This window comes from Plecotus auritus (genome assembly GCF_963455305.1).
Source record: "Plecotus auritus genome assembly, chromosome: 12".
In the NCBI taxonomy this organism is placed as follows: domain Eukaryota; kingdom Metazoa; phylum Chordata; class Mammalia; order Chiroptera; family Vespertilionidae; genus Plecotus; species Plecotus auritus.
In genome coordinates, this window is record NC_137778.1 from 14,189,962 (window position 1) to 14,262,050 (window position 72,089).

The 72,089-nt window shown below is 46.2% G+C and overlaps 1 protein-coding gene and 1 long non-coding RNA gene across 2 annotated transcripts; one reads left to right on the top strand and one right to left on the bottom strand.

Moving 5' to 3' along the window:
• The first annotated feature begins 1,119 nt into the window (after nt 1–1,119).
• Nucleotides 1,120–14,911, top strand: LOC308237611. The gene is made up of 4 exons (XR_013959449.1): nt 1,120–1,553; nt 2,248–2,295; nt 4,567–4,661; nt 13,878–14,911. It is a non-coding gene; the product is annotated as an uncharacterized lncRNA (long non-coding RNA).
• Nucleotides 14,912–19,704: 4,793 nt separating this feature from the next.
• Nucleotides 19,705–27,504, bottom strand: SLC30A1 (solute carrier family 30 member 1). The gene is made up of 2 exons (XM_080648341.1): nt 26,332–27,504; nt 19,705–24,493 (listed from the first exon to the last, which is right to left on the bottom strand). Exons 1-2 carry the CDS (start codon nt 26,936–26,938, stop codon nt 23,586–23,588), a joined length of 1,515 nt encoding a protein of 504 aa, XP_080504467.1. The 5' UTR covers nt 26,939–27,504; the 3' UTR covers nt 19,705–23,585.
• Between the last annotated feature and the right edge of the window lie 44,585 nt (nt 27,505–72,089).

The following is a 72,089-nucleotide window of genomic DNA, read 5'->3' on the forward strand; positions in this document are numbered from 1 at the left end:
CCCACTGGGAACTCAGGCCAACCAGATCTAAACTATTACCTACTAGCTGTGTGACCCTGGGGCAAGTTACTTACTTTCTCTGTGCCTTCTCTGTGCTTCCTAGTGGTATTGTGGCAAAGACAGGGGAATGAATACATGTGCTTAGGACACTTCTGGGGCAAAGTAAGTGCTAAATACATGTCAGCTGCCATTGTTGTTATCAGTACCTTCAAATCATTCAACAGATGTGTACAGGGCTCTGTGCTAGGCATAGGGAAAGGGTCAGTAAACAAAACAGGCTGGAAAAACCTGCTTCCATGGAGCTCCATGTCCCCAGGCCTCTTGGGAAGGGGAGGGTCAGAGCGAGCCCTGAAGTCGGCTGCAGGAACCCTGGTCCCAACAGGGGAGCAGCAAGGGCCTTCTCTTACGTTGCCACGAATATATCTTTCGCTGCAAAAGGGAAATGAGCCGTTGGGGTGAGGATGGCATTAGAGAACACAATGCCCGGTGTATACTAGGCACAGAATGCATGCTGGCTCCTCCCTTTCCTCTTGGATCCCACAGGGCTCCTCTCTGGTCCTTGGAGAATTCCGGATGTCCGGACCAGAACATGCCTCCTTAAGCCTTCCTACAGCCTCTGCCCAGGCTCCTCCAGGGCTGGGTGGGCTCGGACGCAGGGAGTGTGCAGCAGGCTGTGTCCTTGAGAGACCGGGCACCTGAACCCGGACAGCGAATGCCGGCCCTCTGCCTTCTGGCTGTGGGATCCCAGCCAGGGACAATAATAACTGTTGTCCCTTATGCCAAGCACTTGGCCATCTCATGCTGCCACCAGTCTCGAGGGAAGGGAACCTCGGAGAGGTGCGCGCAGCTCGAAGGTGGGGAAGCCCAGCCACCAGTAGGGTTGCCGGATTTACCCCAAAACAAGCAAATAAAAGCAACATAAAAAAACAAGACATGGGGTTGAATTTGAATTTCAGATCAATGAGAAAATCGTTCTTTAGTATGATCTTGTCCCAAATATTCCGTGGGACATATTTATAGTAAAAAATTACTCAGGACTCGTGTGCAATGGAGAGGTAACTGGCATCCTGTTTCATCCGGCAGCCCTGGCCCTTGGCCTCACTACCCATGTCTCCCAGCACTGGAGGACGGGCACTGAGGAGGCCGATAAAGGCCCCAGATTGCCCCTGGCTTGAGGTGACCCCCTGCCTGTCTGTGAAGGGCAGGGCCTTTTAGGAATCTCCTTCTGAGAAAGCCACACACACGGGCTCAGGGCACAGGAGGGACAGGTGGGGGAGGGGTGCTCAGCAAAAATAGCTCCTTATCTGAGCACGAGGGAGGCCAGGGCAGGCAGGAACTGGAAGGCCCCAAGGTCAGAGAAGAGGGTGAGGAAACTGCCACCTGGGATGGCGTCTGTGCCTGGAGTGGTGTCTGCAGGGAGCCCAGCCTTCCTGTGCCTGGGACCTGCGGCCGGGCCTGGGAGCGGGGACAGGCAGCGGGTCCTCCTGAGCACCTGGACCTCAGATTCCTCCCGGGGCTTCCCAAGAACGCTGATGGGCCCCACAGGCTCCGAGGTAGGCCTTAGCACAGCAGCCCTGGGGCAAGCCTGCCTTCAGTCCAGTCACGGGGGCTCTCCGGGAGCTGGGCGCGGTGCTGCGGGGGACTCGCCTGGCACGGCCCAGGGGACCCTCTCCCTCAGCCTCCTTGCTCACCACGTGTGCCTCCCCCAAACGGGCGCTAAGTCGGAGACAGCAAACAAGGCCATTGCAATGCAGAGTGGTGGGAGGCTGCTCTGGGGGCGGGGTTGGGGGTGCGGGGTTTGTACAAGGACCGGACCCTAACCCACCAGGGATGGCGGCTTGCTTGTTGGTTTACTGACTATGGTCACTGTGTAATGCCATCCCACCTTGCCCCCCTTGTCCACTCTTGCCCACCGTCCCTGTTCCTTGAACACACACCAATACACCCTACTAATCAAGCAGGCCCCATCAGTCCCTACTCTGCCCCTGTGACATCCTCCTCACACAGGTGTCCTTCCTCCCCCAGCCCCCAAATCTCCACATCCAGTACCCCCTCTCTGTGAATCCCCCCAACCATGGAAGCCCGCCTGGTCCCCTGGCCACTCAGTTCATCCTGCACTCAGCCAGGGGGTCCTCCCAACCACAAGGGGCTGCCTCCGACATTCTTTTCAGAGGCATGAACATCATCATCATCGTGGATATAACTTCACTTTCTTTTTCATTATTATCTGTTTGGATTCTCCCACAGAAACCCCCATTTGGGAAGAGCTCTCCAACAAGGTGCCCTGTGTCTCGGGTACGTGATTTCACTTCATCTTCGTCGCACCCCTTGGGAGTGGGCACCGTGACTCCTATTTCACAGAGCGGGGACTGGCAGCTCGGGCACAGCCAGCGCAGCTGGACTCATTCAGGAGGTGATACAATTGTTCCCTCCCTCGTCCTTGGAGCGCTCTCTTCTTGTGGCTTCAAGGACACCAGCCCCCCAGGTTTTCTCCTACTTTCCGGGTGGCTCCTCCTCTTTGGGGCTTTTTGACCCCGGCGTCACTGAGGCCCAGCCCTTGTCCTTCCTCTCTCTGCGCTCACACACCCTCACAGCAACCACTCAGGTCAGCCGTGACCTTGTGCAGGCTCATGGCTTTAAACACCGTCTGCAGGCGACACCGAGTTCTAGTCCAGACAGTCCTGACTCACGTGCTTAACGGCCCACCTGGCCTGTCCCGCTGGGGTGACCCATGTGCCAGACGCAATGGATCCGGCTCCTCCCTCCCGAACTGCTCTGGGCTCTGCCCGTTCAGTGATGGTTGTTCACGTCAAATACCCACCGTCTTCTTTTCCTCCTCTTTTTATCTCATTCCCCAAATCCGATCACCGGGAGATCCCATTGGCTCCTCCCTCCACTATGTCCAGAATCCAACCTCCCTCCCTCTGCACTGCATCTACCCTGCCCCTGGCCCCCGTCTTTTCTCACCTGCATATCCTACCAGCTGGTCTCCATTTCCACCTTTTTCTCAGAGCAGGAGGGTCCTTTACACACAGAAGCCAGATCATGTCACGTCTGGGCTCAGAAAGGGTCTCTGTTCTCCGGCTCCTGATGCCGCCATCCTCATCTCTTTCTAGCGCCTCCCCAGGCAGAGTTCCAGCAGCAGCTCTGGACTGTGGCCCCTGGTCTGGATGCTATTAAGAGGGACTATGGTGGCCCAGCCAGTGTGGCTCAGTGGTGGAGCATCGACCTATGAACTGGGAACAGGATCTCTTTAGCCCTTAGGACAACCCTGAGAGGCCTCCCCACTGCCCGCTCCTCTCCAGCTCCTGCTCTCCTGCGATTGCTCAGACACCGGCTTGTGCCCTCGGGCCGCAGCACTTTCACCTGCTCATTTCCTCCACCTGGACCCCTCTGTCACTGAACTACACGGGTAACTCCTTCGCCTCCCTGACAGCCTGCTGAGATTGCAGCCAAAATGAGCCCCAGCCCCAGCCCCAGCCACACCTGGTCCCCCTTTTCTGCTCTACTTTGTCTTTTTTTTTTTTTTTTTAAAAAAAAACAAAACGGCCGAAACCGGTTTGGCTCAGTGGATAGAGCGTCGGCCTGCGGACTGAAAGGTCCTGGGTTCGATTCCGGTCAAGGGAACGTACCTTGGTTGCGGGCACATCCCCAGTAGGAGGTGTGCAGGAGGCAGCTGATTGATGTTTCTCTCTCATCGATGTTTCTAGCTCTCTATCCCTCTCCTCTCTCTTCCTCTCTGTAAAAAATTAATAAAAACATATTTAAAAAAAAACACACGTTTATTTTAATATGTTTTTATTGATTTCAGAGAGAGGAAAGGACAGGGAGAGACAGAAACATCAATGCTGAGAGAGAATCATTGATTGGCTGTCTCCTGCCCGCCCCCGACTGGGGGTTAAGCCTGGAACCTGAGCATGTGTCCTGACTCCTGACCGGGAATTGAACCATGACCTCCTGGTTCAGGGGTTGATGGTCAACCACTGAGCCACACTGGCCGGGCGACTTTGTCTCTATTTCACAGCCTTTTGTTATCTAGTTTACTTCTTTCTCATGTTAGGCACTGTCCGCCCAGCCCCATGAGAAGCAACCTGAGGCAGGGTCGCTTTTTGGTCCCTCTGCATCCCAAGCACCGGGGTTGGTACCTAGCACATAGTAGATGCTCAATAAATGTTGGATGATAGAATGAACAGGTTATTCCTTTCTCCTCTCTCATCACTGTGTGCTGGGACCTCATGGGGCTCTCTCCGGGAAGGTGGCCAGGTGGGCACGCTGTGTTTTCTTAGCCCAGCGACCTAGGGACAAGGAAGGGAAGGCCTTAGAAAGCAGGAGCTGCTGGGGCAAGTCTGACTGATCCATCTAAAAACAACAACCGCCACTCGGGTCAGGCTGAGCGCTGACAGGCCCAGCTGTGACCTCTGCGCAGGGCCCCTCCCTCCACCCTCTCCTGTCCCCAACTGGAGAGGCCCAGCTGAGCTCGTCACCCAGCCTGCCCATGTCACCTCACCTGCAGTGTGCACCACCTACTGCCCCGACCTGTTTCCTCTCCTTCACTCCTCCCCACAGCTTCTCCAGACACCTCCCTCCTGAGTCCCACTCTCACACCCAGATCCAAGGATGCCTGCCTTGAGCTGGACGCCCTCGGCACTGGATACAGCAACGTAAGTATCACCCCACCCCACCCACGTACACATACGCCGCCCCTCCCCACCCCCCGAGGGTTTTATGCCGCAGGAGCTGCTGTGGAGGCACAGTGAGCTCATTCAAATCCTAGCTCCACCACTAACTATGTCGGTGAGTGGGGACAAGTCCACGGTGCTCCCCAAACTGTAATTTCCTCCTTTGTAAGGAGGAAAATTCTGCTGCCTGTCAGGGTTGTTGTAAGGGCTAAAGAGATCATGTTCGCAAAGAATTCAGCACTGTACCGGCACCCAGGGGGTGCTAAATAATGGTTAACACTCCCAAACACCCACTTCTTGAGCGTCCACTGTGTGCCAAGCACTGTTAAAGGTGCAACTAGCCAGGTGGCCAGCTGACACCATGGTTCCTCTTTTTTTTTATTATTATTTTTAAAATATATTTTTATTGATTTCAGAGAGGAAGGGAGAGAGATAGAAACATCAATGATGAGAATCATTGATCAGCTGCCCCCTGCACAGCCACCGACTGGGGATCGTGCCCGAAACCCCCCAGGCATGTGTCCTGATAGGGACTTGAAACTGTGACCTCCCAGTTCATAGGTCGATGCTCCACCACTGAGCCACACTGGCTGGGCCACCATGGTCCCTCTTAATAGACAGCATCCAGACCAGGGGCCACAGTCCACAGCTGCTGCTGGAACTCTGCCTGGGGTGGCAAGCAGGTCGGAAAGATGTTGTGTGTGGCTTGAGGGGACACCCCCGAAACTGTCCTGACGTCTTGCTGTCTGAGTAATGAGTGACATTTACTAGAAATACCAACTGGTGATACAAAAAGATAAGGTTAATCAGCAAAACCCATGGAGAGAGGACAGGTTTGGGGATCAGGGAACGCTGATCCCCAGTTCCATAGAAAAAAGCCTGGATGTGCATTTCTCTGCATGGGGCTCGCTTTCTCTCTCCAGATCTTTCACCAACACGTGGTTGGCAATGGTGTCACAACAGGCTGCCACCTCTGGGTCCCAGCATCTCTGGCATCAGTGGGCAGTGTGGGAGGATGGCTGGTCACCTCTGAGCGCCTGTATATTGAAGCCATCGTCTGGAGAGGGGCCTTGGTGTACTGTGTCTGCGCTTACGGGCACCGCACCCCATACTCTCGTTTCCCTATAAAACTTCTGACTTCCCAGCCAGCAGAGCCAGGTGAGCTCCACCCGGGACAAGGGTGACACTTGCAAATATCTTTAAAACCAAAACAGGAAAAGCAGAACAGTCTCCTCGGCTACAAAACTCCAGGCCTCCCTTCCCCACCCCGGCCCGGGTTCCAGAACACCACTCCTCACTTGCTCCCCATCCCAAGGTTCTGCATTTAAATCACATCTTTAAATATTCCCAGTTTTGCCTGAACTAGGCAGGAATCATGAAGCTTGTCATATCTCCCAAGGATTACCCAAATCCCTTAATCCCCTTCTTCCCTATAATATCGTGGATGGAAGCTGATTCTGAGAAACGCACTTTTAAATTGCAGGCACGTTTCCAAACGCGTGGCTCTGGAGCATGGGGAGGAAGGACTTTTATACCAAAGGGCCAACTGCGCTCGTGTTTTTGCGCCAATTTGTGTGGTTTTCATCCCAACTTCCTTACAAGGCACCTCGCACAAGGTGTTTGGCTCCTGAACCTCACCTGCAACACCCATTTGCGCTTCCTTCAGTAAGGTTCCACCGAGCACCGGCTATCGCAGGCTCTGGGTACAAAGCAAACAAGTGAGATTTCACCTGTGTGGGAGGGCCAATCAGTTACATGTCTCAGATCACTTTAAGCATTAGGAGAAACATAAAGCAAAGTAGGGGCCGAGTGACCTGCCCTTGGGCTGCTGTGTGGATCATGCTAAAGGCCAGGCCGCTGCAGGAGTCTCCGTTCCTCGTCTTACCCCATGATCCTACCGCTCCCAACCAAGGGGTGGGAGCTCCCCACCCGCGTTCTCAGTGGCCATGAGTGTGAGAGGACCTCAGGGAACTTTTTCATTTCTCCCGCAATTCCCTACTGAGCCCGCGGTGTGCGAGGCAGTTGGCCTGCAGAGCCTTTTTAATATGGGACATTTGTTCACAAACACCCTCCCGAGTTCTGGTTCTGGAATCATCTTGAACAATGGGGAGCTCTGGCAATACTGGGCATGCTTCCCCTCGGGACAACAATGAGCTGGTGCCAAGAAGTGGCTGCCCACTTCAGAGAACGTGAGCAATGTCGGGCTCACTCGCTCTGTTATCTCCTACACCCGGGCAGCTTCATTTCCTGGCCTGGCTGCGGTCGTCATTTAGTTGAGTTTGCAAGCTTTGACTCAAGTTGTCACCATAGCGAACACATACAAACAGATAAGAATATTGAAAAAACAAAAATATGTCATGAAGGCGCCTGACTTAGAAGACGGATGTCCTCCCGTAGAGAGGTAGAACCTATGTCCCTCCCCTTGAACCTGGGTGGCTTGTGCCCGCTTCAGCCAACAGAGTCCAGAGCAGGGGTGGGCAAACTTTTTGACTCGAGGGCCACAATGGGTTCTTAAACTGGACCGGAGGGCCAGAACAAAAGCATGGATGGAGTGTTTGTGTGAACTAATATAAATTCAAAGTAAAGGAGCGGAGGGGAGAGCAAGAGAACCCTCTGCTCTTTCGGCTCCACGTGCCGGATAGAATAGCCGAACGGGCCGGATCCGGCCCGCGGGCCGTAGTTTGCCCACGGCTGGTCCAGAGTCTTCAGAGGTTAGGTTATGAAAGGCCGCGCGCTTCTGCCTTGTTCCCGGGAACACACTTCGGGAGCCCCGAGCTACCAGGTGAGAAGTCCCGTTGCCTTGGTGCCACCTCGCTATAAGGCACTCTAGTCCACCGTCCCGGCTGAGCCCAGCCCAGCCCAGGCACCAAACACGTGAGGGTCGATGAGCGAACATCCACCATCGCTGAAGGGTCTGAAGAAGAAGATTGCTTTGGCATTTCAAAGGTGTGTTAACCTAGATGCACGAGAACAATGGTCAGGGCTTGCTTAAGGCAAGGACAAACCTTTTACTAAAGAAGTTATATGAGTAAGGCATGCCTACGCACCTTGACCTGAGCAGTTAGGAATTTAGGATCAGATCTCCCTGTGGTTAGTTTCGCTCACTGGACTGGTCAGCTTTATTATAGAGCCCCTTTTTCGTCCACTTGAGTTAATATGTCTCCAGATGATTCCAGTCCTCAACCATCCAAGTCACCCCCAGCTACCCCAGTCTTCCAGACTAGGGCCCCAGACATGTGGATGAGAGACCAGCCACCCCCACGGTGCTCTGCCCGAATTCCTGGCCATACTAAAATGGTTGTTGTTTTTACCACATTTTGGGGCAGGTTGTTATGCAGCAATAGTGACGGGAACGATGTTCATTAGGAAGGGTCGATTGAGCTACCTGAGTAAAGGGTGAGGCTTTGGTGCAGAGCATTTCAAATGGGACAGCACGTACAAACACCCTCTGGGGGGAGGTGTTAAAAAACAAAGTAACACCAAGTAAATGTGAAGATCTAAATTGGCTTTATTACGTGATTTATGAATCAGGTAGCATCCTGTCTAGCAACTAGAAGGTGCTCCAAGGGGTTGTACAGAATGAAAGGTGTTTATAGGGAGGAGGGTGGGACAAGGGAACTATTAACAACAACAATAACAACAAAGGATTATTTTGGGGGTTGGGGTATTTCTTTTAATTTTATTTTATTATGTATTTATTTATTCTTTATTGATGTCAGAGAGGAAGGGAGAGGGAGAAAGATAGAAACAGCAATGATGAGAGAGAATCATTGATTGGCTGCCTAGTGGGGATCGAGCCTGCAACCTGGGCATGTGCCCTGACCAGGAATTAAACCGTGACCTCTTGGTTCATAGGTTGACACTCAACCACCAAGCCACACCAACCAGGCCTCCCTGTCGTTCTTGAGCATGGAAAGCATGTCCCTACCTCAGGACCTTTGCACTTGCTGATCTCTCTAGCTGGAATGCCTCTCCCCAGATGTCTGACTTGCCTTTTCTCTTCTTTTAGGCATTTGCTCACATGGCACATTGCCAGGGAAGCTTTTCTGGATCCGCCTTATGAAGCAGGATCCCCTTCTCCCTTCCCTATTTTGCTTTTCCCCTTAATTCTTACTGCCGGCTAACTTGCTATAAAATTTACCTGTCTTCTCCTACTAGAATGTAGGAGCTATGAGGTCAGGGACTTTATTTGTTTCACAGGAGTATCCTCAATGCCTAGGACAATACCCGGCACATGGTAGGCATTCAATAATCTATGTGTTGCATCAATGTAATGACTAGGTGTAAAGGTCATGAGTGTTAGATGAGGCTGAGAGGTGGGCAGGAGCCAGACCAGCCGGCTTGCAGGTCTTGCTTAAGATCTGGAGGAGGGATAACATGGTCATGATTGTCTGGAAAAGCTCCCTGGGCTCCAGAAGGGAGAACACCTCGCCTAGAAAAGCAATTCATGCCTCTGTGTGGTTGAGTGTGGGGAGGTAAGGGAATTTGTTGTCTAGAAAGGCCTCTCCCACTTAGAAGGGACCAGAGGCTCTAGGACTAAGGAGGGCTCTCCATTTTGACAATACTCCATACCATGTGGGGCTGTAATTAAGGCTAATCAGCCCTGTGCTTCGGAATCAGCTGCTCAATCAAACCCTTTCCTGCGACAGGTTGCGGTACTGTCTCCTTCCTCCAAACCTCACCCTGCTGAGGCCTCACTGCTCCAGAGCATCAGAGCAGAACACACCAGAGGTGCCCTTCTCCCACCGCCCTGTCACCCAGCCTCAGCCCTCCTTTCCCTCCTGCACTCCTGAACCTGAAGGGATTTCAGCAGTGATCAAGTCCAAGTGGAGAGGCCAGCTGAGCTCCTCAGTCCCCCAGACAGTGGGTGAGGAGTCCCCTCAGGCCTAGGCACAAGGAAGGCATTGGGGTTGAGTGGTGAGCAGAAGCCACCCACAGACCCTGTCAGGATGGAGCCCCCAAGAGCCAGGATGCTCAGGCCTGAGGCAGCCCTCAGTCAAAAGCTTCCTCTTACTGCCCAGCTGGCATGGCTCAGTGGCTGAGCGTCGACCTATGAACCAGGAGGTCATGGTTCAATTCCCGGTCAGGGCACATGCCTGGGTTGCAGGCTTCATCCCAGTGTGGGGCGTGCAGGAGGCAGCCGATCAATGCTTCTCTCATCATTGATGTTTCTCTCTCTCTCCCTCTCCCTTCCTCTCTGAAATCAATAAAAACAAATAAAAAACAAAACTCCCTCTTACCAACACTCCAGCCATACAAACAGCTAGACTGTTATTCCGTCTTGTTGGCCTACTGGGCTCCTCAAACTAAATTTGCCTTCTGTACATTCCTTGAGGGTTTTAATAACCTTACCAAGGAGAACAAAAAGTCCACTTCTCCCAACCTAATAAGTTAAGCCAAGGTGGAAATACCTTTCAAGGGCCCCTCCCTTCCCTGGACTTTCATTGCAGAGGGAAGCGAAATTAATTTTGACTTTGCTGCCCAAATGCACATAATCGTTTAGCTTTGCCAAGGAAGGGAGGAGGGAAAGCACAGCTAGTAAGGCGGAATGCTCCATCCCCAGGTGCTCAGGAGTTCAGGATTCTTTCCTACCTTCTCCTGTGCTGGGTTGCAGGATTCTTGCCAGCTGCCGACCTTCCGGGCCCTTCTCTAGTGGCCATGCCAGGCACACCCCAATTGATGAGGCTGCAGGGCCTGTGGAGAGTGTCAGGCTGAGCCAGGGGCAGCCAGGTTTATGCTGTCACAAACCACAGGTTACAGACCGATGCCATGTCAGGCTACTGTTGACAAGTTCAGGGCAACTGGTAACAGAGGAGCCCAGACGGGAGGGAACCCCCTGAAAGATCACAGGCCAGACAAGGGGATCAGTAATCCCCTCTGAGGGTCTCCCACCCTCTGAGGGTCTCCCACCCACCATTTCCACCATCTCCTGATCCAAGAAAAGTTCCTCCTTTCCCAGTTCCGACTCATGAGGATCTAAACAGAACCTGACTCACTGGCTGATAGATTCACACACGGGGAGAGAGATCTCTGTCCACTGTTGGAAAAAGGAAAAAGAGGAAGACAGGACAGAAGGAAATTGACAATTGAGTGCCTTCTATCAACTTGCCTACGTTAGCCTGGTATTTTAGAAAGTGCCTCGGTGTCCGAGCTTGAAACAAGCAGGAGTTGGGTTTGAACCCCAGTTTGCCTTGGGTTGACCATGTGGCTTTGGGCAAGTTACTTCGCTTCCCCAAGCCTCTATAGCTACATCTGCAAAATAGGGATTCCTTTAAGGGTTTTTGCAAAGATTAAATAAGATGTTAAGGGGAGATAATAAAAATTCATTGTCCAGCCAACTTAGACCTCCCTGAAATAAAAGTGTATTCCAATAAGAAGAAAAGTGAATCCATGAGGAATAAGTGAGTTTCAAGAAGTAATAAGATTTGTTCTAACTGGTTTGGCTCAGTGAATAGAGTGTCAGCCTGCGGACTGAAGGGTCCCAGGTTCGATTCCGGTCAAGAGCATGTACCTTGGTTGTGGGCACATCCCCAGTAGGAGGTGTGCAGAAGGCAGCTGATCTATGTTTCTCTCTCATCGATGTTTCTAACTCTCTAGCCCTCTCCCTTCCTCTCTGTAAAAAATCAATAAAATATATTTTTAAAAAAGTAGCAAGATGAAATACATATGTGTGTGTCTGTGTGTGTACACACACAAGAGTATGTATGTATGTATGTGCCTATGTGTATCTATTTGTATGTATATTTTTGTGTTATCTCGATATTCAGGTGCATAAAAATGTTTACTATAAAAACAAGTAAGCAAAAACAAACAAAAAATTTTAGAACTAAACCCTTGATAAATTTGGTCACCACTCTTGGTAATATCAACACAGATGACATGGAGTCCCATGCTCACGGATTGGAAGATTTAATAGTATCACATTTAATTTGATTTCTCCTGAGGCCTCTCTCCTTGGCCTGCAACTGGCCCTCTTCTTGCTGTGTCCTTACACGTCCTATTCTCTGGGTATAAAAAGATACCATAAACAAAGTTAAACAAAAAGCAACAGCCTCAGAGAAACAAATAATTAGTATCAAGAATATATTTTAAAAACTCTTACACATTTGTATAAAAGAGATAACCAACCCAAGTGAGAAAGCTATGGAAAGAATTTGAATAAGAAATTCAGTGAAGAGGAAATATCAGTGGCCAATAAAGACATGAAAAGACACTCCACTTTACTGCTATTCAGATATATGCAAATTAAAACCAAATTAAATTACCACTAACTTTTAACAAAAATCTTAGTTTAATAATATGAAAAGTTTTCAAGTACCCTCATGCACTGTTGGTGGGAATTGAAACTGGCACTTTGAAAGGCAATTGAGCAGTATCTTTTAAATTTAAATTGCACAAACCCCATGACACCTCTTAAAAGCAGCTTCTTAGACGGGCAGACCCATGTGTACAGGAAACATGGTTAAAGATGTTCATTGTCTCCAAGAGTGAGAAGCTGGACCACCTTAAATATCCATCAGTAGGGGCCCCGCCAAATAAACTCATCACTAGGGAACACTACCCATCAATTCTAAATGAAAAAAACAGGTCTCTATGAACTACATATTACTGAGTAAAAGAGTAAGTTGCAAAATGATTCAGCTGAGAAACCCTCTCCATGGAAAATCCTGCATAAATTAATATAGGTATTAATTACATAGTAACATATATACATATGTATGTAGTTTAAATACTGATATTAATACCCATATTAATATATACATATATATATACATATATACATATATATATACATATATATGCATACACATAGGAAAAGAATATACTTTCTACAAATTTGTAAGCGTTTAAAACATATATGTATACATACACATATATATAATCTATATACATATGTGTATACACACACACAGGAAAAGGTTTTGAAGCTACATACCAAATTGAGGATCATAGGGGAACAATGATTTAAAAACAAAACTTACAATCATAACAATAGAAAAAAAGAAGACTTTTGATACACTCAAAATCCATTATTTTTTAAAACTAGAAAGCAAATAGAGGGAAATTTCCTTGAGCCTTATCAGTGTTATTTCAATTGCTTACTAGGGGAATGCATCTGGGTATAAACTGTAATTAAAAATGTTTATTTCTTAAAGCCCCAGAGCTGAGTAGATTGCTTTTGACAAGAGGTGCCTTGAGTCAGAGGGGAAGGCAGCTGGCGTGTGGCTTCGTCGTCTCTGCAGGCCTTCAGTTGCTTATGATTAGCACACACTCAGTGACCTCTGGTACCCCAACTGGTTTCCCCCCAGAAAAGTTTAATCTGTGGCCAGCGACCTTCCCTCTACCCCCTACAAATCCTGGGTATCTGGGGAAATTAAAACTCTAGTGAGAAACCTCTGACTCTATGACTCCATGGAGAGCCACAGAAGTATCTGACAGAGAGAAAATGATTCTGCAAACACAAAGATGCACATACCAAAACATGAGCAGTCTGGATTAGCAACCCGCACCATTAGGAGATAGGGAATCTACATTCTTAAAACACACACGTGCAGATTTTCTTGAAATAGCGGTCTCTCTTGTCTGTCCCATTCAAAAGAGGTTTCCATTCACCAGAATCCACCTGCAAATGATAGACTTAGGGAATTGCACAAGAACATCACATTCCAAGGTCAAAAGGGAAAGACACCCAACTCCTTCTCTGTAAGGTCAGGGCTGGTAACCATTCATTTAAACCAGTTTATCTGATACGGCTCCACTTGACTCCCAGCCTAGTTCCTCCAGCCTAGTTTACTTTGCCTATGGAGATCCTGCAGCCCATTTTCAGTTTCGATTCTGGATGTTCAGGGACAACAGTGTAATCAATATTTGGGTAAGAATTAAGAACTGGACAGAGTAGTGGGATGGCCGTTCTGATAGCATGGCAGTGCTCAAGGGGGTAAAAATCATCTCTACAACCATCTATTGAGCTTCTGCTAAATGCCAGCACTGTGCTAGGCATGCTCCCTACATCACCACACGTGAACGCAGTCTCCTAAGACATAAATACTAATGTTCTCATTTTGCAGGTCAATAATTTGCTCAAGGTTACATAACTCGTAAATGCCAGAGCATGCACTTAAACCAATTCTCCAGTTGCAAAGTCCATGTTCTCGCCCATTGTATTCATCAGGCTCTTTTTTTTTTTTTTTTCCCAAGGAGGCAAAATCAAGCTGGAAGATCTCTGTTTCTGAGATAAAGCTTTTTCTCATTCTCCGGGAATCCAGACATCCAGATCAGGCTCGGAGAAACGGCCCTTCCTTTCACCTTGTGAGGATCCCAGGAGCTGGGAGGCCTTAGGGCTGGAGCTGGTCGCCACTGGGTTGACTTCCATGCACAGAACCCGCTGAGTCACCAAGGCAGGCATTGCTGTTACACAATAAATCAGCACACCACTAAGCCAGCCCTACTCCTCAGGGCTGCTTCAACCCCAGGTTTTAGGCTGGTGACCGATTAGGAGGAAATCCAAACGTGAGAAAAACCTGCTTTGGAGAAGAAAGCGGGTTCTCTCCCTCTCCCTCTCTATTTTTTTAAAATTATCCTTGACATGCAATAGCATATTAGTTTCAGAAGTACATCCTAATGACTCAACATTTTTATTCCTTACAAAGTGATCATCAGAGGAAGTCTAGGAACCATCACTCACCATACAAAGTGTCTGTCTCCAAAACCCATGCCCCAGCCACCACACTAGATGGAGTGGGTTTGTGCACGTACGATGCTGGGCCTGATGGAGATGAGGTGCCCGCAATGTCCCTCTCCTTTCTCTCCAAGGCTCTGCTCCTGCCACCGGGAAAGAACAGGGACAGCTGAGAACCCCAGGGATGACCCACACCTTCCCGGCCTGGCGACTTGCCACAGCCTTTCACCTCCAAGTGTAATCTCATCCCCCAGCGTCGCCAGGATCTTATGTGGCACCGGGTCCTGGTACTGGGTCACTTTTGCCCAGTGTAGGTGATTTATAGGAAACACTATTTTTATTTTAGGTCAGTATGTCACAAAAACTGTTCTATAAGCTCCTTTCAAATGTGATCTCCCATTTCAACTTTCCGCTGTTTAAAAAGTGGCATAATAACCCATGGACACAGGCAATAGTGCAGTGAAGTCCCGGGGAGGGCGCGGGAGTAGGGTAGAGGGGTTCAGTGGTGGGGAAGGGGACATCTGTAATACTTTCAACAATAAAGATGCTTTTTAAAACAACAGTGGCATAAGTGGTTCAACTGAATTATTTATCTGAGCAAGAAAAAACAGTTATAGAAACATACTTACATAGACACACATCTAAAATAATAAAAGCATAATATGCTAATTAGGCCAGACGACCTTCTGGACAAAGCCGGGGCTGCGAGGGAAGCCCAGGTCCTGGGTGCCTGCCAGTGGCCGGAAGGAAGCCCGGGTCCCGGGTGCCAGAGGGAAGCCGGAGCCGGCATCTGAGGGAAGGAAGGCCTACTCTTGCACGAATTTCGTGCATCGGGCCTCTAGTATATATATATATATATATATATATATATATATATATATATATATATATATATATGGTTTTAAAATATGAGTTGGTATATTACCATGTGTTCCAGCATCAAAAATAAATAAAAAAGTGCATTCAAAACCTAATTTATACACGTAACAAAATTAGCTGGTTTTATAAAAACACATACAAAATGCTAGTGCTTTGCTTTAAAGAATGAGGTAAGAGAGAAGGTCTCAGGTTGCTCTTTGCAAGGCCTTCTCCACAATGGGCTCAAACTGGGCGGGACAGGTGAGGAGAGAGCAAGCGGCGTCTTGACTTCCAATAAGTGAGAAACCGTGTGGGGTGGCATCAGCGCATCTTTGACTTTGTGTTTTGGAGGCATGGAGACACTTTAATGTCCTATAAAGTAATAGTCGTCACATGAATGGGACAGTGACTTGAGGAAGCAATTCTGCACTCATTTTTCTTTGGCTGCTCATTAACTTATATTTCAACTAGGTGTTCCTCGTGTGGCCTGTCTCTCAGTTCTAATCAAGAGAGGGAAAGCACCATTTAAAACAGGGGCAGCCGAAGCCACAGCAGCTGGTGGTGGCCAGGAAAAATGCTTGAGCTGCTGACTCAGAACACTGCTCACCAGCTGAGCATGCTCACTGCCTGCGCACTCGGAGGTTCTCAAGTAGTTTAGTTTTTAAAAAAAATAGGTAAAAATTACATTATCCATTGATTTTTTTTTTTTTTAAGAAAAAGAAGAGGAAGGAGGTGAAGGAAAAGAAGAGGAAGAGGAGGAAGAAGGAGGAGAAGTCAAAGAAGGAAGAGGAAGAAGAGGAGGAAGAAGGAGGAGAAAAAGAAGGAAAGGGAGAGGGGGGACAATGAGGAAGATGAGGAAGAAGATGCGGAAGAAGAAAGGAAGTGGATATCACTGTCTCCGTTGAATTTGCCTCCTTGGATTGCAGGTGGTGGGGCCAGGCCTGCTGGGTCAGTGCGGTAGACACGTGTCCAGGATTCTTTCCACTGTGCCTTACCCCGGCCCCTTTAAAGGACTTCTCATAAAATCCCTGCACCTCAGTGAGAAAGGTCTCAGAGACATTGGTCCAAGCTCTGCCCTTAAGCAGAAATCACCACCAAGCTCCCCAGCAGCAAGAGGGCAGACAGCACAAACCCAAACCCCACTGTGGGTGGAAAACACCCCACACACCCATTCCCTCCACAGCCTACACAAATTGTTGGAATTGTCTTTCTTGTTTCAGGGGTCTACCCCTACTCCTGCTCCCCCAAGCTCTTTCTTCCAGAAGTGTAAGTCATAGATCACTAGGTAAACTTCTGTTTGCCCGTAAGATATTCCTGTCTCCTGCAGCTAGTGTTTGTTACAGAAGTTACTCAAAGGAAAAAAAAAAAAAGCCTACAGTTTTGTGAGAGAGAGAGAGAATTGTGGTCCCATTAAAAAGGACACTATATGCTCAAGACTCAAGAATGGAATTAACCGCCGAAACCGGTTTGGCTCAGTGGATAGAGCGTCGGCCTGCGGACTGAAAGGTCCCGGGTTCGATTCCGGTCAAGGGCATGTACCTTGGTTGCGGGCACATCCTCAGTGGGAGGTGTGCAGGAGGCAGCTGATCGATGTTTCTCTCTCATCGATGTTTCTAGCTCTCTATCCCTCTCCCTTCCTCTCTGTGAAATATCAATAAAATATATTTAAAAAAAAAAAAAAAAAAAAAAAAAAAAAAAAAAAAAAAAAAAAGAATGGAATTAACCAATGTCTTACTAAGTAAGGGTCACTCATTGGCTTAGGAAGAGAGGGGAAAAGGAAAAAAGGAGAAAGAAATAAGGAGGAGGAGAGAAGAGAAAGAAGGGAAGAATGGGAACGGTACAAAATAGGAAGAGAATAAAATACATGGCTAATATTTATTGAGCACGTACGAAGGAGCGGACACTGTTCAAAGTGTGTGACTTATATCGATTGATTTAATCTTTACAACCTTCCTGTAAGAGAAATGCTATTATCCTAATTTTTCAGATTAGGCAACTAAAGCAGAAAGTCTCAGTGTCTTTCATGAGTCACCCAGGCAGCGTGGAAGACCAGGGTTGCTAGATTCAATGCCCAGGACACTTCCGTACTATCAAACATTGTCTCACCCAAATGCTAATAGCACCCCTTTCGAAAAGCAGATGGCCCATGTGTCCGCATCCACATTTACTTCAACTACCTCTGCTCCTCATTCCCTCAAAGACCCACTGTTGCCAGAGCAAAAGGATATTTAAGCCACAGTTAGTACCTCAAACAATACTATATTTTAGCTTACATGAAGAGAAAACACTACTAGTTTGTAAAGACTGGCACTTGTCCACAAGGCTGGATTAAAACCAAGAGAGGCCCTAAATTCTAAAAAACGTCAGACAGTCTGCCGTAACAAAGTTCTGATTTTCCATCTGGCAAGTACTCTGTTTTTAAAAAAATAAATACCAAATTCTTTAACATTTATTTCTTTTGTCTTTCTATTGTGGCTCGTTGAATGAAAATTTAAAAAAATAACTCATTTTAAATTTACTTATGAGGTTGTTGACAGTTCAAAGTGACAGGAAGACAAGCTACTTGCTTCGTCCTAGTTCTCTTGCTGAATTAACTCCATCCAGTTCTGACTCATGACTTACCAGCTAGATGACTTTGGGTAAGGTGCTTAATCTATGCTTGCCTGTGAAATGGGAATTTAATAGGCCTGTTTGTACAGATTAGATTTAAAATGTATGTGTCTGGTATGTAATAAGTGCTCGGTATATTTTAGCTATTAATATTACTGTATCTTCTTCCACCCCTGGCATGCCTCAATGTCCAATGTCCAAACACCTTTGAATGACTACAGTGTGCTAGATCCTGATGAAATGTAGATGACCGCCCTGACCTGCTTCTACTTTAAAAGTGAAACAGGTTTGTAAGTAAGCAAATGCAGGTGTAATCGTTACCAAATTTAAAAGGGGGGAAAAAGCTATATAGGCTATATATAGTGTGGGGGGTGGGGTGGGGAGGGGAGCAGGGACAAGATGGTCAGTTCTGAAGGCTCAGAAATGTCTATGAAATTTCTTTAAAGTGTTGTCACTGACCTTGAGTATCTTCATCTAATTCAAAAGCAACGGCTCTATCCACACGTGAAATGCATAGTATATGTAATTGTTTCAGGGAATGTTGGCAAATAGTTCTTGAAAACTGCTGGGGAATTCTTTTCTGAACCCTTACTACTAAAAACACTGTTACTATGTTATAATACACTAGACGCCCGACACACGAAGATTCATGCAGAATGGGCCTTCCTAACCCTGGCTGCCGGCACAGCCTTTGCTCCTGCCCAGAGCCACCTTGCCTTTCCGCCTTCCCACACTGCCCAGAGGCCCAGAGCAGCTGGGCACCTATGTATGCAAATTAACCCACCATATTTTTTATTAATTTGCATACTCACTCCTGATTGGCTGGTGGACATCGCAAAGGTACAGCAATTTGCATCTTTCTCTTTTATTAGTGTAGGTAACAATCCATAAAGTCTCATGATAAGAAAAAAAGTTGACCAACAGCAGTTATACTGCTGACTGCATCTATGCATTCTGATTTCAGATGTTAAAGTATGAACACAGCATATGTGTGGAACCAACAGGAATGTATGTGTAGAGTGGGCATGCGTATTTGGGCTCTTAGCAGTGAATGCCTATAGTAATTGATTTGTCTCTTTGTCTACTTCCCATTCCAAATCTATCCTGTACAGTGCCTTTTCCACTTTCTCACTTTTCCACTCAAAAATTGATGGCTTCCTCCATTCCCATAAAACCAAATTCAAACCAGATGCTAACCTTCTCTTTTACTTTCCTACCACTTGGTCCTCAACCATTTATGCTATTATTCCATGCCCTTACCTTTAAACCCCTATTCCTTCTTTCATTTTTAACCTACAGAAATCCTCTCCAAAGATTTTTACCTTCTTTGGAATATCTCTACTGCACTTTTCAATTCTATTATCTACTGCCATTCATTGTCAATTGACTTTTTTAACTGTTTGTTTCCTGGGTAGAAGTATAAGCTTTTAAAAAAATATTTTTTTATGAGACTACAATTATGATAGTCCTGAACTCATATAACCAAACTAATGTACTCTTGGGTTAACAGTTCCAGATGATTATGTAAGTCAAATAGTTAATAATCCTTGTTAGTAACTATGCTTACAAATAAGCAATAGCACGTACAAAAGGTAGATTAACCTATAGCTGCACTAATTATAAACGCTTGTAAAAAATTTCACAGCCATTATTTCATGTTGATGAGCCTTTGCACTGTTACCCTTTCAATTTTCATTGACATTTTTGCCCACATTTGTTTCCCTCCACACATCACTGTCCTGTAACCTAGTCATTCTGCACACTAGCAACACTGCAATTTCCCTTTCGACACCCAGAGTCCACTCTCTTCTACATAACCCAGCCTAGCACAGGAGGGGAGGCCACATGCACAAAATAACCAAGTAGATATTTGAAAATTAATTTATTTTTCTACTTAATGTTTAATAAATGAGAAGAAACACAGTAGTCTGTCTCATAAAGAACATTTATAGTACATAACGAATCCATAAAGCCTCATGATGAGGTAGGAGGAACAGCTTTGGAAAACAATGTACAATCATAGAACACACACACGAAGTCAGGTAAAATGTTGCAGCACTAAAGACATCTTATGTGCTTCTGCATTTAATGAGATGACAGTAGCATTTAACTGCCACATCTGGCCCCAAGGACAGGCTGTGGCAGACCCAAAACAACACAACATGGAAGTTTCATAAAGAATCACAGAATACACAGATACACTTCATTGTGCTGTTTCAAGGCAGAATCCTAAGATGGCAATTTGTGTCTTTTTACAAATAACCACATATTAATTTTATGTTACATTCCCTTCAGCATCCTTTTGCCAAAGACACTGGACCATAACATTTTTGGTTTAAAAGTTTAAGCTCTTGTGCCAGTAAAAACGACGGCCCAATATTCCAGCGCCTGCTCGTAAAGCAGGAGCATCGCCACACAGTATTGGTAGAGCTACATCAAAATAGTGCTGTTACAGTTTCCACTTCAGATGGTCCAACACTGTACTTGACAGTTTCAATTTAAAAAACAAACAAAAAACCCTTTACCTTACCAAACGTTTTAACACTGTTTTATGACTTAACTGAAATGCTATTAAAATAAATATATCTATAATGTAGAATTATTCTCCACATTTATGTATGTGAACATCTTAAGACAGCAGGTAAATGACATATCATTAAAATGGTATCTGCTTAGAAACAGTAAAAATCTTCAACTCAATACCAGTTAGCCTACTAAACACTTCACATTAGCTTTCATAGGCCTTTTCCCTCAACTTTCAAAAGTTCTAGATTAACCGAGGCTGTTAACAAGGTACACATTGTTAACATAGTCTCCTTCCTGTTGCGATTTTCCAAAGGTGGTCTGGATGGAAATGTTCCCTACCTAAATTACATACCTTAGTCAGTCAAAAATTGTTTTCTAAAATGTTAAAATACATACAGCTAAGTTTTTTGACCTTTTTTCTTGTAGGCTCCAGTCCTTACTTTTACAATGCATATGCCCTTCAAAAAAAAAAAAAACAACAAAACAAAAACCTAACTAAACATTCATCTAAGCTACAAGGTGACAATGGAGAATTAAATCTCTCTCATCACTAAGGCTGCATTTGGCTTGGAAAAAAATTCTGGATTGGTTTTAATTCAGGTACATGCAGCACCTCCTTCTCACTAAACCGAGACGACAGACAAGTTGCTAAACACATTCTAAATACACTGATCTCGCTCAAATAGAAAAGAGCCAGCAGGAGACGTGCACCTCCTAAAACTGACGCCGTGTTATAAAACGGCATATTTAAATGTTGGGCCTACGTCTCCCAATAATTCAGGGTATTCCCTTCATTTTCATTCAAGAAGGAATAAGCTACTTTAGAAAAGACTCCTAAATCCCACAATATTTAAATATAAAAGCATTTTTAAAAAGATGCTAATATAGCTAAAGATGGGTTAGAAAGTGCATTGTAAAGAAATAAATAATTCTCTGCCAAAACTCAAAAGGTGAGTCAATGCCCACTGATTTTGCTATTATGACAAAGTCCTTTGAAAAAAAGAGAATCTTCCTATGGTACCACTTTGCTACATACAAGCTCCTTAGAAATTATGAAAAGCGAAATAACTGAAACCTAGAGTTTGTTACCTTCAAAGTACTTGGGGGAGGGGGGGGTGAGGAGAAGAGCCCTTGTCCCAAGCTTATACATCATTTAAAAAAACCCTCATTCGGTTGATGTCTTAACACATTATACAACCTTTAAAAAAGAGACCCGATAGAGCATTTGTAAAGAAAACCTCATTGCATGGAATATATTTTACCAGTTATCCTACTGTATCATTACTAAAATGTTTCTATAACAAACTGTTTTGAGATCTTAATGTTTTGTAGTTTAAAGTGTTAAATCAGGAACATACATGATACAGTACAATTTGAAACTTCCTCTTTTATTCATCCATACAATGAGGGAATTCCCCAATTTCACGTTTAAAAAGAAACTGTAAAATTTAAAGTAACTACCAATTTAGGAATCTAATTCCACAATATCAGATAAGAGTATGAAAATGTCAAGATGTATTGAAAATTGGCAGGTTATGGTTTTGGCCCATTAGAGTAAATGTGAACTTACAAACTGTGTTCCTAAAATTACCTCATCCTCATTGGAAAAATCAGCTGTTCTTAAATAGGCCCATTGCCAGCAATAGGCTTATGCTAGAAAAAAAAAAACACCACACCATCTACCACAGAAGATCATCCCTTTAAAAAGTTAACTGTCAAAGGCCAGCATGTTCATCTTAAGAAACATTAAACAATGAATTATTTCAAATCCCAAAAGGTAGCCATCTTAAAAGTAGTCATCTATAAAAGTCACTGAAGTAGTCAGGATACCTTGTTGCTAGAAAAATAGAACTATACATGATAACTGATATTAATCTTCACCCTTTTGAGGACAAAAATCTAGCGTCTTCACAAACCATAATCCCTCTCTATCAAGAAAAATACCACTTAAATACCCTTAAATAACATTTGTGTATAGCAACAATAAAATAACAAAGAACAATTTCCTGTGTAGATATAGTGGCCTCTCGCAAAATAAGCCACTATTGGAAGATCTGAGCATTATCAAGATAGGATAACTTACAGAATCTTAATGATGGATTTTGCCTTAACTCATATTGCTTTTTAAGAATTTAACATCCAAACTGCATTCAGATTTCTCTGTTCTCCCAAGTCAGTGGCTCTTGGCAAAAAAACAAGCATTGCTGGTGGTGTTTGAAAAGCTGCACGTGAACCCATTCATGATTGGTCACTAGGAAACGACTTTAACTCCGGAAAGTCTTTTTATTTTTAAAGATTCTATTAGTAAGCTTGCACTTAACATGTATTAGATTGAGTTTAATGTCCTTACAAACATTTGCTGAATATATGTGCTTCTGATGCCAATCTTTCAAAGCAAGTAATGCTGGTGAACACGTCCAGGTTTTAGACTAACTTTGGTAAGAAAAAAACAACGTTCAAATTCTCAGGATTTAGAATGTAGTCTCAGTATCAATTTACAATAATCTAAATATTTAATTTGGTAAACTTTCTTCCCTGCTCTTACTCCCCATATGCCCTAGTATGTGTAAACTATAGTTCAATTTGTTAATTATATCTCACTGTTTATTAGAGCAATACTCAGCAATATAGAACACAGGATAATAACTAACCTTTAGTATGATAAATACCCCAAGTGAAGAAAAAATAACTTTTCCTAATAATATCCATCAGTCACTCTTAAAATATGCTGTCACTATGCTATATAATGATCTTAAAAAGCAAGTAAATATTACTTAAAGTATCAAAGGAAACAAAGTTGTTGGTGATATTTTAAGTTCTAGCAATTATAATTTTAATAAACAAAATATAACACTGGGGGAAAAGAAAAGCAGAGAAATTCCAGTAACAATTTTAATTTATTTATCCCCCTAATTAATTTTCACCATGGCAAAACTGGAAATCAAATGTCATTATGTTATATAAGGTTTATACTTACTTTAAACAAAATGTAACATAGTGTTAAAACTGGCTTTTCAAAATTGTTACAGCATAGCTGTACTCTGCACTGAGAATCATAAATTGTAATACAGAAGTCTGTTAAACAGTCCCATTATGTTCTTACAAAAATAGAATTAAACTGTGTGACCAGACAAAGACTTCAATTACACTACTTGGCAAACTTAGAATTTCAGTGGAGTCTTTTCCCTCTTGCAGTTTAAAGCAAAAGTCAAATATCACATCTTTTTCAAGACTCACAAAGATGATTCAGGTTGTTTGTTTGGCATCTTTTTAATGTCTATCACAACAGCAGGCATGTTCTCAGCTTGAGTCCTGGGTTTCTCTAGATTTTCACTAAGTTCTAAACAAGAAATGCTAACTGTTGGGGCCTTTTCTGTATCCTTTTCAGAATAAGCTTGTGGCCGAGTCCCACAACATTGCTTCAAAGCACACTGAGTTCTGCAGGCAAGTTCACATGGGACTACACTTGATTTAGAGCCTACACTAGCAAATTCGGGCTGAATGGTAGTTGCGTGAATTCCGTGATTATGAAAAACATCTTTAATGGTTTTAGCCACCTGCATGTATGATGTTGGATCTTCACATTTTATGTGAGCAGTGGCAATGATTCTGCTTCCAGCAAGTTGCCAAACATGTAATTCATGAACTTCCTCAACTCCTTCAACATTTCGAAGTTCTTTTACCAAATTTCTGATATCAATTTGTTTAGGAACAGTTTGTAGAAGAATAAGAGCAGATTCCTTAAGTAATGGATAAGTTGTGTAAAGAAGTATACAAACCATTACAATACAAAGAGTTGGATCTAAATATAGCACCCAGCAAGGACCAGCCTCAAAAACTGTTCCTTGAGTACTATTCATTATTTCTACAAGCGCTTTGCAGGGGTCAGCAGTACACGGGTTATCACAGAACTTCCCTTCAGGGCAACTTTGCCAATAAAAGTAAAAGACCAAGGCATTCACTACTACAATCACTGAACCCAAAGCATCTCCAAAGACATGCAGAAAAACTCCACGCATGTTAAGTTGTCCAGCCTTTTGAGCATCATCAGCTTCATCTTCCAAATCCATATTGTCAGCTTCTCTGATAACATTCCCATTCACTTGTACATCTGTTGCATTGGTTCTGGACTTTTCTGGATCTGCAAAGAAATACAAACTTTGAATCCAATACTTCCAGTGTTTATATAAACATCCTTGTCTAATTCCATTCAAGTAAGGAGGTGAAGTTTTTTCATAAAACATAATTTTAAAATGTGCTTGGGGCAGTTTAATATAAACTGACATCCTGGGACCAAGCCAGGACATAATGGCCAGAGCTAAATAAAGTCATTAAGAGGATAGTTTCCCCATTCTCCTAACCACCCTACCTCCCCCCACTCCTTTTTTAAAAAGTTCATCTTCGGTGGACATGGGGTACTGTGAACATTCTGCTAATCTTTTTGGCATATAGCAAAAAAAAAAAAATTTGAATGCTAACACCCCACATCAAATGCAACTATGGATAAGTCTAATACAAAGGCTTGATTTGACAAAGAGCTTTTTGTCTTTAAGGTGTTAAGGTTCACTTTTAAATGTTTATTATGAATATAAATGATAGTTTCTTGGTACAGAGGATTTAGAAACTGACAAATCCACTCCTTTTTAGACTATTTTTAAAGTGTACACCATGATGACTTATTTCTATACATTATGAAAGAATCCCCCCCCATTTATTTAATTAACACATCCATCACCTCACATATTTATCTTTGTTTTGGTAAGAACATTTAAGTTCTACTCTCATAGCAAATTTCAAATACAGAATACAGTGTTATCAACCACAGCCACCATGTGTTACACAGCTCCTCAGACCTTATTATCTTACAGCTGGAAGTCTGAACCTTTTTACCAACCTCTCCCTATTTCCCTCTGTAACTCTTAAATCAAACATACCGATCTGTTAAAACACACACACACACACACACACACACACACACACACACACACCAGAGCAGCCTAATTTTCTTTGGAATAAAAACCCTGCAGAATAGGAGTGAAAGGAAATTCAATTATCTACTAAACTTTTTCAATATACAATCTGAATTTCATTAACCTAATATCCTGCACCTTCAAAACAAGGAAAACTGTCTATGCAGTATCATGCAATCAGGTAAATAAACACAAATGAGAAAAAATTGGAAGGAAATACAAGCTGTTATTTTTGAGCTTGGGTAACAGGGCATTCATTGGTTGATTCCTTTCAACATTTACTTTCCAACTTCCTTTCAAGAGTACTTATGTTTAGAATGAACAGCATCCATTAAAAATAAAAGATGAAAAATTACCATCACTTTTAGTAAAACTGAAAAGTTCTAACTGAAATGTTAAACATGCCTAAACAGGTCCTAAGTCTCGGATTCTCAGAATTCGGGTTTAGATGTTAGACAACTAACTGAAATATACCTTGCTGCTCATAAAAGAAACCTGAGTTCTGGAAAGTCAATGGCAAAACACCCCTGAATACAATATTCAGAAACTTGTTCAAAGGGCATAAGAACCACCTGGATTTCAAACAGCCAACGACTAAGAACGAATTGCTGATTCCCTCCACTTCCCAATAGGGTCAAGAAATTGAATTAGGAGGCATCATTGATCCTTTAAAAACCCAAATTACACAGTCTCTTGAAAAGATAGCCTGTTAGGACAGCCAAGTGCGGTAGCGCACTGCAGAGGGCTGTCCACCACCTACACCCCCCAGACGCGGCCCCCTCCTCCCCCCACCCCAGGCTGCTAACACCTGCGCAGAAAGGGGTCCTATTTGCACGCCTTCCCCGGCGGGGGCGGAACCTGGAGGGAGCGGGAAGGTGGCGGCTCGGCGCAGCGCAGACCGGCTCCGGCACCAGGGGGCGTGCGGGGCGTGCGGGCCATCCCACCCCGGGCCAGGCTAGGGTCTGGGCTCCCCAAACCCAACCACCTGAGGCGGCGACTCTCTCCTCACCTGTCCCGCCCAGTTTGAGCCCGTTGGAGTTGCTGCTACCGGCCACCAAGGTGTTGGTCTCCTCCTGGTCGGGTCTCTGGTTGCCCGGGCTCCTGTGGTCGCTGTCCCCGGGGCGGCTGCTCTTGCCGCGGACCCCCTTGGTGTGGCCGTGACCCCCGTGAGAGTGGCCGTGGCCAGAGTTGTTGCCGAAGCCGCTGTGATGATGGAAGAGGCACAGCCCCAGCACGTTGACCACCAGCCCTGCCACGCCGACCGCGAGGACCACCAGCGGCTGCTGCATCTCGTGCGGCTCGATGAAGCGCTCGATGGCCTCTAGCAGGATGGCGAAGCAGAGGCCGGTCAGGAAGATGGCGTTCACCAGAGCCCCCATCACCTCGGCCCGGATCCAGCCAAACGTGTTCTTCTGGGTGGCGTGGGTCCGCTGGGCGAAGCGCTCGGCCACCAGCGCCACCACGAGCGCCAGCACGTCCGACAGCATGTGGAAGGAGTCGGAGAGCATCGCCAGCGACGCGGTCACCCGGCTCACCACCATCTCCAGCACCATGAACATGAAGGTCAGCAGCAGCATGCACAGAAGCCGGCCCCGGTTCCGACTCCAGCACCCCATGGCTGCGGCTCGGGGGCCCGCCGAGCGCGGCCCGGATACTTGGGAGGCGGTGGCTGGGAGGCGCCGAGGGTCGGTCTACTAGGACCTGGTGACGGAAGGAGGACGGCGCGGGGCTCTCTCGGTCCGAGCCGGGCCGCTAGGGCCACCGCTCAGGAGCCTCCGGGATCGGAAGGGGGTGAGCCGCGGGTTAAGCCGCCGAGCCCCCGCGCCTGTGGGCGTCCCTGGCGGGCCGGCAGCTTGCAGCTCCGCAGGCGTCGGTCCTTGGAGCCGAGGCGGAGGCCCGGCTCAGTCCCAGCAGCCCCACACCTGCAGTGGAACGGCGGCGTGGAGGAGTTGGGGTTCCCGGAGTCCGGGGACCGTGAGCCCGACCCGAAGCAAGAGCTGGTGGCAGGCGGGGGCGGGCGATAGGCAGGTCCGCGCTGCGAAGGCTCCAAGCATCTGAAGGCTTTCCGCGCAGGTCTTTCCTCCGCTGTGCCTCGGATCGAGAAGCCGACGCCGGCGAGGCTGAAAAGGCGGCGGCCACCGCAGCTGCACTCGGCCCGATGTCGGGCGCCTGCTTCTCCCCCCAGGCTTTGCAGACGGTTTACAAAAAAACTTTGCTTTGCACTCGGAACCCCCGTTTTCACACGGACCGGAGTATGACAAGGATCCGACGCCCCGCCCACAGGGCCCGGCACGCGTACCCATTGGCTAGGACCCCCTCACGACAGCCGCCGCGTTCCGCCCATCGGCGCTCACTATTGGATGGAGTCTCGGCGGGGCAGGAGGGGGCGGTGCCGCGGCCCCGACAGATGGGGCGGGGCCTTTCCCTCCGGGAGCCGGGCGTGGGCTGGGGGGCCGCGGCCGGGTGCAGCTGCGAGCGTCGTGGGGGAGGGTAGGGGGCGAGGGCCGCGTGCAGCAGGAGGAGGAGGGGCTGGCTGGGCTCCCGGTACTGGGCGAGACCCCTGCTCTAGCCTGCGGGTCCTCGCAGCCCACCGCACACCTGCGGGGTCCCGGTAGCAAACAGACTTTGATCCTGGGAGCCGAGTCCACGTGGGGCGGGCCCCGCGGCGGAGGTGAGACAGACTGCAGCCTGGGAGGGTCCGGGAGGGGGCCCCCTGTGTGGGGGCCCTGGTGTGCGCCTTCCTGTCAGCAGAACCTAGATTAGGTAACAGGCTCATAAACACGTAACTTGTGACCCTCCCCAACACCGAGCTGAGGAGTTAGTACTTCAGGGCGGTCCTGCGACGGACCGAGTCTTTGTAAACGTTTCAGTCTAAAGCAAATCACCCCTCTCACCACCGTCCCTGGGAGACCTTATGTAAAATTAGGTATTTCTGTCATGATTATCTAAGGACAATTTAGGGTAGGGACTTCAAAGCGAGAGAAACCTGGGTTCTGGTCCTTTCCCACCAGCCAGCTATGAGAATTTGGCAAGTCAACTAATCTCTCTAGATTGATTTCTTCATCGGTAAAGTAAAGGATAGGACAAGAGGGATTCCCAAGATTCCTTCTGACTCTACAATTCTAAGGCTCTATGATTTAACAAACATTTTACTTATAGACTACAAACTGCAGAACCCTGTGTTGGTTACTATGGGGAAGGGGGGGAGCAGTAACAATACAGAAGAATGAGCTTCTGTCCAGGTGAAGGTAAAATATAAACAAAAGAATTTTTAATTTGCCATTAAATACTCTTTTTTAAAAAAGTTGTATTTTTTAATTTTATTGTTGAAAATATTACAGACCCCCCCCCTTCATTCCCATTGATCCCCTCCCCCCCACACACACACCTGCCCCCAGGCCTTCACCACACTATTGTCTGTGTCCATGGGCAAAGCATATTAGTATATGTATATAAATTCCCCAGTTAATCTCTCCCCCTTACCACCCCCCCCCCCCCAGAGATGCTTCAATCTGTTCCATGCTTCTATGTCTCTGGATTATTTTGTTCATCAGATTCCATGTATGCGTGAGATCATGTGATACTTGTCTTTCTCTGACTTAGCATAATACTCTCCAAGTCCTTCCATTCTGTCGCAAAAGGCAAGAGGTCCTTCTTTTTTATAGCTGCATAGTATTCCATGATATAAATGTCCCACAGCTTTTTATCCATGCATCTACTGATGGACACTTAGGCTGTTTCCAGATCTTCACTATTGTAAATTGTGCTGTTATGACCATAGGGGTGCATGTAAGTCCTTCTGATTGGTGTTTAGGGCTTCTTAGGATATATTCCTAGAAGTGGGATCACTTGGTCAAATGGCAGTTCCATATTTAATTGTTTTAGGAAACTCCATACTATTTTCCATAATGGCTTCACCAGTCTGCATTCCCACCAGCAGTGCACTAGGGTTCCCTTTTCTCCACATCTTCACCAGCACTTGTCATTTGTTCATTTGTTGATGATAGCCATTCTGATAGGTGTGAGATGGTACCTCATTGTCTTTTTAATTTGCCTCTCTCTGATGATTAGTGACTTTGAGCATTTTTTTTTTCATGTCTCTTGGCCATCTTTGGAGAAGTGTCTATTTTGGTCTTTTACCCATTTTTTAAATTGGATTGTCTTCCTTTTGTTAACTTGTATGAGTTCCTTATATATTTTGGATATTAATCCTTTATCAGATGTCTTATTGGCAATATGTTCTCCCATACAGTGGGCTTCCTTTTCATTTTGTTGATGGTTTCTTTTGCTGTGCAGAAGCTTTTTATCTTGATGTAGTCCCATTTGTTTATTTTCCCTTGCACTAGAATGTGTATCGGCAAACATATTGCTGTGAGACATGTCGAGACTAGATTTAATAAATGAATTTGGCAACATAGCAGGATACAAAATTAACACCCAGTAATCAATGGCATTTTTATATACCAATAAAGAACTCTCACAAAGAGAAACTTTAAAAAAATCCCATTTACCATTGCAATAAAAAAGTTAAGATACATAGAAATAAACTTAACCAAGGCGGTAAAAGACTTGTACTCAGAAAACTATAGGACGTTAAAAAAAAGAGATAGAGGAAGATATAAGCAAGTGGAAGATTATACAATGTTCATGGATTGGTAGAATCAACATCATTAAAATGTCTATACTATCCAAAGTAATCTATGAATTCAATGCAATCCCCATTAAAATACCAACAGCATATTTCACAGACCTATAACAAACACTCCAAAAATGTATATGGAACCAAAAGAGACCCTGAATAGCAGCAGCAATCTTGAGAAAGAAGAACAAAGTTGGAGGGGTCACAGTACTAGATATCAAGTTATACTACAAAGCCACTATAATCAAAACAGCCTGGTATTGGCACAAGAACAGGCATATAGATCAATGAAGCAGAACAGAGACCCCAGAAATTGACCCAAGCCACTATGCTCAATTAATACTTGACAAACAAGGCAAGAGCATACAATGGAGTCAAGACAGTCTTCAATAAATGCTGTTGGGAAAATTGGACAGGTACATGCAAAAAAAAGAAGAAAATCTAGACCACTAACTTACACCATACACAAGAATAAACTCAAAATAAAATACTCTTAATAAATTATGCCAACACTAGTTTAGATTAGATATATATATGTGCCATGCTCTGAATGGAGATTAATTCATCTGGAAATGAAGACTTCCTGATCCTCAGTCGAGGGAGGAGTGGCTGGAATCAAAATATCCTGAGCTGGACCTGAGGAAGGGCCCCCAACTGCTCTGAATTTCACAAGACAAATGCAGTGCAGTGCCCCAGGATCAGTATAAAAGCTTGTTTGAAACTATGTTATTTTGCACTTTTTTATATTTCTATAATTTTTTTCACCTGTATGTGGATTCCCATCTTCTATCTCTGTCCTACCAGAAGAGAAAAGAATGGAGAGTTTCCAAGACATTATAAAGGAAGGGTAGACAGGATTTGATGATTAATTGGGTAATGGGAGGGTGAATGCTGAGGAGGAGAATTTAACAAAGTTCCAATGTTTTTAACCTGACTGCCTTAAATAGATGAGGAAGTTGGGGAAGGTGGGGCTGATTTTAAGGAGACCTGGCCCTTATTGGGCCTGTTTTTAATGTGCTGAATTTGAAATGAAGCCTGGATGGTGGAAGTGCTAAGGAGTGGGGAGATGGGTTTGGGGACTTCCATAATGTCCTCTCCTTTGGTGTGGACAATTGATGTTTATCGAACATACTAGTACATGCAAACATAGCTTCAAACCTTTCAACCAGTCCTCCTAGACATTGATATTTCTCTCTCTCCCTTCCTCTCTCCAAAATAAAGACAAACACAGACAAAAAACAGGCTCTTAGGTTCAATTCAACTCAACAGTCACTGATGAGAACCTACTCTTTTATTTTTATTTTATTTTTTTAAAATATATTTTATTGATATTTTACAGAGAGGAAGGGAGAGGGATAGAGAGTTAGAAACATCGATGAGAGAGAAACATCGATCAGCTGCCTCCTGCACACTCCCCACTGGGGATGTGCCCGCAACCAAGGTACGTGCCCTTGACCGGAATCGAACCTGGGACCTTTCAGTCCGCAGGCCGACGCTCTATCCACTGAGCCAAACCAGTTTCGGCAGAACCTACTCTTTAAATTATTCTTATTTTTTTACTCTTCACCCAAGGATATGTTTTTATTGATTTGAGAGAGAGAGGAAGGTAGGGAGGGAGGGAGGGAGGGAGGGAGGGAGGGAGAGGGGGAGAGAGAGAGAGAGAGAGAGAGAGAGAGAGAGAGAGAGAGGGAAAATATTGATATGAGAGAGAAACATCAATCTGTTGCCTCCTATACACGCCCCGCTCCCACTAGAAATCAAACCCAAACCTAGCTACGTGCCCTGACCGGGAACTGAACCCACAGCCTTTTGGTGTATGGGACAACACTCCAACTAACTGAATCACCAGGACAGAGCTTTGAGAAACTACTTTATGCAGGCTTTTTTTTTTTTTTTTTTCCTCTTGGAAGCCATTTCCCAGACAATGTGCTTTATTCTCTCATAACCAGGGGGAGGGGGAGGGGGAAGATGTACATTTTCCAGGTTACAAAAAGCTATAATCATATATTTCATAAAGAATAATATCATTTGCATAGTAACAAAACATTTCAGTCAAGTAAACTCCACCCCCCACCCCCACCCCAGCATTGGGTAGAAAGAATACTTTGTTAGCTTGATTCAGATTTGTCCTTTTTCAGCTGGTTGTGCTAGCACAGTGTTGACACAGCCAGGAGTGGGTTAAAATGAAGGAAAAACAGGGTTATTCACCAGCACCCCTGGAGGTTGTAGCCCCAGTTTGAGTAAAATAGCTTGGCTTTTTCTTCCTAATTCTTGAGAATTCTCCTGATAATTTGCTCAAAACCAGCTAAACTCAGCATTCTTTAAAGATGAGAGAATAATGCTTCTTTTGGAGAGAGACTGCCAATTTGAGAGAAAGTCAAATGGTTAACACAAACTGCAGTCTCCAGAGCCCTCTAAGCAGGCCCTCTCCCCGCTCTATGCCAAGCTCCTGCAACCTGGAGCTTCCAAGGCTCAAGGAGCTAGCCTGAAGGTGATCACCAAAATGGTGGTTTACGAGAATTCTTTTTGTTGTGGTTAATCCTTACCTGAGGTTATTATTCCCATTGATTTTTAGAAAGAGTAGAAGGGAGGGAGAGAGGGAGAGAGGGAGGGAGGGAGGGAGGGAGGGAGGGAGGGAGGAGAGAGAGAGAGAGAGAGAGAGAGAGAGAGAGAGAGAGAGAGAGAAACATTAATGTGAGAATGTGAGAGACACATAGATTGGTTGCCTCCTGCACCTGCCCCTGACCAGGCCGGGATTGAACCTGCAACCCAGGTGCATGCCCTTGACAGGAAATCAAACCCAAGACATTTCAGTGAGCAGGTGGCGCTCTAACCACTGAGCTACAATGGCCAGGGCTAAGAGGATTCTTGTAAAAAGCTGAACACAGACACACCTCTGAATCTTGGTTATCAAAAATTACAAGCGTATGAAGCTGTACCATGGAAAGACAGGAAGAAAACCATGTGAAAACCAGATTGCATTTGACTGTAATTGACAGTATATCGCTTCTACTGTTCAATCTTAAAGCAACAATGATGGGGGAAATCAGATCTGTTTTTGTTTTGGAACATCCTTGAATAATTATTACAAATATAAACTAAAATCTCCAGCAACAACACGAGGGCCAAGGTTTGAATTTTTAGCTGCTTCCTGAGGGAGCAGGCAGTAGAACAAAGAACAAGTAAGTAAAAATGCAGTAATAAAAGCCAGAAACATCACAAAAGGGCCCAGCAGTGTAAGGGGAATCATAAAAAAGGGTCAGAGCAGGAAACCCTGTGAGGAAGCTAAGGGGAAACAGGAACAGTGCAGGCAGAAGAATGTATACCGAGAGGCCCAGGACCATCACGGGGCTTTTTGTTTTTTGTTGGTTAAGCTAAAGAATGGCCCATGAGAGTGAACTGCAAAGGAAAACTCATTTTTCTCACTGAAAACGGTAAGTTCTCCAAGTCATCTAGAAGTGAAGGCACTGACACCGATACAGAAAGGCTCATTACCAGTGTTGGTGAATTTCTTTGCGATACCAGAAACGGTGGAAGGCTCAGCTAGTCCGTTGTGAGGTTTAGGCTGAATGCCCATACGGTAGCCCTTCTCCTCTAGGGGCTGGAGATTGTAATTAATGAGCAAAGTATAGAAGTTGTAAAAAATGGAATTTAATTTTAAAGCAACATATCTATGACTCAGTCCATTATCTATAATAATAAAAGCTTAATATGCTAATTAGACCGGACATCCATCTGGACAACCTTTCAGATGAAGCCGGGGCTTCGAGGGAAGGTCCTGGGTGCGAGAGGGAAGCCGGTGCCAGCAGCCGCGGGAAGGAAGGCCTACTCTTGCACAAATTTTGTGCATCGGGCCTCTAGTATATGTATATAAAGATGATGCTGACCAGGAGAGCATTTTGAAAATATCACCTAATGAATTGTAGACAGGGAACTGGTCCTTAAAAGTAGTAACTTTGTGACTTTGAACAAATTATTAAATTTCTGTGGGCCTCACTTTCCACATCCTTGCAGTGCGGGGTATAAGAGATGGTGTCCTAACTGGAGTGAAGGTGTGAGTAAAGGGAAGGATGCTGCCTGGGTGATACTCGCAGGCGGGCCTGTCAGGCTACCTGTACTTGGGGTCAACCTAAATCCAGGGCGGAGTTTTCAACTTGCAGATTCAGAAACTGCATTTTCATCATTTCACCCGGCAGGAACTGATTCACGTGGACTCAAAATGGACGAATTTGCTGACCAGGTCCCCATTTGGTTCATTTTCTCTGTCTATAGGGGAGAGCTCATTGCATAGAGCCTGCCTCCCTCTTGGTGGGCAGGGCCTCCCAGAAGCAAGGCTGCAGGGAGAGAAGAGAACTAGATAAAGCCAAGGAGCTGGATCATCTGTGGAGGGGAGCATTCTCTCTCTCTCTCTCTCTCTCTCTCTCTCTCTCTCTCTCTCTCTCTCTCTCTCTCTCTCTCTCTCTCTCTCTCCTAGACTGTAAAAGTCTCTTGTCTGTCTCCACACATACACTCTGCCCTCCTGCCCCTGAGTTATATTCCATTTTGCTGCCAGAGTGATCTTTCCAAAACCCAGATCTGATCATTGCAAAATACACATCCTCCACCACCACCACCATCACAGCTGCGATCCTTCAGTGGCCTCCCAGCGCTCCGAGAAGAAGAACCAAACTCAAGTGCACACAGCTATGCATGGTCCGCAGCCTCATCCCATCACTCCACCTAACAGGACTGGCCTTTCTGACCACCATGCACCCACATGCTCCCTCCTGCCAAAAGGCCTGTGCATGCACTGTTCCCTCTGCCTGGGACACTCTTCCTTCCCCTCTTCCCCACCTTAGTTTTTGTTCATTCTTCAGCTCTCAGCTCAAGGGCCACTTCCCCAAGGAAGTCTCCTCTAACCACTCTAATCAAGTTAATCTGCTCAAATACAAGTTTTTTGGGCTCCTTGCTCCTATCTTTTTTAAAAATATATATATTTTATTGATTTTTTTTACAGAGAGGAAGGGAGAGGGATAGAGAGTTAGAAACATCGATGAGAGAGAAACATCAGCTGCCTCCTGCACACCCCCTACTGGGGATGTGCCCGCAACCAAGTTACATGCCCTTGACCGGAATCAAACCCAGGACCCTTCAGTCCGCAGGCTGATGCTCTATCCACTGAGCCAAACTGGTCGGGGCTCCTATCTTTTATGGCACAGAGCAATGATGCAATTTACAATTACCCACGTGAGTATTTGAGTAGATTATAAGCTCCATGTGGGCAAGGGATAGTGTGTGCTTTTGCTCACCATTGTATCTTTAGCCAGCCTGGCGCAGTCTATATGTGTTGAATAAATGAATATTCATTACCTTTCTCAAGGTTAGTGATTCATGCATTCATTCAACAGATCCTTAATGAGCACCCATGGCTCTCTATCTATATTGGGACACGAGAATCCTCTGGTTCTCATGAGGACCCTTCTAGACGAAGGAGAAAACATGTGACACCTTCTAATTAATTAGCTCACCTTTTCTTTACTTCAAGCAGGCTCCCACCCTTTCACTGTGATATTATCTCACACAAGATGCAATTAATTGGATGAAACTGGGACCCACCCTTGAAATCTGCCATGGTACCATTCTAGGTTCTCATACAGTTTTTGAAGTCCTCCCACACCTCTTATTTGAGGTACATGAGGATCCAATGAAGTTTGCAAGGTGGATTCTACACATTATGGACAGAGACCCCAAGAAATGAAGAAATTTACTTAAGGTCCCATAGCTTGTGAGGACCTGGTCACACCAGCAACATGTGTATTTTTAACTTCATACCCAAATTTGGGAGGAACAAACCCAGTTTGAGGCTCAAGGCCTCACATGCACTAACTACTATGAATTCTATTGTTCATCTCAGTTGTAAAAGTTTCTGGTTCTATGATTTTCTTATTAATATGTAATTACTATAAGGACTAAGGGGAGGTGGCCTACTTGTGAGTGACACCTCTTTAACAGGTCAATCCAACATCTGATTCTCTAGTGGTGTGTTCCAAAATTGGGTTCTGTTCACACAGAACTCTGTAGAATGAATTAACTAATTTTTCTGCATACCGCTTTTATTCATTTCTTTCCATTTCTTTAACAACTGGGATGCCTTCCAAAGGACTAACATTAGTGGAAACACTGACCCCTCCCTGGGCTGGCTTGTTGAAATGCAGATTCTGATTCAATAAAGTCTGCAGTGAAGCCAAGATTCTGCGTTTCCAACAAGATCCTGGGAAATGCCTGTATCGATGGCCCCCAGGCCACACTTTGAGGACCAAGGTATTAGAAGCTTTTTTTTTTTTTTTTAAACCCTGGAAGGATATTACATGGGGTTAAGATATCCCCATCAAAAAAGTATGCTAAAATATTTTCATTTTACTTTTTATTCTATATTATTCTGTCATCTTTGAATTTTATTTTGTAATGAATAGTATCACTTCTTGGGGTCAACCTAAATTAAAATTTTAAAACGAAATCAAATATCTTAACCTTGTAGGAAAGCACTTCTTAAAGTTAATCAAGGAGTAAATAAGCATCTCTGTTTTCGCTTTCACTGTGTCAGATAAAAATAATTACTTTGCAGCTTTTAGAAACACTTGATTACTCTAACTAGCATTAATGGCTTCTGAAGTCTGAATAATAGCTTGGGCTGAGGACTCAGAGTATGACTGAGGTTCTCTTGCATTCAAACCTTTCATTGTCCGACAGAAAATGCCTTTCCCATCAGGCATTACTGATCAAATCCTCACAAAAAGCCTGAAAGCCTAAAAATGAATAAGGGATGTTTAATATTCAAGTCACACCAGGAACAGCCATGGTCACCAAGAAGAGTCGGTGGGAGGTGAGAATGGAGCTGCTTCCCTCTGCTTGTCTGCTAACTCAAGAGGAAGAAAGCAAAGATCTAGCTTCATGGCGGCCACATCTACAGGCCACTCCCATGAGTCCTTGTTATTGACTTGATTTATGCTTTAATTGGCTTCTAGGCCTATTCCATCATAGGTCAGAGTTGACCATCTCTTAATCTCAAGAGGGACATCGTTCAGGGCCATTGTGCCATTGTCTTAAAAGTGACCACAATCAGAACTATGGGGATTGCATTTCCAGGCACTGTTCAGGTGCTTTCAAATTTGAGAGCAATGCTTTAATGGAAAAAAACAAAAATGAACAGTGTTATGCTAAACTGGGGCAAATGGAGATTGTCTTTTCTCCTGACTGCCTCCTGGTGTGGGACCTAGGAAGATGGAAGCTGAGTCTAATAGAAAAAGAGAGTCTGGCTCCATATGTCAGGATGAAAAGGAGAATGAGCTTTTAAGCCTTCCTCTGTTTCTGTGGCCAGACTCAGTCTAGGCCTACCTATCTCTCAGAGCAATTATGTGAGCACTTCTAATAGGTCTCCCATTCCTGCCCTCCTCCACTCTATTTAACACAGTGCTTTCTGATCAATATTCTTATACATCAATGCTCACATGACATTCTTGTTCAAAATCCTCAGTGGCTGCCGATTACCCACAGGGTAAGGCACATTTTTCATAGGTATCTAAGGCATCCTGCATGTGACCTTAACTTGTTTGTCCAAACATTTCTTACTCTTCCTCAACACAAGCTCTCCACCCAAGCCAATTATCCCAAGTAATGGCTCCACGTTACCTAAGGTCTCTGTGCCTCCATTTCCTCAATATGGAACAAAATAACATCTTACTGGGTTGTTGTAAATTAGATGAGTTAATACATATAAGATGCTTAGGACAACGCCTGGCACATGAGAAGGGCTTGTAATGGGTTGAATGGTGCCTGCCACCCCCAAATATGCCCATGTCCTAATTCCCAGAAACTATGAATGCTATTTAGTAAAAGGGTCCTGGGTGACACGGTGACCTTGGGCGGCAGGTCGTGTCCACAGGACATACCCTCCTGGAGTCCGGCCTCCGCTCCACCTGATCCATGGGCTTCCTCTTCACTGTGCCTCGCAGGCTGAGAGGGAGCTCATAGTAACCCCAATTCTCAAAGAACACTTCCCTTGAGCTGCCGCTATCAAAGTCACTGATATGTCAGACGTATGAAATCCAGATCGAATCAGAAGAATTCCAGGAGAAGAGGACTGTCCCAGCAGTACCAGACAGTAAATCAGTCACTAACAGAAGAAATCAAAGGAATGCATGGATTGCAGATATTTACCTCTGTTCCCAAACACTGACCTTGCCCAGACGCTGCTGCTTAAAACCTTGGATGAACTTGACCATTCTTTCCTAAGCATTTGCCAAAAACTGTATCTAATTTGTCCACGGACATTTCCATATTGTAATCATAGGATGTGTTATCTATTTAGATGTTAATGAAAAGCAGCAGACAACTGAAAAAAGAAAGAAAGAAAAAGGGTCCTTTGCAGACATAATTATGGACCTGGAAATGAAAAGATCACGGATTATCCAGTTGGGCCCTAAATCCAATGACAAGTGTAGTAATAAGAGACACACAATGGTGACCAGACAGACAGAAGAAAAGCCCATGTAAAAATGGAGGCAGGGATTGTCCAGGAATGCCAACAGCCACCAGAAGCTGAAAGCGGCGCGGAAAGGAATGTCCCCTAGCCTCTGGAGGGAGCCCAGCCCTGCCAACACCTCGGTTTTAGACTTCTGCTTCCAGAAGTGGGAGAGAATAAATTTCTGTTTTAAGCTACTAAGTCTGTGGTGATTCGTTATGGCAGCCACAGGACACTAATTCAGGTCCCATTACATTTTAGCTATTATTTTTTTAAATATATTTTTTTATTGCTTTCAGAGAGGAAGGGAGAGGGAGAGAGAGAGATGGAAACATCAATGATGAGAGAGAATCATTGATCAGCTGCTTCCTGCACGCCCCCCACTGGGGACTGAACCTGCAACCTGGACATGTGCCCTTGACTGGAATTGAACCCAGGACCCTTCAGTCCACAGGTCAACGCTCCATCCACTGAGCCAAACCAGCTAGGGCCATTTTAGCTATTATTATTAATTAACCTCCAAAGGTGTCTTTTCCTCTTCCTCTCAGCATCATTTTTTTTTTCTTTTCAGCATCATTTTTTAATCTCACTGTTCTGAGTGTCTGGCACAATTCCTTGCAATTAGGAAACGTAATTAAGTCTTTATTGGAAAGAAGGAAGGAGGGCAGAAAGAAAGGGAAAACGTCTATCCTTACCACTTACTTGGTGCTAAATACCCACAATGGCTTTTCTGACTGTCGTGTTCCATAAACTCCAGCCTACATTCATTCTATTCTTCCCACCTGCTGCCCTGTGATGTACCTTTGTGTGTCCCTCTCTCCACAAAGCTTCTTTTTTTTTAAAAAAAAAAAATATGTTTTATTGATTTTTTACAGAGAGGAAGGGAGAGGGATAGAGAGTTAGAAACATCAATGAGAGAGAAACATCGATCAGCTGCCTCCTGCACACCCTCTACTGGGGATGTGCCCGCAACCAAGGTACATGCCCTTGACCGGACTCGAACCTGGGACCCTTGATTCCACAGGCCGACGCTCTATCCACTGAGCCAAACCAGTTAGGGCTCCACAAAGCTTCTTGAGGACAGGAATAGTCTATTTTATCTTTCTCCTTCCCCAGGTTCTTAGCACATAGTAAGTCAGGCAAGTCTGTGACAATCATAACAATCTCATCGTCAAAAGTTGTCCACTAATTCGTTAGTCATTCTAGCATTTCCCAAGGGCCCAGGCCTTTGCATGTATTGTGTTTTTGTCAATGCTAGCAGCTTGCTCTTCGGGTTAACTGCCTTTCCCCACTGACCCGGAACCTTCCAGGCCCAAGGAGCAGCAAATGAAAGATGAGTTTGAACAGGCTAATTCTTCTACTGGGTAGACTTGTGTTGAGATGAGTAGACTATAGGCCCAGACCTGAAAATCTTCTTCTTACACATACCGAGATGTTGGTTTTCCTGGCGTTTCTCACAGTAGAATTACTCTGGCATTTGTTCGCTTGTGACCCTGTGTTCTGTGTGACCCACGTAATTTCTCGTGTTGGTGGGGGAACCCCTGCACTGCAGGGAATCAGCTCAGCCTTAAGCTTCTCCCAACAATTATTCTCATGGGAGGTCGTGTGTTTTTTCCCTTCACAATTCTAAGTGCCACCACTTGCTAATGTGATGGTACTTAGATTGACTTAAAAATAAATAAATAAAGGTCCTGTTGTGTGGACATATATTCTAACTTGGAAAAAGTTCCAAGGAACTCCATGTACCCTTGACCTAGATTTACCTATTCTTAACCTTTATCCCATTTGCTTTAGCATTGCACTCTCTCTCTTTTTCTCTTTTTTGAACCACATGAGGGTATGGCATATACATACATCAGGATCCTTCATCCCAAAACACTTTGTGCATTTCCTTGAAAGCAGGAATATTCTCAACATAACCACTTTACCGTTACCAACTTTATAAATTTACATTGGTACTATGATCTAACCATGTCTTTCGTAGCACTGTCCACACTCCCCACTCCTGTACAACACGAAGTCTAGGGGCAGACTTGCATTTAGTTGTCTTTGAATCGAAAACATTTCCATGGCCTTTCTTTAAATTTTATGATGTTGCCTTAAAAAAACAACAACAACACTCCCCTATTGCATTTATCTGATGATCCAGCATTCTTGGCTGGAATATTGCAAAGTTAACGTTTTATCCCTTGAAGGGTATCACAGCTGGAGTCACACAATACCCATCTGCCTCTTGTTGGTAATGTACATTTTTCTCCCCATCAAGGTATTGCTTAATTTCTCCACAGGGTAATTTTCCCCCCATCCCTTGAACTAATAAGCAGTCTCTGGGGAGATACTTTAAGACTGTGCAAATATCCTTAACATTTCTCCCTTAGAATTAGCATCCATTGATGGCTCCTGCCTGGTCCTGTCTTTACTCTGATGACTGCCAAATGCTGATTTTCCAGTTCTAGCCTTCAAATCTACCAGTCAACCCTCAGTATTCTTTTTATTTATTTACTAGTGGCCTGGTGCATGGATTCATGCACATTGAAAGGAAATTAATTAGAAGGTGGCCGGCGGGGCAGGACTGGGCAAGATGGGTCGGACACACTCTGGAGCCAACCTCCCATGGTCCCTCCTGGGTTGGTTGCACCTGGGGCAGCACTGTGGCTAGAAGAGTGTCTGTGGAGTGAGCAGGGTCCCTCAAGCCGAAACCAGCTCTCTGACATCTCCCAAGGGGTCCCAGGGTGCAAGAGGGCACTCTGCAAAGTTGCTGTCACTCAGCAGCTCCTGCGTTGAGCGTCTGCCCCCTGGTGGTCAGTGCATGTCATACCTATCAGCCTGTCAGATGGTTGGTCAGACGATCGCTTAGCCTTTTATATATATGCCTGCCTTCCTGATTGCCCCTAACTGCTTCTGCCTGCCAGCCTGATCACCCCCTAACCACTCCCCTGCCAGCCTGATGCCTAACTGCTCCCCTGCCAGCCTGATTGCCCCTAACTGCCATCCCCTGCAGGCCTGGTCACCCCTAACTGCCCTCCCCTGCAGGCCTGGCACCCCCCAACTGCTCTCCCCTGCAGGCCTGGGTCCCCCACAACTGCCCTTCCCTGCAGGCCCAGTCGTCCCCAACTTCCCTCCTCTGCCAACCTGGTCACCCCTAACTGCCCTCCCCTGCAGGCTTGATCGCCCCCAACTGCCCTCCCTTGCAGGCCTGGTCCCTCCCAACTGCCCTCCCCTGCTGGTCATCTTGTGGTGGCCATCTTGTGTCCACATGGGGGCAGCCATCTTGTGTGTTGGAGTGATGGTCAGTTTGCATATTACTCTTTTATTAGATAAGATAGGGGCCTGGTGCATGGGTGGGGGCCAGCTGGTTTGCCCTGAAGGGTGTCCTGGATCAGGGTGGGGGTTCCCTTGGGGCATGGGGCGGCCTGGGCAAGGGGCCTGTGGTGGTTTGCAGGCCGGCCATGCCCCCCGGCGACCCAAGTGGAGGCCCTGGTATCTGGAATTTATTTATCTTCTATAATTGAAACTTCGTAGCCTTCAGCGGAGGCCAGGGCTGCAGGAGCTTGGCTTCCTCCATTGCCCGGGACAACTCAAGCCTCCTGCTCTCTCCAGCTCCATGGCTACCGCCATTTTTGTTGGGATTTATTTATCTTCTATAATTGAAACTTTGTAGCCTTGAGTGGAGGCCTGCCAGTGTGTGCGGAAAGCTTGGCTTCCTCCATTGCTGGGGAAACCCAAGCCTCCTGCTCACTCCGTGGCTGCAGCCATCTTGGTTGGGTTAATTTGCATACTCACTCCTGATTGGATGGTGGGCGTGGCTTGTGGGTGTAGCGGAGGTACGGTCAATGTGCATATTACTCTTTTATTAGATAGGATATATATATAATTTATAAGTAAAGGACTCATTAATCTTATTCTTCCAGTGCTTTATGATTCATCACTGTACTTAACTTGGGTGCTGAATTTGTCCCAGATTTAACCAGTGGCACCCCCTCCTATGTCAGATATTTAAGAAAGATTTCTGGATTTTGATTGAAAGATAAAATATAAGACTTTCCTAGTTATTCTATGCACCCTGGCATAATAGGAGAGCATGTTGCACAGTGGTTAGGGCTTGGAATAGAAATAGATCTAGGCTTTCCATTCTAGCTTTCCTATTTATTGGCCATGTTTCCTGGATGGATTATTTACCCTTCCCATGCCTCAGTTTCCTCATGATATGTGATAATATTACCTCATGGGGCCATAGTGAGAATTAAGCAAGATCAGATATATAAACTGTTTGGGCCCTGGACAATGTGGCTCAGTTGGTTGGGCACTGTCCCGTGCACCAAAAGGTTGCTGGTTTGATTCCTGGTCAGGGCACATGCCCTGGTTGCTGGCTCAAGCCCCAGTAGGGGGCATACAGGAGGCAGCCAATCGATGCTTCTCTCTCCCTTCCTCTCTCTCTCTCTAAAGAAAAAAAAAATTTTAAAAATTTAAACTGCTTGGTAGAGTAACTGATACATAAATACTTGACACATGTGGGCTAGTACCATCATGTTATTTCCCCATATGGCAGCTTGTGCATGGTCTGGGTTGTCTCAATTGCTACCACTGCTCCCTACTGTTAGTTGCTGCCATTCAAAAGTCACCCCAAACTCATATTTATCTGCCCTTTTACAATATATGTATCTATTTTTGTTTGTTAATCCTCACTCAAGGATATTTTTTCATTGATTTATACAGAGTGGAAGGGAGGGGGAGAGATAGAGAAAAACATACATGGCTGGGGTCAAACCTGAGATCCTTCAGTCCCTGGGCCAACACTCTATCCACTGAGCCAAACCAGCTAGGACTACAATATATTTCAATTAACTGAGTTGTTGAATATTGTGGGTCTCCAGGGACCCACAGCTAAGCATAGCCCTGCTTTCCTTTTGTTGACAATGAGAAATCTGAGAACCTGAGAGGTTGGATGGCTTGCCTCAGGTCACCCAGAAAGAGTGGACAAGCTAGGAAAGGTGTCCAGTCTTCAACTACACACTCTGTATGACATGTCCTATCTCTACAATGATCAAGAGCAACACTCATTTTGTTTCCTTTCCCAGTCAAGGGGTATTATTCAGAGTATCAGTGGGAAAGCATCTCATTTTCTGCATGACTCATCCTCATTCCAAGATTAACATGCTCCACTTTTTCATTCTTTGCCTCCCACTCAGTTTCACATCCAGCCGGAGGCCTGAGAGGCTCCTCGCCATATGCACCCTCCACCCCACCCTGCTCTCACCCCTCCTTCTGGAGCCACACTTTTACTCCCGGCCCCAGACTGCCCCTTCATCCTCAGATTCCAGTGGCCACTTTTGCTGGACTCTGGTTTAAGAAAGGCATGTCTTCCTGAAATACCCCTCTGATCTATGTTGAAAATAGAAGAAAGAAATATACTTAAGTTGCAGCAGATGTACAGGAACAAGTGTTTGTCCATATGCTTCTGACATTCCATTAAGGTCCAAGTATTAGAGCAATATGAATGTATCTCTGAACATATACTTAAAAAATCCCCACCCCAGGATCTTCCCATTGATTTCTAGAAATCATGGAAGGGAGGGTTGGGTGTGTGTGGGGGGGTGGGAGGTTGGGGGTAGAGAGAGAGAAACATTGATTGGTCACTCATGCACGCACCCCTACAGGGGACCTGGAATCGAACCTGAGACCCTGCAGCCCTTGGGACAATGCTCTAACCACTGAACACCCTGGCCAGGTTTGAACAGATACATTTTCTTTCACTCTCCTTCTCCAAAAAGTGGGGAGGGGGATCCTTCTGACGTGCTTGGATTTTGTTGAACAAAAGAGAACTGGAAATAAACGTGCCTTTGGTTGCAACTTGGGGGAATCTTTCTATTGTGCCAAGAGCTTAGGTTTTGAGCTATTTTTTGAAACACGCTCTGACCTGTATAATTTGAACCTTCTTACATCAAAATGCTAGCAAAATACTGAAATATTTGTAGGTGGGATGATATGATGAGTGGGATTTGCTTCAAAATAATCCAGGGTGAGGTAGAAAGCATGTATGGGGGGAGAGAGATGAAGCAAGATTGGCCATGGATTGATAAGGTTGGAAGGAGAGTGATGAGTCCATGGGGTTACTGTACCTTATTATACAATTAAGTTTTAAAATGCTAGTTTAAATGTTCATAATTTGATTCTACCTTCCCCTCCCCCCTGTGTGTTTCTCTTTTACTCTGCTTCTCCCAAAGCTCCCTTTTCTAGAAAGACAGCTCGGGCTGTGCACCCTTTAATAAAAGTTTCCTGATTACTTTAACCCATTAATGCCATTGATTTAGAAATACCCAAATGTGTATTTCCCTCCATTAGCTTGAGTTAGTCTTACTCGTATAGCCCCATTTGTCTGGACACTTGTTAAGGGCAGAGACTAAACCTTATACTTTGAGGTTAACCCCATACTGGCTGGCCTAAAACTGGTCTCAGTCAATGCTTCCTAATTGATGGACATGGTTGTTGGTAAATTGGGGGAGATTGGTGAAAAGTGTCAATGAGAATAGGCTGTAGACTTGTCATATATTTTTCTTCAAACCCTTCTGCACATGGTTTACAATATCATAGTCTTATTTCATTTTAAGGAAGAACTGGTTAAGATAACCTTTTCTCCCAATGGAAGCATTTCATGTTAGGAAGTGATTCAAGAGCAACTGATGCAAAGGCTGGTGGGTAGTTTATCCCCAGAAGAGACCTAATGGAATAAAATCTTAAGCATGGGGATAATCTTAGAACTCTGCATTGCCTCCCATTGCACAGTCTAATTAAAGGAGGCGGCAGGGTGGGAGAGTATCAAGAAGAAAACGTCAGTTGTTAGCTTTCAGAATTTTGCCCGGGGAGCCATATAAGAACCGTCTCATTTTAGGCTTGTCCATGCTGGTTTAATGCAGGGTGAGAGCCAAATTCAAAGGCAATCTAATTGAGTTGCAGTTTGCATATGAGTTTTCTCATACACATGCATCTTTCAAAATGCTTAGAACTGGTGTTTTCAGACCAGGGGAAGAGCCATTGCAATGTTGGGGAGAGTCCAAGAAAAGTTTCTCCATTGTTCTTCTCCCATTAGGAGCACAGGGGACTCGTCCCTGTGGTCAGACCATCTCCCATCCCTAAGTCCTCCTGGGAAGGAATACATGGCCTCCCTCTGCTCAGATTTCAATTCAATAACAGCCCTCATCTGAAAAATGCCTTCCATCAGCCTAACCCAGTGGTCGGCAAACTCATTAGTCAACAGAGCCAAATATCAACAGTACAACGATTGAAATTGCTTTTGAGAGCCAAATTTTTTAAACTTCTTCTAACGCCACTTCTTCAAAATAGACTCGCCCAGGCCGTGGTATTTTGTGGAAGAGCCACACTCAAGGGGCCAAAGAGCCGCATGTGGCTCACGAGCCGCCGTTTGCCGACCGCTGGCCTAACCTCAGAGCCTTCACCCTGCACGTCTCTGTGGTCCGGGATGCTGTTGCTCCATATCTGCTGTACAGGCATGCCTTGCTTTATTGCACCTCACTTTATGTGCTTTACAGATAGAGCATGTTTTTTGCAAATTGAAGGTTTGTGCAAGTCCTGCCTTGAGCAAATCTATAGGCACCATTTTTTCAACAAGCTCAGTGGATGGTTAGCATTTTTTAACAGTATTTTTTTATTAATCCTCACCCTCAGATATTTTTTCCATTGAATTTTTAGAGAGAATGAAAGAGAGAGAGGGAGGGAGGGGGGAGGAGAGAGAGAGAGAGAGAGAGAGGAGAGAGGCACATCAATTGCTTGCTTCTCGCACTTGCCCTGACTAGGGCCAGGACTGAAACTGAATGTGCCCTTGACCAGGAATCGAACCCATGACCCTTTGGTGTGCAGGCTGATGTGCTAACCACTTAGCAACATCAGCCATGGCGACAATCAAGCATTTTTAAATTAAAGTATGTACACTGTATTTTAGACATAATGCTATTGCAGACTTAATAGACTACAGTGTAAGCAACGATTATGTGCACTGGGAAACCAAAAAGTGACTTGCTTTATTGTGATATATGCTTTATTGCAGTCGTCTGGCATGAAACCCTCACTATCTCTTCAGGATGCCTGTATTTGCATTCCATTGATTTGTCTGTCCAGGAAAAACAGTCTCGGGGAACTGAAGAAGGAAGTACAGCTGTCTGACATTCAGGCAGGGCAGAAAAGAGCCAAAATACAGAATAGTCTGCCTTTGCCTGTGGAAGGTCCCCACAGAGCCTCTCTGAGTGGGTCTTTCAAGACGTCCCTGGAGCTGACTCTTCAATAGAACAAGTGAGGCCCCACAATAGAGAGACACTAGGTGGAAAGGTAGAAAGAGTAACATCAAAAGAGAGTTTGGTGAGACGTAAGGAAGAGCTGTCAGGAATTTCTTGGAGGCATTATGAAGCCTTTGCCCCCAGACAATCATTAGCCTTGGATGGTGTCATTGTTTCCTGCAGCTAAGCAAGTGAACCAAATGACCTCTTGAAATCCCTCCCATGCCTTTGATTCTAGAAACCCAGCAGGTTTCCTTTCTGTTCTGGTTGTACTCTGAACTCCAGGCGAGTCACCTTGGCTGGGCTTTAATCAGTGAGTCTCAATAGTAAAACAAAGGTGGTTGTAATGGGTGACAAGTCCAAGTGTCCAGGTGGCTGGCCGTACCACTCGATGTTGGCAGATTTCTGCTAAACAAGGTGATGCTTTTGCGATGGTTGAGAATGGTATGTGGCTAGGCTCCTGCAGGTAAGACCCATGGAGAGTATCTGAAGGCTGCTTCCCGCCAGGGGGAGTGCATTTTAGTGTTCTCTTTAGGTGTGCTGTGAACAAAGGGGCCTTCTTTTACTTTTTCTTTCTTTCTTTTTTCTTTTTTTTGTTAGTCCTCATCCGAGGATATTTTTCCATTGATTTTTAGAGAGAGGCGAAGGGACGGGGTGAGACAGAGAGAAACATCAATGTGAGAGACATCAATTGATTGCCTCCCGCATGTGTCATGACCAGGGCCAGGGATCGAGCCTGCAATCTAAGCACGTGCCATTGACCAGAATCAAACCCGGGACCCTTCAGTCCTCGGGAAGATGCTCTATCCACTAAGCAAAACTGACCAGGGCAGGGAGGGCTTCTTTTTCCAAAGGAAGTTCTAAGGCAGCTTCCATTCCTTTCTGGTGTGCTTTCTAACTGCAGTATGAGTTAAACTCACACGCGATGCTGAGTATGTGCTATCTCTCAACAAATACTTCTTAACTAATGTTGCTGGTTCTGTCTCCTGCATTCAACGAAAATGCCCACATTCAAACTCAGTGGCTTCAAGAGAAAGGACTGGGAAAGGACAGCAGCTCTCAGAAACGATAGCATTGATGGTGAGTTCTTCAACTAAGGCTTTGGGCTACCATGACTTTGAGAGCCGGGTGTTATAAGCAAGCGACCACAGACACAAACCACAGGGCACTGAGTGCATGCATAGGAAACGGGAGACACATGTCACACAGTTCCTTGTCTCGTCTACTACCGTGGAATATGAAGGGCAGCGGCCCTGTCTTTGAAAACGAAGGACAGCTATGTCTGACAACTGTTACCCATATGTTTGTTTGGCCATGACAGAAGTCACTGAGCTGTGCTCCCCAGCACAGACTGGAGCCACACCGCATTCTTCAATGTGGGCACTTGGGTAACTGAGGATGACTAGGCAGTTTGGGTAAGAATACCTATTGCCGTACACTTCTACTTGTAAAAAGACCGCTGGGTCAGGGTCAGGAGACCTGGGTGATAGCCCTGGCTCTTTGACAAATAGTCACTGTCACCTTAGACAAATGGCTTTCTCTGTCTGGGTCTCACTTCCCCACCTGCTAATTTAGAGATTAATCGGTGGTTATTCAGATGCTGGGCCCCGCCCAGATCCACAGAGTCAGTCAGTGTCTCCAAAGGTGGGCTGGACAGGTGACCTTTACAAAGCTCCCAAGGAGATTCTGATGTGCACTCCAAAAGAAGAACCACTGGATTCAGAGGTTGCGAATTCTATGACCTTCCGGGATTGAAAGAATAATATTCAGTGAGTAGCTCCATAAAGTCCACAGTTGATCACAGTTTATCAGCTCAGGGCACTTGAACTCAAAGCCTGGTTGGGGAGGCTCATGGCTCCTTGGCATGGTTTCTTCAGGGAGTGTTTGTGCTTGGTTTTGCAAGTTCATATTGTATAACGAAAACACCAGTGTTCTCAAGCCTTGAATGCATTAATAAATAATTAAGATAATTCTATAATTACCAGACGTGACCTCATTGGTTACCATTATTCTAATGGAATCTGCTGAGGGTGCGTATTTTCCTCTTCTGGAGATGTGATCTACCACCTCAGAAATTCTCTAAGAGGGCCTCTGAGAGAACCATCTGGCTGAGCTGGAGATGCTAAGAAGTGTTACACACACAACTCTTTTCTCATTCTGAGCACTTCCCCTGGAAGGTCTCATACACATATGTGAATTGAGAATGGTGGAGATGGTCAGGTAGCATTTGGCCAGGGATCCCAGGAAGGCCCAGACCCTGTCCTCTGGCCAGCAACCCCTCTCTATGAGGTCCTTGAGGGAATCCCATGCTCAGAGGACAATGGATGACAGCAAAGGCTGGGACTCTGAGACATGGGTCCCAACTGCCAACGTGGAGCTCAAGATCTAGGCTGGGCAGAGCTCATGCAGAACCCCTTTGACTTAGGCATGAGGCAGACTTTTTCCTTTATCTTTCCCCCATAATTCCACTATGGAAAGTCCTGGATTTCTCTGTATCCTGCAGAGAGGAAAGTCCAAGCAACAAGACACAAACACAAGGAGCAGGGCACCCGGGCAAAGGGTATTTATGTCTCTACCAGGAACAGAGCTGGTCCAGACTGCCCACCAGGTCTCTTAGTGTGGGGGCAGCAGCAGCCTTTCTGACTTGACAAACAAATGGAACTATCCAAAGAAAGAATGCTAGAGCGAGCCAAAGAGAAATCAGCTGCAACTTCTCCCACAGGATTGTCTAGAGAGAAAACAGTGATGGCCCACCTTCTACGCAGAGGCAGCTGAGGAGGTTCCTGGCACCCACAAGGACCACTCTCCAGGGCTGAGTTCCCACGAGTATACCCTTCTGGATAGTGTGTCTTTCCCCCTGTATTCCTAGGACTAGTGTAGTTGCTGATATGTAATGGGTGCTGGGTGCTTGTTAAGGACTGAATGTCTGTGTCCCCCTCCCCCCAAATTTATGTTGAAGCCTTAACCCTTACTATGATGGTATTTGGAGATGGGGCTTTGAGAGGTCATTAGAGTTAGATAAAGTCATGAGGGTGGGACTTTTATGATGGGATCAGTGCCTTTATGAGAAGAGACACGAGAGAGCTCTCTCTCTGTCTCAGCATGCACGAAGAAGGGGTCACCCAGCCAAGTGTTGCTCCGTGGTCGAACGTCGACCTATGAACCAGGGCTCGGTCCCCAGTCTGGGGCGTGCAGGAGGCTGCCGATCAGTGATTGATTCTCTCTCATCATTGATGTTTCTATCTCTCTCTTCCTCTCTGAAATCAATAAAAAATATATATTTTAAAAATTAAAAAAAAGAGATCACGTGAACATATAGCAGCCACCTACAAGCCAAGAGAAGAGGCCTCAGAATAAACCTATCTTGCCAGCTCCTTGATCTTTGACTTCCCAGCCTTCAGAATTGTGAGAAATAAATGTCTGTTATTTAATCCATTCAGTCTATGGTATGTTGTTATGGCAGCCGGAACTAAGACGGTGCTCAATACATTTTAATTAAATGATTGAAAGATTGAACCAATGAAAAGTTTTGCTTCTCATGGAGATATACTAGGATGCATATAATACCATATCCTTTGGGATGCAAAGGATGCCTAACTCAAGCATGCTTAAGCAAAAACAGAGACTTTATTGTTTCATGTAATGGAAAAGTCCAGGAATTAATCTTTGGCCACAGCCTGATTGAAAGGCACCAACATAGTCTTCAGGAATGTTTTTCTCTCCATCTCTCTTCCCTGCTTTGTTCTGTGTTGACTTTATATTCAGCAGTATTTCTTCAAGCTTATTTTTGACCAGCTTAGAATAACTGATATGCTCCAAGTAGAAAGAGAGCATTGCTTTCCCAGTAGCTGCAGCAAAAGTCCTGCGAGACTCTCATTGGATTGACTTGAGACGTGTGCACCTCCTGAATTCCCCTGTGGCCAGAGAGATGGGAAGTGTGGGTGGATCGTGTGCTCTTCACAGCAGCTGTAGGGTGAGGTTTACAGGAACCTTATGGCCTCAAGAGGAGGTATGGTTCCCCAAAGGCAAATTAGGACCCCTTACCGAAGAAGGAGACTAGATACTACTCAGGCAAATCAAACACAGAAACAGATGTTCAACATAGGTAGCATGCCATAAATTAAGATTTTGTTTATATATTGCTGTTAAGGTTAATCTTAAAGTTAATTATTTTGCTTTAATTGAAGTAATTGGAAATAAGAAAATAAAAATAGGCTTGAATTTTATTCAGTATGCTTGAATTTCATAGTAAAGCCTTATCCAATAAAATCCTTTAAAAATAATTTTCTTCTGGTAATATGTCATACTCGTTCTAAAAATCTTTCAGAAAATAAAGCAAAGTATGAAAAAGGAAATAACCATCCCTTATAATCCTAAAAAATATTAACTACTAAAATTGTTTATAACCTTCCAGGCTGTTTTTCTATTCTATACAGTATGTATTGTGCAATCTATTTTACAGCATGTATTTTCAGGAATATATTTGAATGTTGGACACCATTTCATGTTTATAGACATCTAAATTGTTTTTAATAACTACAATATATCACATTTATTTAACCAATTTGTGAACATTTTGTTTCCAATTTTTCATTCTTAGAAAAAATGTTCCCATGAGCAGCTTTACACACTTGTGAGATTACTTCTTGATGATAAATTTCTAGAAGTGAGCCAGTTGTGACAAAAGGTATGGGTAATTTTAATTATGGTGCATATGAAAACTGGCTGTTTATGTCTTTGGCCCATTTTTCTGTTTCCTTGTTGATTTGTAAAATTTCTTTATATATTAAAGATATTAAGTTGAGTTCCCCAAAAGCAGACTCTGAGACAGATTCCCATGCAGGAGTTTATTGGGTGAGTACTCTTGGGATTAGGCCCTAAAAGAAAATGGAAAAAAAAGCAGGTTTGGGCAGAAGGCCTCAGTCAGCTGACCCTATGGGGAGTTCTGCATGGAAGCAAGAAGGCCAACCCTTTATACCCCTTTATTGACCAGTCATTGGCTGCCCCAGGGAGGGGGATGACCTCAGGCAAAGTGGCTCTCTTCAGCTGTGGGCAGTTGCAGGAGAGGAACCCAGCTGAAACACCAATATTCCAGACAGCTGGGAGGTTAACACCCCAATACCGAAGTGGGATCTGGGCGGCACACCCCAGCATTCACTGCAGATACCTTTGACTGCCCCATGTATTATGGATATTTCCCCCACTTTGTCATTTGTCTGTTGACTTGTTATCAGTTATTCTTTGCTTATTTTACTGAGTTTTTTATATAGTCAAATTAGTGGGTTTTTTTTCATTATGGTTTCTGACTTTAATAGCATCCTACCCCTCTCTAAGATTAAACATCTGTATAGTCCTCTAGCATTCTCATTTTTATTCCCGTTTACATCTTTAATTAACCCCTTCTGGCATTTATTTTGATTTAACGTATAAAATAGCTATCTTTTTAAGTGATAAGGACCAGTTTTCCCAGCACCATTTATTTAAAAATGATCTTTTCCCCATGGATTGGAAATGACATCTTTAGCACAACTAACTACTTATATTTCATTCCATTTCTAGCTTTCTATAATGTTCTGTTAACCTGCTTACACCTGTACTATTGTAATACTGGTTTATTTTTTAATTTACATACAGTAAAATTCACTGTTCGGGGTGTATAGCTCTGAGTTTTGCCAAACGCACAGAGTGTGTAAGAGAGAGAACTGTTCCATATTCTCCCAAATTCCCTCATGCTGCCCTTTTGCTATCCAACCTCCCCTTTCCTTTAACCTCTGGCAACCCTGATCTAGTTTTTGACCCTATTATTTTGTATTTTCCAGAATGTTATGTAAATGGAGTCACACAGCGTATTGCCACTTGAGCTTTCGTTAGACACACAGATGCTGAGGGCTGACACATATTGGAAGTACCTATTGAAGGAAGTTGGAAAGTGTATATTCCTTATGCCTAGAGGTTCTTTCAGCATAATGTCCGTATGATCCATCCGTTGTCACGTGTATCACAGTTCATTCCTTTTTATTGCTGAGTAGTATTCCCTTGTATGAATGTACCACAGTCTGTTTATCCATTCCCCAACTGAGGGATATTTGAGTTGTGATGATGAATAAAGCTGCTATAAACATTTGGGTTTTATGAGGATATATGTCTTCATTTCACTTGGATAATTATGTAGGAGTGGGATTTCTGGGTCTTTCTTTTAATTACCACACATACTAGTATACCTGAACACTTGTAAAGTGTATTCACATACGAAAAGGAAAGTGACTGCCTAGTTACTTTATCACGCTTTGCATTCTTTTTTCTTCCTCTTCTTCCTCCTCCTTTTTATCCCATTAGGATATCGACTGGTGTTGTTGCTTGATTTGTGTAAAAAGTCACCTATTATAAATCATGATACCTCTTGCCAAGGCAATAAGTTCCTAAAACTAAACTACGAGCAGCCTCAAAAACTGAGACATACAATTTGTTTATTTTGTTAATTATTCCACTGTTATAGACAAGAGCAAGTAAGTACCTTTAGTCTTAATTTATGTAATATCAAATCCTTCCTCCTCCCCTCCCCTCCCCCTCTCCCCCTCCTCCTCCTTCTCTTTTTTTTTTTTTTTTGGCACACAAGGCATCAAAATCCAGATGGGACAAATTCCTCTCTGAATCAGGTGAACATACCTGCATGAAACTAGTGGGCAGAGGACCCTGGAGTCAGAAAAGCATAGGTGATCCTGGGAATCACCACAAATTGTTCTCAAGGGTAGTCCACTCTCTTTAGAGTCTCCTCATTCTGACAGTTTGGCGTAAACCATGGGGGAAATGCATCCCATTAGGATGCTGGAATTTCCAGGTTGGGAGCCACCTCGATAACTCCCCAGGTTCCTTGCTTGGAGACTTTAGGCATAAGGAATATACACTTACCAGCTTCCTTTAATAGATACTTCCAATATGTATCAATCCTCACCATCTGTGTGTCTAACAAAAACTCTTGTTTTAAACACATTTCCTCCTAGCCTTTCCTTGAAACGACACTGTCAAACTCTTGCAAAACGAGAACTACTTGTTCAAAGCCAGCACCATGCGTTCATCAGGGTAGGCGATTCAATTACGTTGTTTATCCACTTAGGCGCAATGAGTCTCAGCCACCTCAGGGACTTCCTCTTAATTTGTTTGTCTCCCTTCGTTAATTGGACACGCCAAGTGAAATGGGGTGTCTCTTATGGAAGTGCCTGCAAAGAAGAAGTCACTGCAGAGTCACCAGTGTAGCATTTTCCGATAGTGAGGGGATACAGAGAAGAATCTACTCGTCCTCTCTGCTCTTTTGCACCTCGGAAGCCCTGCTGCTGCTCTGTGCCCTCTGTCAGGAAAGAACCAGTTTCTTTTAAGGACCCACAGGGCACTCTGGCTTCCCAGCTTTTTAAGCCATCCATGGTTTTCAACCCCCAGTAGTGATCAATCCACAACATGGGGACCAAGTAGGAAACCTATTGTCATCTGTGCTTGCATTCAACCTTTGAGTTGAATTGTGCACCCACTTCGTGTTGGAATACAGTTCTTGATGCTCAGGTAATTTATAATTGGTTACAACTACAATTTGGAGATTAAGAATGAAGGCTCTGACCCAGCTGGTATGGCTCAGTGGTTAGGTGTCAACCTATGAACCAGGAGGTTGTGGTTCGACTCCCAGCCAGGGCACATGCCAGAGTTGTGGGCTCAATCCCAGTGTGGGGCATGGAAGAGGCAGACGATCAATGATTTTTCTCTCATCATTGATGTTTCTATCTCTTCCTCTCCCTTCCTCTCTGAAAAAAATAAAATGTATATATATCCTACCTAATAAAAGAGTAATATGCAAATTAACCATCACTCCACTACACCAACAAGCCACACCCACCAATCAGGAGCGAGTATGCAAATTAACCCAACCAAGATGGCTGCAGCCACTGAGTGAGCAGGAGGCTTGGGTTTCCCCAGCAATGGAGGAAGCCAAGCTTTCCGCACACCCTGGCTGGCCTAGGCCTCCACTCAATGCTACAAAGTTTCAATTATAGAAGATAAATAAATCCCAACAAAAATGGCGGCAGCCATGGAGCTGGAGAGAGCAGAAAGCTTGAGTTGCCCCAGGCAATGGAGGAAACCAAGCTCCTGCAGCCCTGGCCTCCACTGAAGGCTACAAAGTTTCAATTATAGAAGATAAATAAATCCCAGATACCAGGGCCTCCGCTTGGGTCACCAGGGGTGCATGGCTGGCCTGCACACCACCACAGGCCCCTTGCCCAGGCTGCCCCATGCCCCAAGGGAACCCCCACCCTGATCCGGGACACCCTTCAGGACAAACCAGCTGGCCCCCACCTGTACACCAGGCCTCTATCCTATCTAATAAAAGAGTAATATGCAAATTGACCATCACTCCAACACACAAGATGGCTGCCCCATGCGGTCAAAAATGGCTGCCCCCATGTGGACACAAGATGGCCAGCAGGGGAGGGCAGTTGGGAGGGACCAGGCCTGCAAGGAAGAGCAGTTGGGGGCAATCAAGCCTGCAGGGGAGGACAGTTAGGGGTGACCAGACCGGCAGAGGAGGGCAGTTAGGGGCAAACAGGCTGTCAGGGGAGCAGTTAGGCATCAATCAGGCTGGCCAGGGAGTGGTTAGGGGGTGATCAGGCTGGCAGGCAGAAGCGGTTAGGGGCAATCAGGAAGGCAGGCAGGCGAACAGTTGGGAGCCAGCAGTCCTGGATTGTGAGAGGGATGTCCTACTGGGATCGGGCCTAAATGGGCAGTCGGACATCCCTCGAGTGGTCCCAGATTGGAGAGGGTGCAGGCTGGGCTGAGGGACACTCCCCCCCCCCCCCCCCCCGTGCATGAATTTCGTGCACCGGGCCTCTAGTATACATATATTTTTAAATGAAGGCTCTAAAGTCAAGCTGGGATGGACCCAGCTTTTGTGGGAGCTACAGCTAAAACAGTTGGGGGCCTCTTGAAGAAAAAGAACACATTTACAAGCACAAAATTAGGCATAGGGCCTTGCAAGGAAGCATGTACCAGTAAGTGAAACCTCAGCTCTTTCATTTCTCAGAAGATCTCCTTCTGAGCCAGGCACACTTAGGTTTAAACCTCAACAGTGTGATCTTGGGCAAGTGACCAAAGGGCTCTCTGCTCAGTGTCCTCCCCTGCAAAATGAGAAAAACAGTAAGATGATAAAATAGACTTCACAGTGATGTTGGCAGGGCTCCAAAGATGAGAATGCAAAGCCTTTCACTGGGTGTCTGGCCCGTACTAGGTGCACAGTAAATGGTAGCTATTATCCTATACAATAAAAGGGTAATATGCAAATTGACCCTAATGGCAGAATGACCAGAACGACCGCTGGACCAGTCACTATGAGGTGCACCGACCACCTCTTGGTCCCTTCCCCCAGCCATCAGGCACTGATCACCCTATAGCGAACAGGAGCCAGAGGTGGGTGATCGGTGGGGTGGTGGGGGGGGGGCGGGCAGGGCTGACAGCTGGGGAAGATGGCCCTGATCACAGGCCAGGCCTAGGGTCCGTACCCACGCATGAGTTTCATGTGCCGGGCCTCTAGTTAGGAGTATAATGATCATTGTAAGCTTCCATCCTGTAAGACTGCATAACCACGGAACCTAGCTTCATGAGCAGAATTTAGGAAAGAGAAAGAGAATGAAGTCCGAATTCACACGTTTGCTAATCAAGCTGCTACAGGGTACACGTGTGTGGTGTGACTGTAAAGCCCAGCCCCACTGTGCCACAACCACACCACATACAGCGAGTGGCAGGCACGACATGGCTCCTCGCTCTGACAGCTGATTCATTCTGTGGTCATGAAGCATTTATCTTCAAAAACAGTATATTAATATCTGATTGTGCAATTAAACCAGACCTGGCTAGTTTTGCTTTCCTTGAGTGAAATATGCTCATTCAGCATAAGTGAGAAAGATAACTATAGTCTTTTTTCTTCTTCAATGTGTAAGAAGTGGAGGAATGATAATAAAGTAAGAAAGGTCATTTGGAAACTATTAAATTATTAAATTACATCCTTTGTATTTGCACAGCACATTGCTCTGCGTTTGATGCCATGATGTCCCTGCAAAGTAGATAACCAAAGCTTCCATATTGCCAGTGTAAAGATTTTTAACTTGGCATTCTAATTACATTTTCCTCTTTTTTTTTTCAAGACCCAAATCCAGAAGAGTGAAATATCCTCTATCTCATAGCCTGTCATGGACATCAGCCCTGAGAGTCAGGTTCTCCCCATGTCTCCCTCTGAGAGAAGAAGACAGGGCAATTGGAAAATATATTGATAAACGAGTTACCACAGCAGACCACTGCTGCCTCCTCCCTGTGAAATTTTCATGTTGAGATCTTGGTGGATTTTGAAGCCCGAGCTGTCTGGAGTCTGATAAACAAATACAATTATGCTTCAGTTAACCAGGATCAGTGGTAGCTCCAAGGGGTAGTTGGGAGAAGACAATGATTTAATTATCCCCTTATTTCCAACAGCCACCTCTAGCCATGCCAAATAGCCATGCAATCTGAGCAGACACCGTGTGCTTGCTGTGTAAACATGATTTCAAAACAAGCTTCCAGCAGCCTCTCTTCCTAACAGCTTGCCGGTGCTTAATCCCCTCCCATGTGAAATCTCTGACTAGCAAAACAGACTACATGTTCTGATAATAGAAGTTAATTGAATTATCTAAAGGTTAACCAGAAAAGCTTATTTGTTTCAATCTTTGTACTAGAAAACCATTCTTAAGATACAAGATGCATTCATTCAGTTCTTGCCTTAGCAGACAGGATGACAGGAATGTAAACTTGCATGAAAACAGGGCTAAGTCTTATAGCCCAGCCCCGTGGTCGGCAAACTGCGGCTCGCGAGACACATGCGGCTCTTTGGCCCCTTGAGTGTGGCTCTTCCACAAAATACCACGGCCTGGGCAAGTATATTTTGAAGAAGTGGAGTTAGAAGAAGTTTAAGTTTAAAAAAATTGGCTCTCAAAAGAAATTTCAATCGTCGTACTGTTGATATTTGGCTCTTTTGACTAATGAGTTTGCCGACCACTGGCCCAGCCCAATGGCTGATACAAAGGAGTATTAATAAATGCTTGATAACATGATTAACTAATGAGGTAGGCTGTGGAACAAAGACAGTGTCTAACTAGTTCCCCAATTTTCCCTAGTCTTGGCTTTATCTGTGTAACTGACATGAAGCATAAATTGCTTGAACATAATAGATGCATCATGAAAAAAACTCCCATTGCTTGGACTCCTTAAGCTTTCAAAGCATTCCTTATTATTTAGGTTCATTTAAAGTCATTATTCTTTTGGAAGTTATTCTTTTGTAGGAATAATTATATTCAATGACTTCAAAAGAAGTTTGAGGTGCTTAAAATAGACAATAGATAAGCAGTAGGAAAAGAAGTGGGTGAACTATCTAATTCACCTATTCATCAATTTTTCCTTTTTTAAAAAAAATAAAATACATTTTTATTGATTTCAGAGAGAAAGAGAGAAGGAAAGATATAGAAATGTCAATGCTAAGAGAGAATCATTGATTGGCTACCTCCTGCACACCCCACACTGGGGATGGAGCCCGCAACTCGGGCATGTGCCCTGACTGGGAATCAAACCATGACCTCCTGGTTCATAGGTCGACGCTCAACCACTGACCCATGCTGGCCAGGCATCAAATATTTCTTGAGCATCTGCTGTGTGCCAACCTCTGAGGATTCCTTGTTGAGCAGAATAAGCATGGCCTCTGCCCCACAGAGCTACAAGGGAATCTTATCTAATAAAAGAGAAACATGCAAATGAACCATCACTCTGCCACGCCCACAGCCAATCAGAGTGATTATGAAAATTAACCCAACAAAGATGGAGTTTAATTTGCATATGCAGGCGTGGAGCGGCCGGGAGGGGCGTGACACCTGCTATGAGGGGAAGGGGGGTGGCTGAGGGAACTGCTGGAGCCGTGCTCTGGACAGAAGCGAGGACTTGCCAGCTCCTGTGGACTTGCCGGCTCCCCGGCGGCTGGGAGTGAGGCCAGGGGAAGAAAGGCCTATTCTTGCACGAATATCGTGCAACGGGCCTCTAGTGTAATATAAGCCTAATTACAACTTGAAATTAGATTCTGATAGGGACACAAGGTGGGGGGTGGTGGTGGCTAATTTAGTGTAGGAGGATGGAAAGTTCTCTTTAAGGAATGACATTTAAGTGAGACTTGATGTAAGAAACAGAATTAATCAGCAAATATGAGACTATTACCCACAGAGGGATCCGCGTAGGAGAAGATCATGAGGGAGATAGAAACGGAGTACATACAATCTGGGAACTTCACAAAGCACAGACAGCAAGAACAAGGTGAGGAAGGCCAGCTCATGCAGGCCTTGTGGTCCACGTGGAAAACTATTCATTGCCTCTGAGGCTTCCATTTCCTTTTCTCCCTCCCCGACAGAACCCTGAGGAGGCTTCCTGGAGCCATCACCCCCTACACTGCCAAACGCTTCAGGGGGCACTGATCTCACCCCCAGCTTAAGGAGTGGCTCCTGATTGATCTAAATAAGCCAATCAATAAATGGCATATCTTTGATGAGTCTTACTGGGCTAGGAATATGCACATGATCTAAAGTGGCTCAATCAGGGTTGCAGAGAGAAGCTCAGTATTCCGTGGCTGGGAAAACATTCACTGTCTCTTTTCCACCGTTCCACTCAGCTCAGGGAGGAATCCACCCTTAGATGAAGCCAGAGCTGAGTGCAGCAGAACAGAGAGGTAGACAGAACCGGGGTTCTAAGTAACATTTTTGAGCTGCAAAATCAACCAACCCCAGAGCCTGCCCCAAGTCACCCTTGTTTCCTTGCTACTTAAGATCTCTGAATTTGCTCCTCCTTTACAGTCTTTGGACACTACCTTGGAGCTCCCCCAAATCTCTGGTAAATCTCTCTATTCTCTTTGCTGGGTCCCCTTCCACCTCCCAAGGTTCCTCTGAACTTCTCTCCACACATTCTCTCAGGGAGACCTCACCTACTCCCAAGGCTCCCTTCTTTACTTAGGGTCTGCTCAGGAAGTGTTGGCATTTCCTTATGACATCTCCTCTAAGTGACAGTCCAGCTTGAAAACCTCCAGTAAACTCACTGGTAAAGCAAAGACGTTCCAAACTGATGTACAGTTGACCCCTGAGCAACACACAGGTTTGAACTGCACGGATCTACTTATAAGTGAATTTTTTTTTTCAATAAATATACAGTCATCCGTTTGGATCCCCAGGTTTTCCATCATGGACTCAATCAAATGAGGATGGAAAACAAGTATTTTCCATCCATGGTTGGAAACCCCAGATGCAAATGCCATTTTATATAAGGGACTTGAGCATCCGGGAATTTTGGTATCCATAGTAGCCCTGTAACCAATACTTCACAGATATTGAGGGATGACTGCAATTAAGTTTTGGGGGAGTCAAAAGTTATATTCAGTTTTTCAACTGCATGCGGGCGGGGGGGGGGGGGGGGGCCTTGGTGTCCCTCACCCTCCACATTGTTTGAGGATCAAGTGTAGTTTCTTTTCAGAATTGGCAGCTACTCCTGATTTCCCGACTTCAGAAATAGTTACTTAAAATGTATATAAAGAAGCCCAAAGATCCCAGCAGCTGCTCCCAGCTTACTCTCAAAAGCCATATCTGCATCGCTTCTTTCTTCTCTATATTACAGATTGGCTTCCTCTGCTCCTTGGTTATGTGGAAGAATGAGGTCAGTAGCAGGTCACCATCTGAGCCAGTCCCATTGTCAACCTCCCAGAGAGAGACATCATTTTCTCAGCTCTACTGCCAAGTTCAGGAAGAGCTTGGATTCACCCATCTCAGGTCAGGTGCCCCTAGACAGGGATTGCGTATTAGCACAGTGGTCTCTGCAATAAACATGGAGGGAAAGTACGAGTAGGCAGTTTCCAGAAGAGCCCATTCGCAGAAGTAGGAGGAGTGTGCCCAGCCGGTGTGGCTCAGTGGTTGATCATCAACCTATGAACCAGGAGGTCACAGTTGGATTCCTGGTCAGGGCACATGCCCAGGTTTCGGGCTCAATCTCCAGTAGAGGGGGGCGGGGTGTAAGAGGCAGTCAATCAATGGTTCTCTCTCATCATTGATGTTTCTATCTCTCTCCCTCTCCCTTTCTCTCTAGAAACAAAAATATATATTAAAAAAAAAAAAAGAAAGAAATAGGGGGAGTGCTAGGCCATCAAAACAATAGGGTTCCAGGACAAGGACCCTTCCCTATGAGTGAGAGGATAACTCTTGGAGAAAAGGGTTAAGGATGTGGGGCAGACACTCCAAAATTTCATTCAGGTTAGAGACCTTGGGGTCATCTTTTACTCCCACCACCATCCACCCACTTCCCTAATGTCTAGTAAGACTAATTTCTATTACTTCTTCTTTCAACATACTTCCTGGTCACACCTCTCTTTCCTTTCTCACTCTAGTTCCTCAGTTTTAGTCCTTATTGCCCAACCTCCTTCCGTCTCTAATAATCACTAGTGTGCCAGACTTTCCCCTTCTCCCATCCATTCTACGGGCAGCCTAGTCTTCTTAACATACCACCTGGGAGAGGTCAGGCCATCTGGCTGCTTGGAGAATTAAGTCCAAACCCTTTGGCTGGCTAATCAAGACTGTCCCCAGCTGTAACAGGATCACAAATTGCCTCCTCTATATCTGTGACCTCCCAGGCCTTTTCATGGAACCTCACAAACATGTGCCCAGAGTGCGATTCCACCTACCCCCAGCCTCAGGAGTAGGGCTTGAATAACTTAAGCCCATCAACATTGCCCCTTCACCCTGACCCTAGGATAGGTAGACAGACATGAGCAGAGCAAGGATGATGGGCCAGGTACAGAAGGTCAGCTGGGTGCCTAGCAAAGGACAGAATGTAGGGTGGGACCTTTCCCCTAGAGCCGTGGTCGTCAAACTGCGGCTCGCGAGCCACATGCGGCTCTTTGGCCCCTTGAGTGTGGCTCTCCCACAAAATACCACGGCCTGGGCGAGTCTATTTTGAAGAAGTGGCATTAGAAGAAGTTTAAAAAATTGGGCTCTCAAAAGAAATTTCAATCGTTGTACTGTTGATATTTGGCTCTGTTGACTAATGAGTTTGCCGACCACTGCCCTAGAGTGACCTTTCCTCCTCTAGCATATGGCTGGTCATGTGGTTTGGACCCTCTGATCTTTCCTCACTAAAGATAACAGCCAGGCCTCCGTTGTATTTCTGTTCCAGGCTCAGAAAAGCAACAAAACCAGCCATGGCTGCCCTCAGGACCAACCAATCAATGGAGACCACAACCCTGAAAGGACACACCTGGAAAGCTGCAGAATATTCTATTAAGATCTTCCCCTGGGACCTCCCCTAAAATCTCCACCCTTAAACCCTTAGGACAGAGGACTCACGCGTTGTGCCTGCCTTTCTCTTTCCCTTTCCCTTTCCCGTTCCCTTTCCTTTTCCCTTTTCCCTCCCCCTTCCCCTAGGTCAGTGGTCGGCAAACTCATTAGTCAACAGAGCCAAATACCAACAGTACAACGATTGAAATTTCTTTTGAGAGCCTTATTTTTTAAACTTAAACTTCTTCTAACGCCACTTCTTCAAAATAGACTCACCCAGGCCGTGGTATTTTGTGGGAGAGCCACACTCAAGGGGCCAAAGAGCTGCATGTGGCTCGCGAGCCGCAGTTTGCCGACCACGGCGGTGGTTGTCATTACCTTCCCCACTCCCAAGCTCCTAGGACCCTTCCTTTACCTCTATAACTTGTTTCCTAAGCCCATTTTTTTCTACCTCTGTGATTTTATAAATAAGTGTTCTCTTACAGTTTGGATCTTGGCTCTAAATTCTTTCCTAGTCGGAACCCATGTACTGAGGTTGCTGAACCCAGGTCTGGTCTGACCCTGTGGGTCAGACACCTAGTGCCATTCCCGCGCCTACAACAACCCTAGTGACAGGTTCAGAAAAGGCCCTGAACTAGGTCCCCTCCAGCCAGCACATTCTCCAGGCCAGGGTCATTGGCTCAGGGGATGGCATGCGAGCCCAGAGGACCCACCTGGAGGCCCTTTCTCCTCCCGCACAGGAATAAAGAAGCTTATATTCCCAGGGGCTGCGATCAGCCATCTTTTTCTCAAGAATAGCTAGAAGCAGGGCTATGTGCTAAAAACAATTTTCTGAAAGCCAATTGCTGAAAGCCAACTTCTGAATCAAATAAAAAAATATATGCATTTTCATCGACTGTTTTAAAAAAAGACTATTCCTTAAATTATACTGTTGGCAAATTGGTCCTTCGACAGATTGACTTAGCGCCAGGCCGGGAGATGTGGGATGACGGCTCCTTAGGAAGAAGAGTGGAAAGGCATAAATGCAAGGTCCTTGTTGTGGCCTTAGAACTCTGGACTGGACCTCAACTAAAGCCTGCGACACCTGCCAACTTTCCCCAGACAGGAGTCATCCCTCCCTGTCTCTCTGCAAGAGCCACCTGGTCCCCTTCTCACACTGGTTTTGCTGTGTGTGTGTGTTCTGGTCCCATCTCTGTGATGGGTGTTGTTCTCTTGTAATGTCTGTGTACATCCGCCCTCCCGACCCTGTTTCGACCTCAGGGTTCCTTTTAGCTCCTGCTCCCTCCAAGCATCTCATTTCCTACCAACCCAGCTTTTCTAGAGAGAATCTGATTGGAATAACAAATGTTTTTCCACCGGGCCATGCTGCCTGTAGCCTGCAGTTGGCCAGTTACCAGGTCAGGTATTCACCCTGGTCCAGATACTTGTGGGCAGGTGATGGGTTGTATAGCCCCAGTGGGCTGCCCCTTCCATAGGGCTGAGGGAGGGGTGGCCTTGCCACTTAGAAATGGACTGTGGGCATGGCAGGACCAGCCTGCTCCATTGAGTCATTTAAAATATTGTTCATTATTTATTACCTAAATTTGCACATGTTTGTTTCTTATCCCTTCAACTATTATGAATGATGTCCTTAACAATAGAGATGATGCCCCTAAGTGTCTGGAATAAAACATTAACTATAAGGAATAGTTACCGAGCACTTACCGTGTACCAGGCATAGTTCTAACGGCTTCATAAAATAACCCTCAGTCTAAGCCTCACCTATTACCATCACAGAATCTGTGCTCTTAGCACAAGCCTCCTCCTCCGGCGGGTGCTCTCTACTTGTTTATTGCAATTGCAGATCCCGTGCCGAAAAGGAAAAGCACCCTCTCTCTTTGTGCTGCCTTCATTTTCACTGGCCTATTTGTTCCAGGAAGACTTACTTTTTGGCACAAACTCTCTCTTTCACAGTCAGTACACTAATGCCAGAGAAATATCAACTGAGCAAAAGACAACCCATTTTCAAACCGTCACGAGCCAGATGCCCCTCCCTTCCCCCACGTTTTCCTGGCACTGCTCTGCAGAAATCTGGATCCAGGGGCCGCGTGTGAGGTGGCTTCTGCAGGCGCGAGCAATTGCTAGACAGACGTGCGAGCTGGAGAGCCCGCCAGGGAATCATTTCAGCCGCTTCCACCTTCCATTCATGCCAAGTTCAGGGGCAGGAGGGGAGTCTTAGCCCAGATTTCCCTGGCATGATCTCCAAGGATCCTGAAGCTGGGCGCTGGGGTATTCCAACCCCAGCAGTTAGTCCATTAACCCCTAGCACCCCCAGGTCCCCAATGACACTACCCTGCCAAAGGTGACTGTGCCTCCCTGCCCCCCTGCCCCACTCTCTGCCAGGGTCAGTGAGCAACAAGCTGTGCAGCCTTGGGCAAACTACGGCCCGCGGGCCGGATCCGGCTGTTCTATCTGGTTCTCTTGTTCTCCCCTCCGCTCCTTTACTTTGAATTTATATTAGTTCACACAAACACTCCATCCATGCTTTTGTTCCGGCCCTCCGGTCCAGTTTAAGAACCCATTGTGGCCCTCGAGTCAAAAAGTTTGCCCACCCCTGGGCTATGTGGACGCTCGCAACCTCCTTCTGAGACAGAAAGGGACAGGTGTGTCCACTGGAAAGATGAAGACGTGAAGGCAGAATTTGGGAGCCATGAGGTCTTGCTGGTTGCTGGCAGTTGGGGGAGCACTCAGGTTCTCAGCCAAGGTCTCCTCTGGTTCCAAGGCTTCCCTTCTCTGTCTGACTCTCTTCCCCCCACCCCTCACCCCCATGCCAACAGGACACGCTTTCTGTTCAGTACCCAGACCCCCTTCACATCACTTCCACTCCTGCACAGAGTCCTCCTGTCCCTGGGAAGGCTTCTGTATCCTGATGTGAACACAGAGGTGCTGGAGGAAAAGGGAAGAAATGTGGGCCAGGGGGGGATGGGAGAGGAAGCAGAGACTCAGCTGACCTCGCCTGAGGCGGAAGGCCTGCCTCAGGCCCAGGAAAGCCACACTGGACTCTGTGTTCCAGGGCAGCACGGTGGTCTGGGAGGAGCCCGGGGAAGCCTTTCCGATAAATGGGACAAGGAGAGATTCTGAGGGAGAGAGAGCTCTCAACCCTCCCCCTCTTTGTCCCTCGCTTACCCCCACCAGTCCAGCCACTGACCCCCTCAGCTGTCCCTCTCTCTTCTGAATAGGCGCATAATAGTAGCTAGGAATGTCCCATCTGGAAGAGGCCTTAGAACACATCTTGTCCAGCTCCATCTTTTTATAGCTGAGGAAACCGAGGCCCACAGAGAGGTCATATCTTGACCAAGGTCATACAGCTAATGAGAAGTAAAGCTGAGATGCAAAACCAGTGCTGGTACCCCATGAGGCTCCTCTAATTCATCCATACAAAGGCCCCCATGGAGATGTGTGGGCCAGCTCCCCAACACAGGGTCGGAGAACCTCGGCCCCGGACCTCTTCCCCAGGGGCCGATCCACCCTGTCACAGACTCTATTCCACTCAGTCACCTTCTTCACCGTGGTGGATGGCACTCCCAAAGCAAGCTGCTCTGAGTGGGGCTGCAGTCAGAGAGGCAACAGCCGGCACCACGGCCCCCACGCCACTCACAGTCCAGGTGCTCCCTGGTACCTGATTGTGCCCAGGAGAAAGTGGGCAGACACCAGGGGCACAGCTGCTTCCCCCCCAAACCAGCCACGCTGACTGGCACTGCTGCTTTCTGCCCTCTGCTAGGTCCTGGAACTCTCCAGGGTTCATTCTGCACCCCCCCACCTCACCTGCCATAGCTCCCCATTTATAGCTGGGTGGGGAGCCCTCTGGAACCATAGGAAGATCTCCCCATGCCTTGCCCTCTGGCCACCCTTTTGAAATTCCAAGCAATCTAGAAATGACAGGATGGAAGCTCTGAGCCTTCTGGGCACTCCTCTGTGCCCAGAATTGTTACTTCTCAGTCTCCAGGAGGAGAAGGCTGGGGTTGTGGGGGTGGGCATGAGGGGCAGGGCATCAGGGCCTGCTTCAAACTATCTTAGGAAAAGTCAGGATGAGTGTCCTAGGCAAAGGCTATTAATAAGCCTCCTTGCACACGCTCCGCTTTCCTTTCCGGAGCTGAGCTGTGTGATGATGAGTCAGCAGACAGCAAGGCCCGTGGTGAACCCTGGAAGCAGAACTGACTCCCCGCAGGGGAAGTGGAGGCTGTGAGGCTGCACTTTTCACCGGCCTCTGGCCTCACACCACCCCTCCCTCCTCTGAGTGTGCAATCTGTTCAGCTGGTGCGTTACCCATGTTGTCAGTTCTGATTTTGAAACCAGAATTTAAATAAACAAAAGCACCCAGGAAGTCCTTCCTCCCACTTCCCCCCCCTTGCTTTCTCTTCATTGACTGAGCCAGGGGCCAGGGAAGAGGACCCATCCCTGCGATGCCGACCCCGGTGGCTTGAGCAATATTTGTGCCCCATTGTATTATACACCTGTCTACCGCCTGGCTCACTCTGGGACCAGCTCCCAAGGTAGGTTAGACACACACTATTGAACCCCAGGCCCCGTGACAAGCAATTTTACATATCTCATCCTCACTACAACCCCATGAGAGCGATATATTTCATCGCTTTCATGGATGAAAAATCAAAACTGTAAGAGATTAAGCTATTTGCCTAAGAAGCCAATGTCATTTACCAAGTGTCTAACATATGCCAAAGATTTGTGTACAGTTTTTTAAAGATAGGTAAAGATCCTCATTTTACAGATGAGGAAACTGAGGCTGAAAGACAGAGGCAACCCAGGAAATAGCAGAGCATGACTTGATTCTGAGTCTGCCTGACCCTCAAGCCAGTGCTTCCTCCAGGCCACAGGGCAGCAGGGACTCCAACCACGTTTCTGCCTCTGAATCCACCACACCCACTGCCCCTCCAGAAAAAGACTTTCCTTGCATGCCCCGATTGATGCCTACCAGTCTGGGAGACTGGTATCCGTACTAGCAGGCAGGCCTCCGGGCAGACTTCCCTTATCACAAATTATACCTTTGCACCTCCATCCTCTTCAAGGAGGGGGGTGGGAGGCAGGCAGGGCTGATCCCAAGGTGTCAGTTCAGGAGAGTAAAAGTTAAGAGAGTGGCCTGAAGGGAACACTTTCTTGAGACCAAGCCCAAGATGATAGGGGCCAAACTTACTGTCAGCCCCCCGGATTGAATGAAGTGGCCTTAAAGATAACAGATATAACATCAGCCTGACAATTTTTATCACATCATAAAAGTTCTGTGGCTCATGGTTGGTAACTTTAGATGTAGGAATCTTTGACTCTCAGGAAAGCTGTGTACAGAGAGGGTGGTGAGGAGATAAACAAGGGCATTTTAACCTCTGGTTTCTAAGACACTCCAAGGGACAGGTACAATGAGTCAGGATGTCTTTAACTCCAGGGAAGAGCAGTAAGTCGATGCTTCTTGAGCCCATCTCCCCAACACCCTATCAGAAATAGCCCTTGTCTAACCCACATTGCATTATGTACTAACTTGTTTATTTTCTATCTCCCTCTCCCCCATAAGAATGTTAGCTCCCCAAGAACAAGGATGCTGTCTTTTGTTTGCTACTGTTCCTCAGAGGCAAGAACACATACTAGTCAGTAAAGGTGTGTTGAATGAATGAGTGCATGAGTGAATGAATAAGTGAATGAGTGAATGTACCTTGAGGGTCCTTTAACTACCTGTAGATATCTTCCATGCCAGCTTCTCTGGGGAGCAGGTGTCAGAGTCCTCTAAACCTAGCCTCCCCCTCCACAGCATGCGCCAGAGGGAAAATCTCCCTGGGCTCTGCTCTTTGGGGGAAGGAAGAGGGGGCTGGTGCTGGGAAGAGCCTCCTGTTGTGACCTATCAAGCCCTGAAGAAAGGATGTAGGCGATACAGTTCCCACCCCATCCCAAGGGGACCCCCATTGTTGAGAGTTTCCCCACTGGAATGTGGCTGAAACCAGCTGTGGAGAGCAGGGAGCTTTCTGGAGGGCGCCCACCCCAGGTAACGATGAGCCATCCAGCTGCACACCCCCAGCCTTAGCCCCTCCCAGCTAAACCGCATATACACAGGGGCAGACACCGGCAAGTGCTGTCTCTATCCCCAGCCACAGGGAGGACAAGACGCTTGGCATGCTCAGATGAAAGGGGCTCTCCTTGCGGAAGGCCTGGCTGCACACTCCCGCTGAGCTCCCTGGAATGGGAAGCTGGTCCCTCTCAGCTCCTGATTACACTGTGGAGATTAAAGGCTTCCTTTCAGAGAGAGCAGTCCCAGAGCCAAACAACTCAGGAAGGCTGGTCAGCATCCTCTTACGAGGGCTGCTCTTGGCAGCCAGGGGTGGAGTGAGTGGCTCCGTCCTCGGCCAACAGGCCTGAGTCAAAGCCAAGATGCCCAGGCCTCAAAAAGTCCCCCGTGAGCTGCAGCCTTCCTCAGGCTCCTGGGCTCAGCCTCAGCCTCCTTGGTGAGCGCAGCTGCCTTGGTGCGCCTAGTGGGAATGGGCTGGAGGTTTTCACTCACTGGTACCCCGAGAATTGCTGATGTGTGTCAAGGGGAAGAAGGGGACTCTGGGGAAATGAGCTCAGGAGAGGGTGAGGGGTGGAGGGTGGGGGAGTTTTGCTCCCTGAGCTTGCCATGTGCAAGCCAGCAGGGGCCAGAGCCAGTCAGACCCTGGTCTCCTGACCTAGGGCCCCCAAACCTGCTAAAGAGCAAAAGCATCTGGAGCTCCAGATAAGAACACAGACCAAAGGCCCCACCCTGCAAGCTTAATGCATCCTAGGTGTGACCTAGAAACCTGGGCTTATACGAAGCCCCAAGATAATGCTGGTGCAGCCCATTCTGAGTGCATCTGAATGCAGAGAGGTGGACAGGCTCATCGGGTGAGGAGTCAGGAAACAGGACTCTGGCCTCAGCGCTGTCAGGTGACTTTGGGGACGTCACTTCATTTCTCTGGGCCTCCATTTCCTCATCAGTAGAGTACAGAGCTTGAACCATTTGTCCCTTTCCCCAGAGTGTGACTCAAGGGGATGTATAGCTGGTCACTTCTCTACCCCCGAGTCCTGTGGTACTTTAGGACATTGGCTGGGAGGACGACTTCTCAGGGGCTCTGGTAACAACAGTGACAGCTGTCATCTTTCATTCAGATCCAGGCTCTGCACTGAGCACTTGGTCCTCATTGCCTCCTGTACTCTTCTCAACAACCCTCCAAGCAGCACTGCCTGTAGGGATGGACATCGGCTAGGTCTGCACTGTCCAGCACAGTGGCCACTAGCTACACGTGGCTGTTGAGCATCTGAAATGTGGCTGGTGCAACTGAGAAATAAATTTATTTTAATTAAATTTAAACAGCCATACCTGGCAGGCTCCCAGTAGACAGTGTCCCTGTTGGAGTCAAGCTCCTGACAAAGGCTCAAAGGCCACACAGCATCCTCAGTGGATGAGAATGTCTCCTTTACCCACAGAGGCAGAAACTGCCCACACCCACAGTGAGACGTGCTGCTGGAGGTGGTCCTTGTGGAGTCCCCATAGTCCATGTGCAGTGGCCACACGATGTGCTGTGTGCACTAACAGGCTCACGCACGCACATGGGATGGTGTTAGAGGAGGAAGCTGAAGCTGGGAACCATCAGGCCTTTTAATCAGAAAGGATGCTCTCTCTGGGGACTTGGGGAAGCGCTGCAGAAACCCAAGGCTGGGCCTTCTGGAGACATGGCCTGTCCATGCCATCAACCGTCACTCCAGGAGAGTGTCAGGATCAACTCCAAGTGTCCCTGTGGGGAGTGCAGGGCCCAGCAGGGTGGGCAGCCTCCTTACACACTCACACATCCACACCCTTTACACCCACCACACATGCTCCGCACACGCACATGTATTCATAGGCTCACACCCTCACTCACATACACACTCACACTCATACACTCACACTTATTTTCACACAATACACAGGAACTTCAGGGCGATGTGTTAGGGCTGGGGATTGCTGGAGAGGGAGAGATGGAACTGGGAAGGGAAAAGCTGATTTCTCTGGGGATTAGGCAAAGCATGCAAATGAAAAGGACTCCAACCCACTGCTCTTTTCCCGAAGATGATTCTCTTCTCACCCCAAGGTCAGAGGGTCTGAGTGTCAGGAGAGCAATATCCTCGCTGTGGTCAGTGTTGCCCACACACCTGACCATGGGCCAGGTGGAATGCTTTCTATCCTGATGAGTCAGAGACCCTGGCATTCTGCAAAAAGGCCCCTCCAAGCTTCCCAAACAGCCCCAAGAACCCTACTTACCCACCCTCCTCCTGGGGCCTCCCAAGAACTTCCCATAAACATTGCTTTGTAGCCTTTGTTACAGCTGTGTCTCCTGGCCTCCACCCCCAGACCCTGCCCCAGGCCACTCACTGGTCCACCCCAGGACGGGGCCTTCTTCCTGGCATGCCCCCTGGCCCAGGCCTCACTATGCACAGGCCGAGCAGCTTTGCCCCTACAAACAGAACCCCTGTATCTTAAATGGCCTCTGGATGCTCACAGGGCTGGAGTCCTAGCCTTGGACCCTGGCCCTGCACATTTTCTGTTCCTCCCATTGTTTCTGTAGCCTGTGATCTCGCCAAGAGCCGCCCTGGGGTGGAGGGGAGGCCTCTGCTCAGCAGCTCACTTGGCCCTCGGATTCCCAGAGCCTGCTGCAGTCCTTGGCTTCCTGCATCCTTTTCACACATCCTGGATGAAAAATCCTCTTCTGGATCTCTGGCCTCAACCCCCAGCCTGCACCAGGACCACCTCACAGAACTGAGTCCACAACTCCTGCCCAAGCCCACTGCATGCGAGCGAGCGTGGACAGTAGAAGACTGGTGGCTGCTCAGAACAAGGGCCTCCTGGTCCCTGTCCCAGTCTCCAGGAAGCAAAGGAAAGAGCCTCTACTCTGATGGGAGGGGCAGGCCAGTTGATTCTGACCAGGGAAGCCAGAGAAATGGGGAATTCCAGTGTCCCTCGTGTTGGCCAGTGACGGACAGCTCAGTTTGGCTCTGAGAGCACACCTGGCAGGACGCCCTGAGGAAGCCCGGCTCCTCCTCTGTGTGCCACAGCCCCGGCTCAGAACAGGCATTCTGGAGTCTGGGCCAGGCCTGAATGCAAACACATGTGTTTCTTTCTTTACACTTATTAGCAGCAACGTCTTGCACCCCAGAGCCTCCGCCCTTCTCCCTTACCAGCCTCACTCCCTTGGCCTGGTGTCTGGGCCCTGTGTTAATGAGACCCTGCATTTCTCAAGCTGTCTTTGATCCGGATTTTAATGAGCTCAGCCCGGCCCATCAGGCGCCTGGGCCAGAGAGTCACTCCTTCCCAAGGTGGGTGCTGCGAGGAAGCAGGAGGCTGCAGAGAGCTTTGGTCTTTCTGCTTGTCATGGGTCTCAAACTGTCATTGGGGTCCATAATAGTGTGGGACTTGGCAATGGGTCCCCTCAAGGTGAAGAAGCTGGGCATATCCCCATATGCTAGGCAGTGCTGCTTATTCATTCATTCACTCGTTTAATCGACACATTATCTACTGAGCACCTACTGAAAGGCAGTTGCCTAGGGCCCAGGAGGTCAGGAGCAGAGGTCAAACTCAATGGCAGCACAGGGTTGGGGCAAGCAAGGAAAGTGGGGTCTGCTGCACCCCTGGGAAAATGCCACATGCGACTGTGATCTCCTGAAACCCGTGAGGAGGACACCATATCTTTTTTTAAAGTTTCTGGAGTCTGGCACTAAGTCTAATACATAAGGTTTCCTTAATAAAGGATCAATGTCTGAATGAATGAATGAATGAATGAATGAATGAATGCCTGAATAAAGGAATGAATTGAGGCTCTGGGTCCGTGGCCCATGGTCCTCTGGAAGGAGGCCTGCAGCTCTGAGAGAGCAGGAAGCGGGAGGGAGGCACCAGAAAGCGCCTGGTAAGTGCATTTCTGCCTGCCCCCATCCCTGCTTCTTTTTAACTATTGC

Excerpts from the sequence above, each read along its gene's own strand:
- SLC30A1 (XM_080648341.1), bottom strand. The coding sequence starts at position 26,938 with ATGGGGTGCTGGAGTCGGAACCGGGGCCGGCTTCTGTGCATGCTGCTG. Across the intron at positions 24,494-26,331 it reads GCTCAAACTGGGCGGGACAG|ATCCAGAAAAGTCCAGAACC; the intron begins GTGAGGAGAGAG and ends ATTTCTTTGCAG.